The 52,219-nt window shown below is 39.6% G+C and overlaps 1 protein-coding gene across 1 annotated transcript; it reads right to left on the reverse strand.

Annotated features, from left to right (window-relative positions):
- Positions 1 to 4,770: 4,770 nt before the first annotated feature.
- Positions 4,771 to 11,157, reverse strand: nicn1 (nicolin 1). The gene is made up of 7 exons (XM_070850799.1): positions 11,101 to 11,157; positions 10,420 to 10,569; positions 9,173 to 9,352; positions 6,396 to 6,509; positions 5,914 to 5,982; positions 5,602 to 5,706; positions 4,771 to 4,933 (listed from the first exon to the last, which is right to left on the reverse strand). Exons 2-7 carry the CDS (start codon positions 10,564 to 10,566, stop codon positions 4,892 to 4,894), a joined length of 657 nt encoding a protein of 218 aa, XP_070706900.1. The 5' UTR covers positions 10,567 to 10,569; positions 11,101 to 11,157; the 3' UTR covers positions 4,771 to 4,891.
- Between the last annotated feature and the right edge of the window lie 41,062 nt (positions 11,158 to 52,219).

The raw sequence follows: 52,219 nt of genomic DNA on the forward strand, positions 1-52,219 counted from the left end.
ATAGATAGATAGATAGATAGATAGATAGATAGAAATACTTTATTGATCCCCGGGGGGGAATTCTGGTGTTACAGTAGCAGCATAGAAAGTTAAAGTGACCACCACCATGCATGAATACAAACAAATAAGCAAAAAAATTAAAAAATGTTGTAAGTACCAGATCAACAATAAGAATTAGCAAACAAATTTGCAAGGTAAATAAATAAATAACATAAAGGTAAATAAATACAAAATGCAATATACACTATAAAAAGTACCAAATGCAATGTTGTTAGCACCCACCCTTTTTAAGACGTGAAAAATCTTCAGTGTGCGTGAGTGGAACATTTACTGACATATTTTATGTCATAGAACAAAGCGTGAAAATCTCCTACGTTTGTGTTAACCTTATTTCAGTCAGCTAACCAAAAACCCATTCAAGAAAAAAAACCCATTGACTTTGACATGAGGGAACTGGAAGTGCAAAAATGCTAATTCATTCCTTTTTTCATTTGAGGGCTCATTCTTTCAGCATTCATTTCAGCTTGAACGCTCCGTTCATCACAAGTCCTTCTTTGAGTAAACCTGCAGCCATTAACTTTTTTACCTCATCAGAACAAGGGTAAGGTCGTTTGGAGAACAGAAGCTAAACCAGAGATGTTCACACATCTGGATATTATCTGACCAAAAGTACTTTATGGCCTTTTTTGTTGGCCTGTGTTAGCTCAATTTATTTTCATATTGTATCTCTGTTCAAACCACTGACAGTAAAATAAATAGTTAGCTAGAGCTAATGTATACCACATACAACATGTTCATATGTTAATATGAAAACGACAGCTGTGGATTGAGCAAAAGACATATTTAGATGGAGTGATTTAATGTTTAACTGAACATTCACTCGCTTCACATACTTTGTTTGACCAATAAAGATATTATTTAAAACACGGAACGTCACACTTACACATGGAGAATTTTTATTGTGTGGTAGTGCAACCTTTACTTGAGTAAATTATCTGAATGCTCCTTCCCTGAACTACAAGGTATCAACTCAACTCCTGTTTCCAGTGTAGTCATATTGTAGAATCCCACATATCCTCCACCGTTTACAATATTTGGAGACATCCTGGTTGACAGACTTAGTAACCCTCAACAGACTCTAATTAAACCTCAAACTTAGGAATCATGGAAACAGCTGTTGGGCTTAATGTGCATTTGGACTGCTCTTCTCCAATTGATCTTCCTGAATTGGCTTCAATGATTTCCTTACCCAAACCGTTAACTTTTCAGTCAGGTTTTAGAGCGCACCATAGCACACAGACAGCACTGGTGAAGGTTACAAACAACCTCCTAATGGCATCCGACAGAAAACTTCTCTCTGAACTTGTCTTGTTAGGTCTGAGTGCTGCATTTGACACCATTGACCATCACATCCTATTACAGAGACTGGAACACTTCACTGGCATAAAAGGAACTGCATTAAGCTGGTTTAAGTCCTATTTATCAGATCAGTTTCAGTTTGTACACGTTAACAATGAGTCTTCTGTCCACACTAAAGTTAGACATGGAGTTCCACAAAGTTCGGTGCTTGGGCCGATGTTATTTACCTTATTTATGCTTCCTCTGGGTAATATTATCAGGAAAAACTCCATTATTTTCCACTGTTATGCAGATGATATCCAATTATATTTATCAATAAAGCCAGATGAATCCAATCAGTTGACCAAACTCTAAGTCTGCCTTAAGGACATGAAGTCCTGGATGACCAGCAATTTTCTGCTTAGCCCTAAACACTATAGAGACACACACACTGGATGGCGTTACTCTGACCTCCAGCTCCACTGTGAGTAATCTGGGAGTTATCTTTGATCAGGATTTGTCCTTTAACTCCCACATAAAACATATTTCCAGGACTGCCTTTTTACATCTGTGTAATATTACTAACATCAGGCCCATCTTGTCTATGAATGATGCAGAAAAATTAGTCTTCAAATCTGTCACTTCCAGGTTGGACTATTGCAACTCCTTATTATCAGGCTGCCCCAATGAGTCCTCAAGGTATCTCCTACTGGTCCAGAATGCTTCTGCTCATGTACTGACGAGTTATGGAGAAGAGATCATATTTCTCCCATATTGGCTTCTCTTCACTGGCTTCCAGTAAAATCCAGAATAGAGTTTAAAATCCCTCTCCTCCACAGTACCGTACTACCCCACTAGAGCACTGCGCCCCCAGAATTCAGAAATACTTGTGGTTCCTAAAGTCATCAAAAGTAGTGCAGGAGGCAGAGCTTTCAGCTATCAGGCTCCTCACCTGTGGAATCTCCTTCCAGTTCGGGTTCGGGGGGCAGACACCCTCTCTACATTTAAGAGTAGGCTAGTTTAGGGCTGGCCCAGGCCTTGGACCAACCCCTTGTTGTGCTGCTATAGTCCTAGACTGCCGGGGGACTCCCCATGATGCACTGGGCTCCTCTCTCCTCCTCTTCCTGTCCATCCTTATGGTACATGTCTCTTTAATGTCTGCTACTAACTTGGTATCTTCCCCGGAGCCTTTTTGTGCTTTTCTCATCTTTCAGGTTCCTGTGGTCGTGATCCTGGTTCTGGTTCTCTGGCTTCAAGAATCACTGCTGCGGATCATCAGACACAGCCACAGCCACCTTTTTACAAATTTTAGTTGTGTTATTGTTGTTCATATTTTAACTATTACATACTATAACACGGACCCTGACAGAAAGCCGCCCACCTCTGATCCTGGTTCAGTTCAAGGTTTTTTCCCGTTAAAGGGGAGTTTTTCCTGCCACTGTTGCCTAATATAATATCTGATGCTTGCTCATGTGGGGATTCTTGAATCCTTTATTTTTAAATCCTGAATCGTTGGGTCTCTCTCTTAATTAAAGAGTTTGGTCTAGACCTGTTCTTTATGGAAAGCACCTCGAGATAACACTGTTATGAATTGGCGCTATATATAAAGATTGACTGAGTGAGTGAGTGAGTGAGTGCAAATCAGGGATTAACTGCCAAGCTCAGAGTGATGTTCTATTCAGCCTGAGGCCTAGGACAAAATCATTTCTGTTGCTTCAATAACTCTGACCGTTAGCATTGCCATGAGTGAAGCAAGGGTACATTTCCTTAGGAAATAAACACACATTCAAAGACCACTAAGATCACTAATAAAACTGAATCAAGAAAGAAATTCTTGATCTTGCAGTTACAATTTTTTTCTGGTTAAAAATTTCAAACTGCTTTTGGGGCAGCTGTGGCTTTGAGGTAGAGCGGGTCATCCATCAGGTGGGTCGATCCCCGGCTCCTCCAAGTCTACATGTCGAAGTGTCCTTTGGGTGAGACACTGAACGGAAGTTGCTCCTGAAGCATTGCGTCAGTGTGTGAACGTGTATGAAAGAATAGTCTCCTCCAACTTAGACTTCTCCTGTATGAATGTGTGAACGGGTGAACGAGGATGTGATGGAAAAGCGCTTTGTGTTGTCGAAAGGACTAGAAAGGTGACGTACAAATACAGAGCACTTACTGTTTTAAGATTCAAATATGAATGTGTCCTATTTAGTAAAAAGAAAAAAGTTTGTATCTTCATCCTATTTATTTTCTATTGCACAGTACGTGGAGTCCAATCAGATGTTTAACATGCTTACAGGCATTTACTGTGACTGTCAGTTGTCAGAATGTCTCTGAAATTACATCACCACCAATTAACCATTTCGAATGTTCCTGCGTTAGAATGAGGCTGCTTCTCTGCTGAGTAAAACAACAAGGAGAAGAAAAAAATACACTCTTTTCTTCAGTCAGCATTGCTGAGGGAATCTCTCGAGAATCTACAGTATTGTTCTTCTCCTTAAGTAAAATAAGAACAGTGTCTGACGTATATTTTTTTTCCCAGCAGCAGCTGCTAAATAGAGTCTGAGTTCCATATTCTCTGATGATTCCCAAAGTTAATAGTGTTTCATAACTGCTCAGTCATGCGCTACGAAGCAAAGGCAAGAACTGTTTTTATTGACGTGTGGCAACAAGATCTGAATATAACACGTCAGAAAGTACATCCACCTTCTTCTTCGTCAGTTTTCATTCAAACTCACGCGCATGCATACTTGTACTTCAGTACTTGTGAGGACCCTCTCTCACATGCATTCGTGTACAGTGTATTTCTTAGCTCCTGACCTGAAAAATGACTACCAACTAAGAAGTGGTGGCTGACCAAAATGTCCTCACTTTCCTCTTATGCTGTTTAATTTCTATTGGTCCTCACAAAGACAGAAGATAACAGCGCATACGCACAAACGCACACCTTGAATTCATATAATCCAATGCTGCCACCAAGTGTTTCATAGTGGACTACATAACGTGCAATATGCTGTACTCTTTCCCTTGTTACTTATATGTGTATACATTCAATGTCTTATCTGAGCCACAGACTGATGGCCCACCTAAGCACAAGTCAACCAATTACGGGAACAAATCATCTAATGGTTTCTGGAAATACTGATGCTTGACAATAACAATAAGAGGCCATTTACAGTGTTACAATGCCACACTCAGTGCAGGATTCCAGAGGTATTGCTGAGTCTAGCTCAACAAACAACTAAAACGTATTGTGCAGTTAATACAGCAATTTCACAGACATAATGGTGCTTTTTCCCCAGAGGACACTAATGATAAATATTAGAAACCTATTACAAGGAACCCACACCTTAGTACAAGCTTAGGTGTATGCAATGTTTGAGTTGTGCTATGAAAATTAACATGAAAAACCAAAAAGGCAACACAGAGTGCTTGAGTGCCCCTCTCTGCGAGAGAATATTCATGTTATGGGTCTTTGCTGTGACGCCTTTATATATTGAACTGTGGTTCTCAAGGCTTCCATTAAATGAGCTCCATGCAGATGTACGAACACAAGATGGCCATGTTACGTCAGAGAGAGCAAGTTGATATCGTAGCATCCATCCACCTGGGGAAACAAAGGACAAAGAGACAGATTTTTCTTAAAAAGCCCTGAATACTCGAACAGGTGTCAAGTAATTCGGCTATATGTGCTTGTACAGATGTACATGTGGCAGTAATGCAACCTGTAGAAAGATATTTAACAATGTGCCAACAAAGGCAGGGAGGAAGAAGACAGCTTGCTGGTAAATATGGATGTGAACAATGCTGGTTTCCAACTTTCAACTTTCAAACAGTGTGATTCGATGCATAACACTGAGTGTAAAAAAACACTTCTGCTTGTTTGCAAGATGACCCACAGTATATAATAAAAAAGTATAATATTAGAGTAAAAAGTATAACATATATATAAAGTATTGTCTCCCTGGTTTTAGAAACAACTGAGCCAGTGTGAATCTTTGTTAAGTGGAACTGAAATTCGGAAATTCATCTGAAAGTGCAAAGGCCAAAATCCTGAGAAGTATCGTAACAAAAACAAGGATTAAACTGACACAGCTGCTGTTGTAAGCCAGAAAAATATATAACAGAGCTTAAATTACATCACTGTGTCCTCGAAAGGTGTTTTACAACATAGGTTTTGGGAACAAGGAAGAAAAATGTCTCCCTTGACTGCCTCTGTGTCAACTAAATTTCAATATCAGACTAGCTGAAAGCAGTGGTGATCTTCAGACTTACATCAAAGCGGCCGATAGAGGCGGTGGTCTGGTTGCTCTGCATCACCTCAGTCAGAGCCCACATTTGCTGGATACTGGAGGATACAGTCTGGGGGTCTGGGAGGCCCTGGGAGACACGCAGGAGAACATTTATTCTACACACAATGCTGGTGCCACGCATCAGTCTAAGTCCCTCCTTCCCCGCTCTGCCATAAAAATGGGTTTAATTGTTTGGAATTGTAAAAACTTGACTTGAAAAAATGTCGTGACCTAAGTCTCCTCAGCTGTAACCGTGGTTACAGAGACAGACTGACAGACAGACAGACATGTTTACCTCCAGGTCAGGGTGTTGGTCAACCACGGTCAGGTCAGACAGCCAATCAGAAACCTCCTTCTCTGGATCCTGAAAAGAGGACCAGGAAAATGCCATTTTAATTATGCAGTTAAGTCCAATGTTTCAATCACCAAGCTGACATATTTTCATTAGCTTGATTTCAAATTTCCATTTATTAATTCTGGGATTTGAAAAGTTTACTTTGGCGCCATCTGGTGGTAGCGCCGAGAATAACAACGTAGATAGTTACGCCTGCCTCTGCACTCCAGTGATCTAAAGCCAGGAGCATAATTACACTACAAATCAAACATTCCCTGGCATATCATTCTGATGTCATGTACATAAAAGCTAGAGGAGTTCTTACCTCCTCTCTCAGTGGCATTTAGACCTTATGAAGTACATTATTCTGCCTTTGCTATCTTACTTGATCGTCTAAAGTTCTGAATACATTTTCTGCCAACAGAACAAAAGCGAAAACTAACTGGCTCCGTATGAGGGAACATTTTGATCTCTTCAAGGCTGAAGGTTAGCCAGGCAGAGGACGGCTGTCTCAGGATCAGTCTCACAGACACCACGTGATCCGGCTCTACCTGCATCTGTACAAAAAACAGAAAAGAATGAATTAACTAAATGAGGCAGTTAAACAAGCAAGTTTCTCTGTAAAAACACGTACATGTATTTGATGCTGCCATCTGAGTTGATGATACTTGAACTTTTTTCAGCTTTTTGCTGTGACTTCTTGTGTGACCAATGGAAACCACAGACACTAAGCTAATTGTATTGGTATCTTTGGTGTGAGCTCTCTAAATTACATGCTCTTCACCAACAGCAACAAGGAATGAAGAGAAACGGTCCCAGCGTCAGTTTTGATTAATGAAGCAGAGTCAGTAAACACTTCATGATATTAGTTAACAAAATGTGCTTAACCCTTTCATGCATGAATTATGATAACCTCAGTCAGGATTGTTTTACTAAGTGTTTTTATTCATCTTTAGGCATGAAAAACAAGGTTTGAATTTTTTTTTTTCAACCCATATTTTATAAAGATATATTTACATGTCCAGTACTTGAAATACAGCTAGTGATGAATGATGTACAATTCAGTGGACATGTGATTAATCATAATTTCCCCCCAATGTAAAATCAATACTTGGAAAATTTCGCAATTGCATGACTCCTTAGATGTTACTTGATGTCATCATATTTTTTTTTACCTGCAAGGGTTTCTTTTTATAGAAGGTTTGAACAGAAATAAATTAGCAACTTGGTGTTTCTGTCTGTCTGTCCACCATCTTGGTTTCACTCTTCTTTGTTTTTCACTTGCAATGGCTTCCCACTGGGTAGCAGTGTATGAGATGATGCAATAGCATCCACTGTAGTGGCTGATATGCAACTATGCCATCAAAACTCATGCATATACAAGAAAACAGCTTTTGAATAGCTGCACACTGTAGTGACCTCTATGCATGAAAGGGTTCATCATGTTATTTTGCCAACAAATGTTCTATATTTTGAGCTACAACCTCCTCTATTTGGCTACGTGATGAGAAAACATTAGGTGGATAACTGCAGCATGCTTCCTACGGTACACATTGTTTGCAGTCAGTTGTGGCTGGCAGCCATGGCGGGGGAGTTGCACCTTGCTGCTACCCAAACAAAATACAGTACAGTGACATTGGTGGGCACTGCGTGCAGGAATTTAATCGGATAAAATTTGGATTTGTGTTTTTAAAGTAATTCTGTGAATTTGCTTGGCTCATACAGGGGTTCACGTCCCCTTACACAGTCCCAGGATACATCCTTAAGGCTAAATGTGACAAACAATAATCCATAAACAGAATAAACATCATTTACACATCAGACCTGGAGCACCATCTGAGGTAAACACAATTTAAATCACCATTCACCATCTGGCTCTACTTGCAGAGAGAATAAACAAGAAATTAATGGAAGAAATGAAAAAGATAACTCAGCTCGTATTGTCTCCACATATCAACATTACAGCGCAGTACAATTGAGACTTTCCTGCCGAGTTGGCAGGACTGAATCCAACGCTGCCTGAGAGGTAAAATAAACTGCACTAAGCTCTGGCAGGCAGTGGAAGTTTTCTGCCTAATGGGATCTGTTGGTTTACAGATCCAGTGTGGAGTTCAGCTACAGTTGTGTAGAATAGTGGGCTATCATTTAATGCTCACTTGGGATAGAAGAGAAATAAATATTCAGGGCTGGCCAAGCAGTGCCTACACGGAGAAGGTTTGGCTGAACACGACTCTGGACCAACAAAACAAGAAAAATGTGGTATCATCTTATAATTTCCGTTGCTATGAGCACATTTGCAAGTAGAATAGTCTTTACAGAGTTCTAATATCTCATGTAGATGTAGTCAGCCCTTCAGGGTGGAGGTAGAGTGGAGTTAGACGATTGCTATAGTCAGGGCAGTGACAGCTTGTCACAACTGGTGCATCTGTGTGACAACAGGTGAACGGGAGGCAAATCGAAAAGCACTTTGAATAAAAGCCAATAATCTGAAGAGCTGAATTGACGTTATGGACGTCATTCTATCGTTATTGAAAGATGTGCTTTAGGTCATTGTTAAAAACTCTAACATGTTCCACCTACATCACTAAGACATCCCTTGTCAGTGTGTGTGCAATATGTACGTTTAAATCTCAACCATGTTCTAATGGAGGGGACTTTAACCCTTGTGATGTCTTAACATTCTGTATATTCCCCTTCTCTAAACCCCTCAAATAATGCAGCTTAATTGAATTTTAAACCCCAAATCTAGTTTACATGATGAAACAACCTGTTATTCATCAATTCAAGTCAACTTAAGTCAGTTTCATTTGACATTCAACACAAGTCATCTCAGAGCGTTTCGGGGGTTTTCTCTGCTGTTTACCACGGTGGCGGGTCATTTTTGACCCTTAGGACAACAGGAAGGTTAAGTTGTCATGTGTAGAAACACTATGTGCCTGAGATTCTGAGATTTTCTACATTCGCATTTTCAAATCAAAGCCTTAGGTCTTCAAAAACTCATGGATTTTTATGTCCCACTGGCACCTGAAACTAAATTCCGCCACCAGTGGATCCCCTTAAACTGTTTTAACATGAGCTTTGACACAGTCTGGAGCTTTAAACTATCAACCTCACAGTCAGAAGGCCACTACTCTATTATCAGCTGTTCATCTGATGAATTAAGGACACAAGACTCTATAGTCAATCTCACACACACACACACACACATGCTTCAGGCCACCTGCATCCTGTGAATGGAGTAGTAGTCTTGGGAGCCTCCCTCAGTATGGGGGTTGTCCATCAAAGGCAGGTCTCTCAGAGCAGTGCACCACTTAGCAGGGGCCTCCTGCCCGGGGCTCCTCTTCAACACACGCACAGTTACATAGGCTGTGTAGTTGTTCTTAAAGGTGATTTCTTTAATCTGAAAGATAAAACATTGCCCGTAAATTATGAATACCGTGCGTATCGGGGGGGGGGGGGGGGGGGGGGGGGGGGACTGGAGTCCCTATGCTACATTACTTTTTTGATATGATATGATGCTATCGGGATCTGATTTAAGTGGACATTTGGAATTGATCTTTCAAATGTAATCAATAAATGAATTATGATTTGCTTAAGCTCTCTCTGGTGTCCTAATGGACGAGATGACACTTACAGTAAAAATAGAGTTGCAGTCAGACTCATTAAAGCGAGAAGAAACATGCCTCCAGTCCACAGTTGGGTTTAACCCGTTGTTTAAGAAGAGAGAGAGTGAGAGAGAGTCTGCCGAATCACAGTATTACCATTTAAACCTAAAGACAGCACCACTGAAACTCCTGGTAGAGATAATTCCTTCATGCATAAACGTACTGCAGGCGTACGCCTTTGAAGCTTTGAGCTAATGAGGAGTCACTCTGCATTAAAAATGATTTTTAATTAGGACTAAATGCTAAGAAGTAGGTCAGTGCCCAAAATGTTTGAAGTCTCTCTCAAGACAGGGAATGCAAGCTTTATATTTAAACAAATGTTTTGTTTTTATGTGTGTGTGTGTTTTCTTCTTAATGAGACAGCGCTGCCGGGGGACGCCGGAGATACTGAAAAAGAAAGTTCAGAGAAAACGGCACTTTGAGAATCATATTTATCGAGCTGCACGCTGAGGGTCGAGGGAGGCGCACTCTGGTTAGATTGCAGATTAGCGATGTGCTAGTACTTTGTTCTAGACAGATAGATTTTTGACACCAGGATCCGCACAAACAGAAAAAAATCATCAGCACCTCATCAGCAGACGAGGGGATGACAGGAACTCAAGTGATCAAGTTACAGTGTGTGTGCGCCTGTAAGGCCTTTTGTCTGGATGTGTGTAGAAAGAGACTTTCCAGCCATTTCTCATCCAATCTCATAATGTGCTTTGCATCGTGGTAAAATCAAGAATTTAGCAAAGATAATACAGCATGGTCACCACTTTTTGATGATACTGAATGGTGGTTTCTGTGCCAAGTAGTGTCTTACGTTGACAGGCTTTCCAAAGGGTAGGGCAACATCTACCACAGACACACCGGAGTGACACGGTTCTGTTTTGGTGTCTCCAATCTGTAGGTGGACCGGAGGCTTGATCGTGCAGCTCACAGGCTTGATGTCATCAGTGCTTCCACTCATCTTCTGGGGGGGGGGACACACATTTACACAGGTACACACTAGATTCAAATCACACACCTTACATTTGATTTCTCACCAGTCACCCTGACCTACCTGCACGTGTACATGTATATTTGTGCACGCCATCGTGTGTATGCATACCTACGTCACCACGTCAACGTAATACATATACAAAATAGAGACAATAAACTGTTGTCAATGTCATAAATCTTTCATTATTTCACTGTAAAGCTGTGATGCTCTCTAGCTAACGTTAGCTGGCCTGTCACAGCACCATGGACAGCGACATAGCTGAGCAGAGAGCAGGAGCAGTAACACGGATGACTCGCTATGTTAAAAAAAAATGGTGTTGTTATGCTGCAAATCAGCTGCGCGAGACGTGCTAATACACGAAGGTAGCATAACGTCAGCGCGGAAGCTAATAGTGAGGAAACTGGAGATAGCAGCGGCAGCAGCAGCTGACGGGTTAGTTCGGCGTTAATGGCGAAACAGGGGTCGAAGGAATAAATAAACAGTATTGGGGGCAGAGCTTACCTTTCTTTGTCAGGTAGGAGTCAGAGTTTAAAAAAGCAACGGTGAGGCTGAGGACAGATGACAGAGGTTGACATGCTAAAGACACTCTGTTACTTCCTGACTGTAACCAAGGCGACAGCGAGAGTCTTAAAGGGCCAGCAGCACGCTCTACTGCCTCCTTATAATTAATCAGTCAGCTCCATCAATATTTGGACATTGACACAATTTTTTTCAGCGTTTCTGTTTTGAAATGAAACAATCAAGATGTGCTTTAAGTGCACACTTTCAGCTTTAATTTGAGGGTATTTACATCCAAATCAGGTGAACGGTGTAGGAATTACAACACATTTTTAATGGTGCCCTCCACCTTTTTAAGGGAGCAGAAGTAACTGGACAAACCGACATAATCATAAATCAAATCGTCACTTTTAATATTTGGTTGCAAATCCAGTGACATGTCAATGTCAATGACAGCCTGAAGTCTCGAACCCACAGACGTCACCAGATGCTGGGTTTCGTCTCCGGTGATGCTCTGCCAGGCCTCCACTGCGGCTGTCTTCAGTTCCTGCTTGTTCTCGGGGCAATTTCCCTTCAGTTTTGTCTTCAACAAGTGAAATGCATGCTCAATTGGATTCAGGTCAGGTGACCGACTTGGCCATTGCAGAACATTCCACTTCTTTGCCTTAAAAGGACTCTGGTTGCTTTCGCAGTATGCTTCGGGTCATTGTCCATCTGCACCGTGAAGCGTGCACCTAAGAGTTTTGAAGCATTTGGCCGAATATGAGCAGATATTATTGCCCGAAACACTTCAGAATTCATCCTGCAGCTTTTGTCAGCAGTCACATCATCAATAAATATAAGAGAACCAGTGCCACTGGCAGCCATACATGCCCACGCCATTACACTACCACCACCATGCTTCACTGATGAGGTGGTATTCTTTGGATCTCGAGCAGTTCCTTCCCTTCTCCATACGCGTCTCTTCCCATCATTCTGGTACAAGTTGGTCTTTGTCTCATCTGTCCATAGGATGTTGTTCCAGAACTGCACAGGCTCTAAACTCTAATCTGGCCTCACCAATGGTTTACACCTTATGGTGAACCCTCTGTATTCACTCTGGTGAAGTCTTCTCTTAACTGCTGACTTTGACACAGACACGCCGACCTCCTGGAGAGTGTTCTTGCTCTGGCCGACTGTTGTGAAGGGGTTTTTCTGGACCAGGGAATGTTTTCCGGGTCTTTTGGCGTTGCTGAGCTGACCAGTGCGTTCTTTCTTTTTTTTTGATTTTTCAGCCTAATGGTGGCTTGCTTCACTGATAGTGACAGCTCTTCGGACTTCAGATTGAGAGTTGACCTCACCAGATTCCAAACACAAATACCGCACTTGAAATGACCTTTTATCTGCTTCTTGTGAATGACATAATGAGGGAATAACACACACCTGGCCATGGAACAGTTGAGCAGCCATTACTTCTGGTCCCTTAAAAAGGTGGAGGGCACATAAAATGCCATTCACCTGGTTTGGATGTCAATACCCTCAAATTATAGCTGAAAGTGTGCACTTATGCAAAACTTATTGTTTGATTTCAAATCCATTGTGGACCTTTATGGACCTGACTGTATTAAACCTATTTATACATCTTTTAAACACTTATTTTCCAATCCTCCTCCCAGGGACCCACGTTGCAGAAACATCTAATACTTGCAGGGCAATGGGCCCCCCAAGACCAGGATTGGGAAACACATCAGCCACTACAGTGGATGCCACTGCATCACCTCATACACTGCTACCCAGTGGGAAGCCATTGCAAGTGAAAAAAAAAAAGAGTGAAACCAAGATGGTGGACAGACAAACAGAAACACCAAGTTGCTAATTTTTTTCTGTTCAAACCTTCTATAAAAAGAGACCCTTGCAGGTAAGAAAATGGTGACATCAAGTAACAACTAAGGAGTCATGCAATTGCTAAATTTTCCAAGTATTGATTTCATGTTGTGAGGAAATTATGATTAATCACATGTCCATTGAATTGTACATCATTCATCACCAGCTATATTTCAACTACTGGACTGAAATGATTGTGACAATGTGATTTACTCTTGATAAATAAAGTGTATATCTTCTCAACTTTATTGATCAAACTCTTCCAAACATATCACAGTGAAACTTAAACCACAATGAACCTTTGCAAACTGTGTATTCAGGCTTTAAAAAAATTGGGGGTATTGAACAATTATTCCAACTTTATGGCCAACAGTGTCTTTATAAAATTTGGGTTGAAAAAAAAAAAGTTCAAACCTTGTTTTTCATGCCTAAAGGTGAATAAAAACACTTAGTGAAAAATCCTGCCTGAGGTTATCATAATTAATGCTTGAAAGGGTTAAAGATGCCTCCTGTTTATGTAAAAAAAAAATATATAAGTGATGTATTTATTTATTCATATAAATATATATAATTGTAAATATAATATATAAAATTGACAACCGTTTAATAGAAGATCATCATTAAAAGTTTGTCGTTGTTCTTGTTCTTGGTGGGGTCCAAAGTAACTAAGCAGTGCAGCTGTTGCAGGATGTTCATGTGTCATAATAAAATCTGACCAGCAGAGGGCAGGCTTGCTCCACGTACCGTCCTCTGGTACACGTCAGTGAGAGAATAATATGTTAAGATTTAGAGGCTTCTTGTTCACTAAGCTCATCGCCTCATTCACGTCTCCACGCCTCTCTGAAAATGTCCCATCTGCCGAAAAATGATATATTACGGCTCTCCCCGCACCGGACACAATCTCCCCCCCGTCAAAATGAGATTCAGGTGTGCAGCCTCGGTATCAGGGTGAGACAGCACACCTATGGCTTTATCAGTCAGCAGCACACATCAGGTGTTATTTCTCCGTGGCCTTGTAATGATATCCCCTGAAACAGAATAAAACTGAAACGGAATGTTTCGTATCAATTTGAAACAAATTACCTGATGTTCCACATCATCCACTGCAGTGTATTAGATTTGTAAATTTACCGGTATGCTTAATAACCCTGAGAGATAATCAGCACGGGAAAGCAAAGATACTCACGGTGCAGTATGACAGACACTATATTGGCTGTTTTATATGTTTTATGATTCTTATTTTTCATTGTTTGTTTTGAATGTACACCACCCAGGAGTCACTGGACAGCAGTACTGATGCTGAATACCTCATTTCACTGTAGCTTAATTCAATTCAATTGACTTTTTTGTTTTACTTTACACATTTCGATACAGAAGTTCATATTATCAAAGCAAAACACCACATATTGGATAATCATTGCAGATTTCACACATCGTGTGATGTTTGCCTCAACACCTTTTAAACTAAATAATGGGCTAAAAGGACGAGCACATCTTTATTAACTGCCCTTTTTATTTATTGTCAATTTTCAGTTGAGGAAATGTTTTTCTTGAAATTATTAAGTAACATTGCAAACGACTCTCCGTTCACAGAGCAGTGAAGTGCTGCTCTGTCTTGCCGCACACGTCATTCAGTGTTCAGCTTTTCCTCCTCAGTCCCTCCATAACTGTGTTGTTATCACTCCAGCTCTAAAAACCCCCTACGCTCTCTCCCCTCCTCTCTCTCTCTCTCTCTCTCTCTCTCTCTCTGCCCTCACCCCCCTTGAGATACAGTACAATGGCATACATTCATCCGCTCTGTTTATTGTGCTTGAAGCAGAGGGAGTAGGGCTTTCCAAAGCCGCCAGATCAGTCAGTGTAGGAAGCTGGCAAAAAACAATCCCCTTACTCCCAGATGGTCTGCAAAAGCAAGCGTATAGCTGCAGGGGCTTAGAGGAGGCAGGGGGAAGGAGATAGGGAGGGGGACAGAGGGAGAGGGAGAGAGAGAGAGAGAGAGAGAGAGGGGGAGAGAGAAAGCCCCTACATGTCCAAGTAGCAACGTCCAGGGGTTTTTTATCTCTGAGACCCATACCCTTGGCGTTCACTCTGTCTGCCTGTCTGTCTGTCTGTCTGACTCTTAGCTTTCTCCTTCTATCCAACTCTGAGCTATCTCCTTCTTTTCCTCCTTCATTTCTTCCCTCCTTTCATTTCTCCTTTTCTTTCTTGCCTTCTTAATTTCTCTTTCTGTCAGTCCATGTGTTTTTCCTGCCAGTTGTCAGTGCCATCTGTCTGGTTTCTCCACGATAAGAACTTGTTTTTTTAAGCCAGAAAAACCAGGGACCAGGATTTTTTTTTTTTTTTTTTTTCCTGCGCTGGGAGACTCTTTCTCTATCTGTCTCCGTCTGTATCATTTCTGAACCTGCCTACCCCGCTGGGTAAAGCACCTCTGAGACGGAAGGGAAAATTCATTCGGCCCGGTCGATGATATGTTCCTCACATAAGAGCGCCACTGAGGTGCTGCTCTTATGTAAGAAACATGCAATTGACAGAGCCCTGCTGCTTTACCCTTTGAGCAAACAGAGGATAACCTTGAGAGAATGGAGGGAGAGAATATTTGTTATGGTGAAATTAGACGACATTTTGAGGTGCCAAAATGTGAAAACAATTTCAAACGCGTCCAAGTTAAAGCCTTAAGCCATCCATGGAACCAATTAGTGCAGAGGAAGCTCAAAATTGAAGCAGCAAGAGAGAGAAAAAAAAACAACAAAAAAAACTCAATTTCAAAGTTTACAGTGGTTTATTTCAAAGACATTCAAGTGATAAAGATTTTCAAGTGAAAGCAGTATCTAAGTGGAAGAATGAAAAACACAGCGATGACATCACATGTAAATAGACTATTGTAACACTTGTACAGGTTAGATATAATAAAAGTCAAATGAAAAAGAAGCTCTCACAAAAACACCAGAACGCAAAACCAGAGACAAACAAAGGGATTGAACAAAAAATCTGAAATCCAGATTCCCAGATGTGGCTCTGTGATTTTAATTGCTGTACAAATTAGGATTGCTGCCCTGAATTAACACCAACATTATGATGACATGTTTCAGAGGTCTGCCACAGTTTAGTGAAACAATTTTCACAACAACAACAACAATTTTCATTCGACCTGTATCTGTGATTGATGTTGACAGAACTTTATACAGCATCCCGATCTCACCCCAAATTTCTTCTTGTGTATTTGGTTTTTCAGTATTTGGAGTTTGACCTCTGTGGGGCCGAATGTCGCTACGAATACATACGTACATGTACATGCACAGCCCATAGACCATATAAACCAAGAAAGATTTACTTATTTGGTGTAAAAATCAATGCTTTATTACGATTTCTGCATTTTATCATTAGAGGAGTGAAAGAACGAGGGAAGAGATGAATATTTCTCATGGTAAAATTATGAGAAGACTCTTTGAAGGTGCCAATAATCTATAATTAAAGCCATAAGCCACAATCTTTATAAAGATATATTTACATGTCCAGTAGTTGAAATACAGCTAGTGATGCATGATGTACAATTCAGTGGACATGTGATTAATCCCAATATAAAATCAATACTTGGAAAGTTCAGCAATTGCATGACTCCTTAGATGTTACTTGATGTCGCCATATTTTTTCTAGAAAGTTTGAACAGAAAAAAATGAGCAACTTGGTGTTTCTGTCTGTCTGTTGATCATCTTGGTTTCACTCTTTTTAGTATTTCACTTGCAATGGCTTCCCACTGGGTAGCAGTGTATGAGGTGATGCCGTAGCATCCACTGTAGTGGCTGATGTGCAACTATGAGCATATAGTGCATAAACAAGAAAACAGCTTTTGAATAGCTGCACACTGTAGTGACCTCTCTGCATGAAAGGGTTCATCAACTTTGTTTGCATTTGAGCACTGAGTCCACCTCCGGCTGGCTCCCCGGTCTTACCACAGACTTATGCTCTGTTTTACCCAGAGGATCCAGGACGTGGACATGGAGACAGATCTCTGTATCCGAGTAGCATTTTATCCACTCCACCACAATAGCCAGGTTCAAGCCAGGTTAGCTTTGCTCTTATCCTGGTGTATCACCGGCTCCCTGCCCTCCCCTCTGGGCTGGCCACTGCGGAGTTTAGTACTGCTGGTGGACCTAAGACACTCTAAGCAGCGAGTGCCAGGTCTGCTGCTCTAAATCCAAACCCCTTGCTTTGTTTCTGATGCCTTTGAGTGTATTATTGACACACCACCCACTGCAGTGTTTGGTCTAGCCGGTTGCGGCGGGCAGCGATCATATCAGAGTCCATTATTCCTAAAGCAAACGAAGAATAATAGATTAGTGATGTTTGAAGGGGGTGGAATGTTTTTTTAGTATGGTTTGTGTTGTCATCGGTCGTACTAAATAACCAATGTTGGCAGTCAGCTGGGGAAACACTAGTTACTCCACTTCTTGTTTTTGGACTAAGGCCAGACTGGACTAAAACTAAAATTCTGTCTTCATTCCTCCTTTAAATCTAAAGATATGTGTGGTTGGTGGTTTCAGAGAGAACAAAAAAAGAAATCTTTTCCATTATTTACAAAAAGGAATATGTTTTTTGTCTTTGTAAATCCCATATAAAATACAAAATATCATTTCATTTTCCTCATTTGGTTTGGTTACGATGATTTACTGTAATTTCTCATTTATATAATTTTGTCAACTTCAAATAGTAAGTTAAGTTTCTGGCAAAGGGAAGACTAATCCAATACTCCAATACTACTCTACATATTTGGTTTAATAAATTCAGTTGAAAAGCAAAACAATACTTAAAGGGAAAATGGTTACATTTGCAATTATTCATATTGGAACTACACATACAGCAGTGGGACAAGAAACAATGAGGAAGTAAAGCCGATCTCAACAGAACACAAGTGTTAACAAAATGGAATGAGATTTTGACTCTCATTAGTGAATTTCTTTGGAGTCGATAACACGACAGCCCACGCACAGACACCACCTCCTAATACCACAATAACCCCGCACAGCGTTCAGTTTCATACTCACAGATCACAAATCAGGAGCAAAATGGTGCACTTATCATAAAAGTGAACTGCGTTCCAAACAAGGGGAATGAGTCACTACAGAGGCCTATCAGCAGTCGTTCAACCTTAGCCCCTCTAACCTCTAATGCCGTTGCGCTCGCACACACATACACACACACACAAAGGAATATTAAACGTTATGAACCAGCACAGTAACGATTAAGTGAGGCAACAAGGATTAGATTAGATAAAGTATCTCATACTGTCCCACAGTGAAAAATAGTTTCAAAGACTAAGTGACTCCGGCATACAAAATGCATGAGCAGGAAAGAAAAAGACACAACAATATAACATGTATACATGCATTTTTTATGCTGCTCTGCCTCCGGTTGTTAATCTTACACCCTGACCTCTTGACAGAAATACTCTGGGAATCGTATCTTGGCATTTACAAGAAACCTTTCACACGGAGGTGCTGCAATACACCACGTGGCTGTAGAGAGAGGAGGAGAGTGGTTTTCGAGACGAGGGCACAGAAGACAGCGTGGAGGTTGAGCGCTGATCTTTCTTGTGAAATAAACAGAGTTGGGTGCTTTAAGGGGTGAAAGTCAAGCCAGTCTCACTGAAGTTTGTGAAATAGTCACAACATTTTGATCTATGAATTTGTGTCCCTACACACGAGTTTCTCATTGGTGTGAACGCTGCGAGCCTTTTTTTTGGCACGCGTCCCCTCCCCACACCGTTCAAGGTATCAACGTCATTCAACTGCTAAACGTGCAGCTCAATCGGTAATTGACCGGAATTACTTTTCTCATTCATAACATTCATAGTTTCCATAATATTCAATATTTAATTTTCGCGTGTGGTGCATTCAGGGGCAGTAGGAAATCCCAGCAGTGCAGTGCAGCGCAGCATGAGCTATTCAGCAGGCAGCATTCACACTGCAATTTCTCCAGAAATTGCAGTTTGTAGTTATTTTTTGTGTCCCTGAGCACAAATTTCAAAGTAGTTGTATTTCTTTGGGATTATATTTTTATGTCTATATCATATCTTTTTTTCTTCTTCCTGTCAGTAGGATCTCTGTAGAACCTGGGAGCACAGAAGCTGTGCTGTTAGTTCTCATTTTTACATTTGCTTTTAAATTATAACCGCAACATTACTCAAGATTAAACCAAGAGATTTCATCCTTGTTTTCCTCTTGTTATCAGTCCACTGATGTGGTTCATTATAAAATGAGGAAACTTAAATATTCACCAAACAAAGGAAACATGGACTGTACTATGGATAAACAAATGAGGTGTAGGTCTATGAAATATGTGACAAAAGCAAAAATGAAATGTGACATGTGGGTTATGAATTAAATGGAGTAACAGTGGAGGTTGGATGCATATCACAGTCTGAAGTCCAGTTTGATTAAGGAAAGTGATTTAATTTTTTAAAAAAAATGTATAATCCTATAAATTTAAATGAGCAACTTCACATTTCACAATCACAGGCTTATAAAAAGCAATTTTTCAGAACGCTTGATTGTTTATTGAATCCCAGGAGGAAATAATCCAAACTGCGAAGCACCTTCACCTTCATTGAGCCGCTTTCGCTGTTAAAAACAAATAAAAAAAAACATGATTATTCAGTATTGTTGTTATTTTTGACCAGCAGCGGAACCTCCGAACTGCCTTGGACTGATAATATATAGAAAGGTAAACAAGGATAAAATCTTGTGGTTAAATGTTGAGTAATCTAGTGGTTATATTTTAGAAACAAATATAAAATGAGAAATAACAGCACAGCTTCTGTGCTCCCAGGTCCTACAGAGGTACAACTACCAGGAAAGAAGATGTGATATAGACATGAAAAGATTATCACATAGAAACACATTGGTTTGAAATCCGTGCTCAGGGACATGAAAAAATTTTTGAAATTTGTGCTCAGACACAAATTCATAGATTAAAATGTTGCGACTATTTCTAAAACTGAGACTGGGTTGTATATGAGATAGTCATGCTAGTGATTATCCTCACATTATCTGAAGTTCTGATATATTTAAGGGTGTTTCCCTGGAATCTGTCAATATTTCACTGGGTCAATAGTAATTATACACTGTTGCCCATAAAGTTGGAATAATTGTTCAATACCCCCAATTTTGTTAAAGCCTGAATACACAGTTTGCAAAGGTTCATTGTGGTTTAAGTTTCACTGTGATATGTTTGGAAGAGTTTGATCAATAAAGTTGAGAAGATATACACTTTATTTATCAAGAATAAATCACATTGTCACAATCATTTCACGAGAAGAGGTAAAAAAAACATTTTATTCCAACTTCATGAGCAACAGTGTATATGTAGGCATGCATCTGCCTTAGACCTGTCCTCCAATAATACAGAAGTACACTGAAAACTGCAAGTAAAAGTGTGAAATTGTTACAGACTTTCACTTGGATTTCAAAAGCAGAATGCCTTTTTGTTTCAATTTTCCAGTGCAACACAGAAGAAAAAAGGAGGAAGATTCTTTACCACAAAGAAACACCACAAAAACAAGAAAAACCAGGCTTCCAGTCTGCAGCCATGCCAGCAGCTCTGTGAGGCTGTACCCACACTGTAGGCAGAGCGGTGCTGTCAGCTAAATGATAACATCAGCACAATAAAAAAAACGCTAACAGACTGGGGCCTTTTTTTCCAGAAAGCAGGTTTGACAAACTCTGAAGGCTGAATCCCGTTGTACGTGTCTTGTGTTGCATTCCGGCTGCGACGTGGTCGCCGGAGATGATCGTGCCCAATACTTTAAAACCCATCCCAGAGGCGGCACAGCGCCCTGCACCGCTAAAGATAGGCACCTGGTCTATTTTTTGACACAAGCACGTCAGACAAAGAATAGTGAAACCATAGAGAATCTGGTCAATTTGCAAAATAAAACGCTCCTTTCACCCTCCTGATAACCCATCACTATATCGATATTATTATATATAACTGGTGGAAACAGGCTAGCTGTCAACTGGTCACAGGGTTTTGTTAACCCTTTGAGGGTCTTCAGCACTTTCTAGTGTGTTATGATTTTTATTTTTAGCATATTTTATCAGTTTTTCATGCATATTGCTTATAATTTTGCAAGATGGTGAATTTTTCAGAGTTCTCAATTTTTTTCATGTATTTTTTGTGTATTTTAGACCATAAAATGATGCGCATCATGACAAAAACATGGCAATTTAAGGGTTAATTTTTTTAAAAACTAATTAAAATTTGATATGTATGATTAGGGCTGATGCTGGTCTAAAAAACTATTTAAAAAAAATTTAAAAAAAAGAAAGATTTTTAACATTTTTATGGCTTGTTTTTATGCATACACATTTATGTGTGTAAGGATCTTTAACATGATTATTTCTGAGGACCTTCAAGGGGTTAATACCTTGGATGACAAGAGGTTCATCTTGTGGAATAACACTTTCACTTCCAGTTTAGCCTGCTGTCATGGGCTACAGCACAACAAAGAAGTAAATACCTACATTAAACACAACTAAAACAGGCATAATAAGAAACATAAGAAACACGTTGGAAGTATTCAAATCAAGGGAAATTACCAAGTCAACAAAATCTGAGCAAGTTAACTAAACAGCCACATCTGAAAAGCTCCCAGTGGGACATGAAGCTGCGCTGAGGACGGAACAAAAACCGAACTGCAGCTGGAACGCGATGCAGACGTGCCCAGTGGAAATTTTTGGGCCTAACCCTAAATCCTGTGTATGTGGAGATATTCACGAATGTATATGATGAGTGTACACATTTAGCTTTACAAGAAATAAGAGCAGGGAAAATAAAATGTTCTTCAATGAAATCACAGTAAAACTTAAGCTCTGTTTTTGGTGCCCCAGGTCAGACCGACATTCTCCAACACCTCAGTCCAAATAGAAAACTCTGCCTTTGTGTCCTCCTAGATTACAGTAATGCTCTCTATTCCTGCCCATGCCAAGATGCTGTTACCTAGTTACAGTTAGTCCAAAACTCTGCAGCAAGACCTCATATAACCCTAGTTTTTATTTCACTGCACTGGTGTCCGAATAAATGTAGCTATAAGACTTATAAGATCTTGCTCCAGAGCAAGTCCCTCAGGTCCGCTTAGCTGGGCCTGCTAGCTGTACCTCTGTCTAGACAGAAAACACAGGTGGACTGTACATTATGATCAGGTCAGTCAAATCCCTTGGATGTTTTACATCTCAGCTGAAGACGCATCTTTTTTCTAAGTGTTAATATGCTTAAGTTTTCCTCATGCGTTTTGTTGTTAGTTGTTATAATATTGTTAAAGTGGTTGTTCTTTTAATCTTCTGTACTTTGCAATACAGGTTTGAAAGGTGCTATGTGAATGAGATGTTACTTGCTTATGAGTGACAGAGATAATTATTTATCGACTCTAATGCTTCACACTGATTTTAAAATTTAAATTACACAGCTGGCTTGTGTGCACAGTGTTACCAAAGAAAAAGAAATTCCACCTGTGGAAACGACATTCTGAGGTTTTATTCTGAGGTGAGGGCGACTCCATGCTGTGTGGTGTCTGGGCAAAAAGTGTCATTCAAAGAAATGACTGAGAGCACATAAAAGCGTAACTTTAGATAGCCACGGTTTTGATCCTGACGTACAGTAAACGTCTGCTAATTAATGTGCTTTGATATGTACTGAATCAATGAGAAAATAAAACAACATGTCTGGTTCTCTGGAGACAGAGAAAAACAGGATTTGTTAAAAAAAAAAACCTGCCAGCGAACAGGTTAGGTTCACAGAGTCAGTTCTCTCTCTGGAACCTAAAATCCATTGTTTACTTAATCTCAGGGTTAACAAACCTAAGTTTAACATGTTAGCATCCTAAAATTAGCTCATTAACACAAAACGCTAAGTACAGCTGAGGCAATGTCATTAGACTAGCAGGAATTTGAAAATAAACCAAAGTATGTGACAAGTTAAAATGCTGACCTGATGATTGCGCTACATGAGAGGTTAAGGGATCACAATTTACAATCATGCACCAAATTTCACAGCAATCCGTTCAATAGCTGTCAAGACATTATACACAAACCTGCAAAACAACAGCCGTGACATTAAATTCTTCATTAAAGGGTAATCACATTAAAGCAGCAGATGGTAGACGATAGTGGACTTTTGAAAAAGTACAACTTCAGCCTGGCTGGCTTCAGTGTGTGAATGAGTATGAAAGAATAGTCTCCTCCAAATTACATTTCCTCCTGAATGAATGATGTGTGAATGGGTGAATGAGGATGTCATGTAAAGCGCTTTGAGTAGTTGAAATAACTAGAAAGGTGCTATACAAATACAGACTATTTACCATTTAACCCCTGCTTGTGCAGCATGTACACAAACAGGGATTGACGCTGTCTCTGAGACAACTCCTGTGTTGATTAGTTGTTTTTCATTTAGGCGCTGGGGACTCTTGCAAATGATTTTCTCACAGATTGCCTGCCTCATGTAGTATTGTCAAGATATTGTGACAGTTTGAGCTAAAAAATACAAAAGGAGATTTCTATAAAGGCTACTGCTGCTTTAACCCTTTATCGGGCGAGGGACCATATTTGGTAACTTAAGTGGGAGGTCAAAATGCCGCCCCTTGCCTCACCATGAGGCAGTAGAACTATGAGATTTCTCCAAGCCAATCAGCGACAATCAGGCTACATGACAGACCGGCAAGAAACCATATATGGTAACTTCACTGACCTTGATTTTCACCATAAAACTGACATTTTTAATGACCACCAGTAATGGTCTAGGGTTGAAATTTTGAATTTCTAAGTATTTCAATGAGTGCACTATAAAGGAGTGACACTGAAAAAAATGTTAAATGTCACTGGCAAAACAGAGAAACACAACCAAAGACGTTGTTGGTCAAAATGATTAGGGTGAGACATGAGTGTCACAGTAATGCAGCAAGTGCACAGGAGAGGTAAAAAAAAAAACAACTGAAACAACGATTCAAGTACTAAAGAACTCCGAAGGAACAGACAAGTCCCTGTTTCGCTGTAGAGATCAGCGAGCTCTGGTCCGCAGATTGAAAAATGCTGTGATTGTCTTAACCCTAGTGAGTCAACTTTGCCAGAGCCATCTCCTCTGCTATCGATCTGTGGCTTTAGAGCATTGCGTCTGGATGCAGTGGGCTCATTACAGGTACATGTCAGAGTTTCCTCTTTAAGTTTTTTTGTCATCTCTACAAGATGGATGCGTGCTTGCTTTTTTTTTTTTTTCGGTTTCTTCTTGTACCACTTTAACCTCACTGTAGTGTCTCCTATTCCTACATCCCAGGGTTTTTTTTGTGAAAATGAGAAGCCCACCTATCAAAGCCTTACTTACTCACACTTACAGCAACAGGAAATTGCTTAATTTTCCTGTAAATGTAACTCATCAGTGCCATAAAGTTGGTATTTTATTATCTGGAAGTGAACCAATGATCGGATGCATTTCCTGAAGAAAAAAAAAATTTTTGCAAGAGTAGGACTCGTGCCCACAGCCTGTTTTCAGCTTTGGAAGACCTGTTCTGTGAACTGTCTCAGATCACAGGAATGTTTTCAGGGTAATATCTCTTTGAAGCAGTAATAGACCTAGTTCTCCGTCTTTTAATATTCACTTCACTGATAAAATCTGCTTCATTTTTGTCACAAAATGTGTAAAAGCATTTTTTATTTTTTATTTATTTGGACACTCTTACGTGGCATAGTGTGACAACAGAGATCTCAAAATTAAGCAGACTTGGCATCATCGCTATCCACCACCTCCTCAGTGTAATTTTCTTCCCCATCAAGACTTCTTAACACTTCGATGATTTGCAAGCACCTCTCTGCAGCAATGCAGAGCTGAGGCTCCTATGATTTAAGGCTTTATTGATTGTCATGAAATGAGAAGCACTCTTAGTAAGAAAGGTACTTAATGATACCAAAATGAGGATCTGTGGCATACAGTCATTGACACCATTATTTGGAGTCAGTGATATATTGGTAAAAAAAAAAAAAAAAAGAGGGGTTCCAAATTCATGCGCTCCATTAAAAAGAGACAGATTAATAGTCATAGTTCTTTTTTTTTTTTAGAAAAATCTAAACTATATTCCTGATAGAAGCTCCAAATTTTAAACGACCTATTCTTATCCACTTTATCAGTAGTGCTGGTAAACCCAACCAGTGATTATGATTATGTTGATTTCGACATGTACTTGGTCTGCACTAGTACGGACTTCTTTTAGAAAGTTATCTCCAAAGACTGTGCGGTGAAAGCAGCACATCAGCACAATCTCTGTGTTTGTGTGCCTAAACCACATGAAAATAGACTCAAACATGAAATCTGACGCTGACAAATACTCTCATCCTCGACTGTTTACTGGTGTTTTACAGCATGTGTCACCAAGCAAACTGTCAAAATGGAAACATTACAACATTACTCATTGTCTGATCAAGTTCCAAACTCTTGAAACAGTTTGTGAAGGATGAGCTGTACTTGTATGTGCTCACTGCTGACATCATTTTGGATACAAACCTGTATGACGAACCTGACTTGACTTTTTTTCCTGTGGATAGTATTTGTGGTTGGCATCAGAGTTTTGTCAGACTGTGTGGCAGTATGGTTTAAACTTGGACCACTTTGCTTGTTAGAATTAACAGATGATTCTTTTATACTGATTTAAATACTTTCACTTTCACGCTCTCTCTTTCTCTCTCTCTCCCCTCTGAATTTAGGAACCACCGGGGAGTCTTCACTCTAGTCTTTATGTTGCCAGCCAACACGCTCCATCTACTTACTCCATCCATCAGACCACCACTTCAATTTCATCCCCTATCCTCCTGCCCTTTCCCCTTCACCCCTCAACCCTCTCCCCCTCATCCCTCAACCCTCACCCCACCATCCCTCAACCCTCCATCCATCCTACCTACTTCTACTCAGCCGTACTTCCTCACCGTTTAATAAACCTTTCAAAATCAACAACTTTATTGGTATGGTTGTTGTTATTGAATTCAGTATTACAGAATATAATATCTGATCTTTGCTCATGTGGGGATTCTTGAATCCTTAATTTTGAATTTCTGAATCGTTGGGTCTCTCTCTAATTAAAGAGTTTGGTCTAGACCTGCTCTTTATGGAAAGCGTCTTGAGATAACACTGTTTTGAATTGGCGCTATATAAATAAAGATTGATTGATTGATTGAATTCATGGACAGACGATTATTCCACCATTATGTTAATTAATTCACTCTCCATCCGTCGTTAAGAGACACGTGTGCACATTTTCTTCTTCTGCTCTGTGTTCTTCTTCTTGCATTCTCTCAGTTCAGCGCCAGTCCTCCGTTAGTGGTGAATTACAGTATTGCGGTATAATAAATACATCAATAGAATGGAAAAAGGAGGCATCTCTGCTCATGAAAGTAACACCAGCAGTTGTGCAACCAATGACATTTTGATTACACAAGAATGTTTCGACCAACCGATTGACCAGCTGACCAGATGGTGTCAGTCCTACTTAACACTTAAACTTCATGGTCCTATTTATGAGTCAGTTCACATTTTATGTCACACAATGAAAGCATGAGCATGTAGGGTTAAATCCCCCATGCACTCACACCACCTCCCAGTTTCATAGACAGAGTGTATACAATGACATATACTGAATAGAACACTTTTACAGTGTTCTACTGTTTTTCCCCTCCGGCAAATGTATTATCTATGTGGTTTTTCAGTGATGTCTTGGTCTGTTTTTGACTGCCGCTTACTCTTGATCATACAATGAGGAATGCACATTGCTTTTTTTTTTTGTGAGAGAGAACAGAGTGCAAGGAAGAGAGGAGCAGTGAAAGATTGAGGTGAAAGAAAGAGATGGCGTCAAGAGAGATGTAGAGAGAAAGAGATTGGTGGCATCGTCAAAGAAGAAGAGAAATGATCTTGGGAACTCTGTCTGATTTTTTGCCTGAAGAAGCACACGAAACCCACCAGTGCAAACACCTGCAGATTTTTATTTTCCATGCATTTGTTATCAGCCCTGTGTTTTATACCCGGGTCCTATAATGGTGCGGTAAATCACAGCTGACAAGTCAGGAACAGTCGCAGGCCCACCACTCCTTAAAACGAAAGACAAATGATGGTGGGAAAAGGAGCAAAGTTATTAAAAGCTGGGATGTCAGTGTTGAATAAGAGATTGAGAAATACATTTCTGTAAGTGACTGAAAATGACTATGTGTGGTGTAAATGGATTAGATGTATTAGATGTATTAATGCAGTCTTGTACTGTTTTAATTTGTGCCATTTTCCGTCCTTGATTAAGTTATACGCTTGGCAGGAGGGATGTGCAGACTGTCTGCTGATGTCACACCCAGGCTGTTCCTCTGGCCTCTGTAACGCAATGCAATCTCTTATTGAAGATTCATTACCTACTATCTGTATTCCGCGATCAAGTACCATCTACAGTGCTTGAGCACTAGCTGTTATAATTTGATTAACAAGTTATTTAGCATCCGCAAAACTACAGCTTTTTTTCAGGGTGGCTCCTCTGCCAAATGCAGCATTGCTAAACATGCTTCCACTGAAGGCTGAAGCAGCTGCTGGCTGTTGGGGTTTTAACTGGAAGCAATTGTTGAACTGATAAAATAGAACTGGACAACAAATTCAATGGCGGTGACTGCAAACCAGGCGGCTGTGGCTCAGCGGTAGAGTGGATCTTAGTAGTTGAAATGACTGGAAAGGCGCTACTTATATATATAACTTATAATATCAATTTTTAACCCAAATACAGGGTTCACTAAAAATGTTTAGTTTAATCAACTTGAAACTGAAGTTTAGAAACAACTGAAGTGAGGTGTTTCAATCTGATTGGCTGGTTACCTCAAAACTAGTCTGGACTTGTTCGAGGGAGAATGCGCCATTTTCTTGTTTTTACACAGCTTTCCCTTACTTAATAGAAATTAAGTAATTTGAAAATTCTCTGGATTAAGCAATTTATTTGCTGTGCACAGAGGGCTGGAAAATCCTACGGTTGACAGTTTTTAAGAGGATTCTCTTTTCTTCCACCATAAATTCTTCACATTCTGGAATTTGGTGAGTCGTTTTCTCTTGTATATTTAAATGTTGTCACTGAAGCCTAAAATTTAACTGAGAAATTTTTAATTTCTGTTAATTGTGGTACGTACACATCCTGTCGTGTAACCTCAAAATATTGTCACGTTATTTGGTCAAGGTAGTTTACAGTAAAAACAAATAATTTTCCTTTTTTGGGCCCTAGAGGTTACACACTTCCCAACAAGCAAAGCTTCTAATTTTATTCAAAAGGTAGATATTTTGAACATCAGTCCTAAATGCTTTGGAAATGCAAGTACTGTCCTGTTAGCTTTGAGAAAAGAGCACCACTTTTTAAACACTACAGACTAAAACACTGCATTTATGCAAGAACTGAACCCATTCCTTGCTTGCATCAGGATTGTCTGTGTACTTTTAAGTCTTTCAATGCACTACACACTCATTTATCTCGCTTTCATGCTCAAACTGTGGATCAGCAGGGAACCATAGATTTACACATTAAGTTTCGTTGTTTGTCATGTGACTTTCTTGAGTCTTGCTCTGACACAGAAGTACAGGTTAGTGAAGAAGCCAGTGAAAATGATCTTCAGGATATTGGAAGACAGCTTGAGCACAATCTGGCTTCACTTTTGTTAAAGATGCAAACTTGTTGGAAGAAACCTTAAGGAAGAGTTCTTTGGTGCCCTTGATGGAATGAGTCCAGGCCTGCTGGAAATCTTCAAGAAGAAGAGAGGTCTGGCTGGTCAGCTGTTAGCTGACCTATTACAACAGATGAAGGTGGGTTTATTTTGAAGGTTTTTTTTTTTTTTTTTCGATTTGGGGTGTAGTTTTTTTGTAAATTGTTACTCTCTTCAGAAAAGCATACTGTTTGCCTTGTTCTTGTGATATCCATTCAGATGGTTTTGGTTTCATGTTAATTTGTCCAAATTTTTAGATCATTCACTGGAATTTTTTTCATCAACCAAAATGCAATAGGTGTTTAAAGTATCTAATTGAATATGGTATTTTAAGATTCTACAAAATTGGCTATTCCTGAACACAGAGCTAATGCTACTATACTTAACACAAGGTAGCTACTGCTGGAATTTTCCAAGTACTGGAGAATTTGCTCCTAAAAATGATTAGCAAGGGTAAAAGGAAAGAGATTTCAAAAAGTTATTGTTATTATTGTATTATTCAAATTGGTAAGTTTTTCAAAAACTGGACAAATAAAACTAAAATCATCTTATTTGAGAGATACTAGTAAAAATATATTTCTTTTATGTGTATTACATGTACTTGTGTGCTTTACCCTCTCCAGACCACTGAACCAACAGCTGTCAGGTGCCTTGTTCTGAGGGGACTCCCAGTAATTCTCGGGGATGATGCATCCAAGTTCTTCAAAAGCAGCTCAGTGAGTATGAAAACTGTTGTTTCCTTTGCTATTGTGTCCCCACAACTAAAAGTTTATTGAATATTTGATTTTTGTGCAGTGCTTTAAGGCCAGCTAACTGTATAACTATTTTCAAAAAAATTGTAACTGACATGAATATCTTTGTTTCTCTTGTTTCTCAAATTTTGTAGGACCTTCATGACAGAGACATGTTGAATGTTCCAGTGGGTATCCTCTGCTCTGAAGAAAGTGGTGCCCAAAACCCATCGCTGCTGAACCCACGCAGAGCAGGGGTCATCATAGAGGGCAGCCTTGTGATCGATGACCTTATCAACCTACCTCAGGCGAAGTGTGTTTTGTTTGGCCTAACATATGCCCTCCATTTGGAGTATCCAAAGTGTATGAAGAATACACTCACCTTCATTCAGCAAGTGATGCTAAACCTGGGTCGAAGTGTCCTACCACCCAAACTTCAGACTCTAAAGAATGCACTTGCCCTGTAAGATTGATCATAGCACCAGAGTGTTCATTGGGTACGTAAAGTGCAAGTTTTAGTTCAAGCTAGATTTATATGTCTATGTTGTAGTTCAACAATATAATAGAAACATGTTTTATTTTCATAAAAGAGTTCATGCTGACTGGTGAGCGGTAAGCATAAGACCTTAAAAGGTGCACAAAGAATGTAAGTCCTTTAATGCTGTTGGCAGAGGGTCCTTTTCGTGTGATGGACAACACTAGCATTACCACATCTTGCACTATAAGCATTTGTTTAGATAATTGTTCATTGTCTTGTCAGAGGTTAAACTCTGTTCTTCCTTTCTTGTTCTCTTTAAGAATATTAGGAGTTGCAACTGATGTTCAAAATACAAAAATGTTTTAAATTGAGATATCTTACACCTACAGAGGTTGTAAAAGCTTTGTTCTACTCTGTGGAAGAGCAAGCACCACAAAACTTTTTCATGTAATGTTTTTTTTGGCCTATTGCTACATAGCTACTTTTTATTTGGCAATATTAAATAAAATTGTTCAGTTAAATCCCTGCATTTTGTGTTTATTAAATGTTTTTTATTAACACAAATAACTATTTTGGTTAGAGATAGGATTTTGAGTTTGATTAACTTAAAAAAAAGTTGTTTAATCAATGATGAATTAATCTGATTGCAATTGAGAAAATTAGTCAGTTTACCTTTAAAGCTGTTGTAAAATCAACCCCACTATCCAACCATTCAACTCAGCAAGTACAAATAACTTGTCTTTTAGTCTTTTCTACTTAATAATTTAAGTCCAATACTTTTAGTATTAAAATTAAACCTACTTAAACCAATTAATTACTTGATCATTACTCAAATAATTTAAGTGCAATCGCTTGCCTCAAATTTTTTAAGTAAACTCTACTTATCCGGGCTTACAGTGTATGGAAAACTTATGGAAAGACACAGATGGGTGAAAATAGATCCCAAAACACCCCAGACGAAGACATGTCCACACAAGTTAAGAATGGGATTAATTACTAATCCTGGAGCTTTATGAATAACCTCTCTAAAGGTACAGACACAAGAAATAAAGAACAAAAAACAGAAAGGAGTGGAGTTCTGAATTCAGTCAGAGGCTGAGCTGAACATGGTCGATAGCTGCTGAGTCTGTTTCTAGGTAGTTTACAGCTAATGCGTGTGCAGCTGGTACATTTGTGATGGACTGCACAAATGAGTCAGTATTTCTTGCACCACTGCTAACAGCAATTAAGCTTTCTGAGAATCAACGAGTGCTTCACAGACTTTCTCTGCCCTGGGTTTAGCCTCTCCTAAATGAAGGACTGCTGCAGGCACCCTGTTTTTAGTTAGTCATAAAAAAATTGGCACACGTCAGAGCTGACACGAAATTTGCCGGGATCATTGCTCTCATCTTAAAGAATATATCAGATTTGTTTGAAGCCCAACAGAAAATCCGTCTTTTTGGATTTTCCCGACGTCAATTTTCCTTTCACAAACACATATTTCAGACCTATCAGAGATTTTGCACCCATGTTTGAAATAGTAAGTAGGCCTGGGCGTGGCATATTGGCTCCATAGTGCACTGTAATTACTCTAGCAGTGTTTTGGCAATCACAGAATTTTGCACAAGTGGCAGAACTTAATACCTGACATGGGTCTTGGGGCTCGGGTGCAGTAAAAATTTTGAAGTCATTGCCCCCATCTTTAAATTTGATGTAGTTGTACAATATTTGGTAGGAACATGCAACTTCCCAAGATGTAAAAAAATAGTCTCTTGCAGCTTTAATTTGGTTTTATTTGTGTTGTTTCTCAACAGAATCCTGTGCCAGCTCTATAGGTCATTTCCTACTGTTCATATTATAAATCAAGCTCACAAACACATATAGAAGACATATTCTCAACCTGACTTTTTCAGTTTAGTAACACAATACATCCCTCTGTAATGTTGACATTTCCATCCCAGATTATTTCACATTCCTTATTTTATTTCTCAGCATTTCTTGCTATTGTCTGTTTCACTCTACCAACGGCGCCCTCCCTCGTGCCCGTATCCATCACCTCTGTTGTTGTTGTTCTTCTCCCTCTCTATTTCTCCTTCTGCTTCCCTCTCGTCTAAAACAGTGAATGAATTCACCCCTTGCTTTGTGTGTAAATGTAAATGTGGACACATCCAAAGGTCACTGATTACATCAGTGTCTCGTGGGATCTGGGCCTTGTCTGCCTGTCCTTTATAACTGTGCGTGTGTGTGTGTGTGTGTGTGTGTGCGTGTGTGCGTGTGTGTAGATTTGTTCTGAAAATTTTCATCTTTGGCTCATTTGAATGTGTTTTTAATTATCTACCCTCAACAGGCTATCAAGAGAGAGAAAGAGAGAGAGAGAGAGTGACCTCGAGAGACACAGAGAGAGAAACAGAGACTAATTTCTAGCTGTATAAGGGACATGCATTAATGTTTGACTGCCTGGCAAAATTCAAATTAATTCCAGAGGACTCAATTTGGTTCATTCCTCCCTTTGATGCCTTAGGCGCAATCTAGCTGCACTGTTAAAAACTTTCAGATTTCGGGAGCGGCTGTCAGAAACTCTCAGTGATCCTGAAGAGGACTTCAGTGTTCAATTCTTAATACGTTTTAGCAGCTTGGAGAGATCAGCAGTCTCTGGTTGTAGAGAAGACACAGACCATTTGTGTTTTTCACAGCCTCTTTTTGTATATTGACCCTCTACAAAACTAGTCTCATATTCCGTGCCACTGATATGACCATGCTGTCATCTTTATTCGAAAATCTGAACTCTAAACCAAATTTTTTTTTTTTAAATGGTAGAAAAAAGGCTATTATTATTACTATTATTATCATTATTATTATTATTACTATTTTCTTCTGACAGGTATTTTCCTGACTGAACATACAGAAGATAGAAACAGAATAATGCTTGAATTGTACATACAGTAGGCTATTTAAATAGACAATCTTTGTCCAGTATATGCGTTTCAATCCAATCAAACTTTGAACTTTTATAACAGTCTCAGTTGAATACTGATGCCTCTATATGACAGCAACTAAATGAGACCATTAGCCCGGCTATGTAGGCTGTCACTATATTTTTGTAATTCTAAATACCTGCCATCGGGTCCCATTCTAACAAAAGGATTTGTCTCACTTGCCTGCTGGTCCAGCCAAACGTTAGCCAGGAGCAGGCTTAGGTCTAAACTGGGTTAGCTTAGCTCTTATCCCGGCTTTCTGCTCACCTAATGGGGGCATCTTAACACCCTCTGTGGCGCTTGATCCGGCTAATCCGGCTGGATGGTTGGGAGATGCCACAGGAAGTGGTTATCTGTAGGTTCAATTCAATTCAATTCAATTCAATTTTATTTGTATAGCCCAATATCACAACAGTGTCTCATAGTGCTTTACAAAGTTCACTGAAATAAACAAGTGTAAAGTGTAGTGTAGGTGTGCTGCTTTTAATTCAAAACGCCATATTTCAGTTGTACTTCCATTTGTATTTTACATGTACGGTTTCTGAGATGCTCAAGTGTCGTCTTCATTCAGGAAGCACATGGAATCTTCTGTATTTCTATAGGGACAAGTATATAGCATAAACCAATGCCACACACCACAGCATTTATGGACTGCTAGTTAGCAAGGCTGTAAAAATAATGTAACATCACACAATGAAACAATAACATACATACAGAACAGCAAGGAGACACAGAATTTACAAACTGTTGATAGCTGCTTTACCCTGTAAGAAAAGTTTCTCCCTCAGAACCGTTGATAAATCTGCAGCCTCTAATTTGAGAAGTAAAAAAAACAAATCAACATTAACACAATCATATAAGCACCTTAACCAATTCATTTTCAATTACTTACTTTTATTGTCATTGTACTAATTAACTGTTACAACACCACTGGCTGCAGATGTGTGCTATTGTGCTCAAGTTGTTCTCCTCTGCAATATCCAATCAAGACAACGCCGTGAGTTTCCTGACTAATATTCTCCATCCTTTGAGTCACTGTTGTCGTGCTTCGCTGTGATTGGCTGAGCCGTGAGCAGAGTGATGAGACCAGTAATGTGCTTATAGCTCAGAGTGCATTTATTAATCTCTCACCAGACCCACAGCGCCCGCACCTAAGACCCACCACTTTGCTCTGGTTGTTACACTCGTGCAAATTACATAGAGATTTTGTTATATTTTAAGAGATCTATCCATCCATCTGTCTTGAAACATAGACTGAGCAGGCTTAGGTAGCAAGAGCTTTCTCTTTTTGCTTTTGTAGGGGGTGTATTATTTTGGAAGGAAAGCCTTAAGATATCCACATGTGCTGATACTTGCTGTTATGTGATGTCCATCTCTGTGTGTTTGTGTTTTTCTTTCTTCATTCTTCTCTCCTCTCTCGGTTTCAGTCGTGTGGGTCATCTTTCACTTTCAGTCACTCATTCCTCCCTCAGCCTTTTCTTGTCTTCTCACTTTTGTCTTTTGGCTTCCTTGTCTCTCTCCACGCGCTTCTCTCTCTGCCGGTTTTGCTTTTGCTTGGTATGTCTTTACCTTCTGTACCTCACCTGTCTCTCTCCTTTTGAGTGACATGTCGGCGTGAAGAGACGTATCCAGCTATGTAGGCAGTCAAGACTGACAATGTGACTGTCCTCTACTGAAAGTGAGATATGTGGACAGAGAGAGAGAGAGAGAAAGAGAGAGACGATGAGAGATGGTGGGGAGAAAAGTGAAAGTATAAAGAAATCCAACAAAATAGAAATAAAAGATGAGTTAGAAAGACATCGCCAGCAAAGCTTTGATGCCATTGCGGTGGCTACAGTCAGTAAACAAGCTCTCTCTAAAATGTGTCGTTGTGGACCTTTTACCTTCTTGCTTTTACCAAGCTTGCTTTGAGTAATTTAACTTTATACAAAAATCAATAAAACAGTTTAAGGTAGTTGCAAACAAATCTTGTTAAAGTCTGTAACTGTCTGGAAAAGCCAGTGTTTTCTTTTGCAGTGAGTGTGTTTGTCGGTATGTGGACACAAGCTTCATCGCTTAAATGCATATTGTTGTTTGTGCAGTCTTATGATTAGCTTATGGTTAGCATTATAACGTGATGAGGATGCTTATTGACTCCTAACTGGTGAACATCATCAGCTCACTACATTGGCGAACAACATTTCACTGTCACCAGCTCTCAACCCAACTGAAAACCTATAGAAGGGTACTGTCGACTGCCCCATGAAGCTAAATCAAAACAGAATCTTAAGTATGTTACATATGTGCTTGAAAACCAAGCCAACCCACAGTAAGTACGCCCTGGCTTAGTCATATTGTTACTCACACAAACACTGCACTCTTTGGACGGCTGGACGGCTAGCTACTGGGATAGCCATGCCAAGGCTTTACTCACTGATTTCTTATGGCTCTGATCTGTAAATCAAAAGATTTAATGTTTTTGAAGATATAGGCATTGATGAACTGCCATGTTGATTATTAATTTTGCTATTCCACATGACTAAATAACACAAGGCTAAATCCAGTCATGAGACCCAGTAAAAGCAGTGTAGCAGGAATGCAAATTTTAGAATTTGACTGTAGCAGAATTCATGAGCAAGCCTCCTAGCAAAACAGAAATACTCGAATGTACTCAAACGGTGGCCTTGCTTTACCTCAACTGCAGAGGGTAAATAGTGAAAGGACTCCACAGTGCCTTTTTAGTCTTTTTGACCACTCAAAGTGTAACACGACATTCACATTCACATTGACACACAATTCATACAGTGATGCCAGAGGATACCATGCATGGTACCAACTTGCTCATCAGTCGGACAATATAAGTTACTTTCATTTTAAAAATCTTCAGCCACATATTTGTCTCACTGCAAAATTACATGAGCAACTTCAGATTTACAACCATAAGCCTTTTCTCAATAGTTACAGGGGTGTTTGGTTTCAGCTTAGTTTTAAAGTTGTTGTTTTTTTTTAAAGTAATGCAAAGTGTGTTTGTCTCCAAAGAAACAGACGGCGAGGCTTGTGACGGCAGACGACCCCAGAGGGTTAAATTATATCAGTATCATAGAAATGATAAAAGTTTTGTAACGTAATACAATGCAGATGTATGTCTCCGTAGCAACGGTCGATGAGGCTCATTGATAATGACGCCGCCTCTGCTCTGAAAAACGTATGAACATTCTTGATTGACTTTAGAATCGAGGAAGAAGTAATTCAAACTGATGGCCTTAACGATAGTCCACCGTATTTTTGAGCTATCAAGGAGTCTGTCGTGTTTGCATGTTGAGAAGTGGTGACAATGAGGAGAAGCCTCCACAGCTCAAGTTTCCACCATTAAAAACTGACAAAACAGATGGTTTTCTAGGATGGAAAGAGAATAAATTAAAATGATACCATTAACAGTTTGTATTCTTTGCATCTGACCTCTGGACCACCACAGACTGATGTGGACTGATAAAAGAAAGAGTTTAAAACAAGGATAAAATCTTGTGGTTAAATGTCGAGTAATGTAGCAGTTATAGTCAATAATTGTTACACCTGGCCTAGGGGAAACCTGGGCGCAACACAAGGGAAATGATTCCCCTCTTTCCCCGCTCCCAAGGGTGACCCGTGCCACAGCAGATGCAGTCCAAACAAAGTGGTTTTATTAGCAAGTGGCTTCAGGGTGAGATCAGGCCAAAACAATAAACTAAACATCTTATTAAAGACATCAACTAAATTACCTAACCGAAGAAAGTAAAATGAAAGAAAATACAGGCCTCTTACCTATCTGCCTAACAGGAAAACAAGAGAAAACTCACCCCTACAACCACCTTGTACTACTTTAAGTGCACATTGAACAACAACTTGAGAGTTGGCACAGCAGGGTCCCGTTGAGAGCCAAGAAGGAAAAAGGAGTGGAGATGGTCTCAACAGGTGCCTCTCTTAAGGTGGACGCCATCAGGTCCTCAGCCAATCCGGAGCCACCACCTGCAACTCAGACACCGGACAAGCAGGGCAAAAGCACCACCCTCAGGCAGGGAGGAAACACGACAGAAAATTATCCCCAAAACCAGTATGAACTGGGTCATAACAATAATCAAATATAAAATGAGAAATAACAGCACAGCTTCAATCAATCAATCAATCAATTAATCAATCTTTATTTATATAGCGCCAATTCACATCAGTGTTATCTCAAGGCGCTTTCCATAAAGAGCAGGTCTAGACCAAACTCTTTAATTAGAGAGAGACCCAATGATTCCCACATGAGCAAGCATCAGATATTATATTGAACAACAGTGGCAGCTTCTGTGATCTGAGGTCCTACAGAAGTCCGACTGACAAAAAAAAGATTGAATGAATGATGTGAATGAGAATGTAATGCAAAAAGCGCTTTGAGTAGGCGAAATGACTAGAGAGGCGCTATACAAATACAGACCATTTACTGCATAAATTCCAAAAGGTGTTGGGAGAGAAAGATTCATGCAATGCTTCAAAAATACACTGAGCCTGGAGCGCATGGACACCCATAGGTTTGGTTAAATTTAGCCAAACCTATACAAAACTGTCATTGCATACAAAACATTGTGTATTTACATGTATTAAAAACAATCACTAAACATTCTTCTGATGTTTAACAATGATGATTGAAATATCGATGCCATTAAAGTTTACAGGTACATGTGATGAATTAGTGGTATGGCTGCTATAAACCGCCATAGCTGTGGATAATGGTTGTGCATAACGACAGCTGTTGCGGAATCTCACCACTGCAACAGAAATTTAATTAATTGAAATTGAGGCTCATGCATGTGCACCCAGTTCCAAAATTATTTCTATTTATAAAACAGAACTATGCATAGTTGTGGCTTTAAAAAGAAGAAAGAAGAAGTTAAAAGAAGTTAATTTACAAACTTGTTCAAAAGGACAAGAAAGCTGAATTTTTCATGACCTGAATGTATATCAGCAAAAGATAGATCAGCAAACTGTTATATGTTAGAGAAAACTTTGGTATCTGCCCACATGATTATGTGCTGGCCCTATTTATAAGAGGTTTCATAGGAAAATGTCTCAGAAACAAGAAATTGCTCAAGATTCACCTCTGGATTTCTGAAAGTCATCTGCTTTGTGTGTGTCCGTATGTGTGTGTGTGTGTGTTTGTGTGTGTTTGCTTGTGCCTTACGACTGCATATACTGTAGTCCAGAGAAGCAATTCAGTCGGACTGTCTGTTTGCATTTTTCACTTTGTGGAACATAAGCTCTCACATGGTCTTGCTCACATGCACACACACAGACACAGTTACATTTTCAGTCCTGTTTTCAATGATAAAGTCTTGCAGGCTGCTAAAGGTTATTGTGTCGGAAGGTGTAGATTACCGTCATTTTGACTTCAGTTTATAAACTGATTTTGCTGCTGTGGTGATGGAACATTTAGCTTTATTAGCTTTTTTAACCCCTTTAAAATGGGGCAAGATAGCAAAGAATTGACAAATTCTATGTTGGCATTGGACAATCATCCGATGCCAACATTGAGTGTCTGACCATACCATAGTGGCCCACAAATTAATATATGTATAGATACATATATGCATAATGCATATATAATGCATATATAATGTTGGTGGAGGGCTTCACCTTGTATGTATGTGTAACACCGAGAGAGAGCGGGAGTGGTTGCTGTCTGCAAAACCCCTTGCCAAAGTTTACCTCAAGTCATGGTATCATCGATGGCACTGAAAAATCGACACCTGGCTGTAATGAAAAGGGGTTAAACAGAGCTTCTGAGGGAGCGATTATAGAAATATTCCTCTCTGCCAGTTAATTTAGCATGATTCAACCTCTGATGAGATTTTTCTTCCAGTGAGTTTTAATCAGAGATGTATTATTAGGATGAGAAATTAGACTCCAAGATGGTACCAAATGTCAGGGTTGGCAGCCAGGTATACAAGGAAAGGCAAACACAAGCAGAGGCTGATTCTCGGACACATAGTGATGATGTATAAACACCTTGCAAACATTTAGGCAGGCAGGTGCAGGTGTAAACCCGGGACACAAGTACAAAAACACAAAACAGCAAAATACAAGGTGAACTGGCAGCGAGCAAATAATCTGGGCTGGTATAAGAAGGGAAGGCTGACGGCAGGCGAGTCAAACGTGGAATGGGTGCAATGGGCAGTCAGGGTGGGAAAACACACAACAGCAAGAAACAAGGTACTGTAACACAAATAAGAGAAGACTAGACTACAACAAAACAAAACCGGAAACAGCAGATGAATAACAATGCTACATAATAAGACAAAGGGGAGAAAGTTGGAACCAAATATTAACTAGAATTAGAATGTCCTGGCATGTCTTTTTACGAAATACTAAATCTAAATCAGGACACCAAAGTGTTTCAATAAAAGTTGCAAACCCAGTGCATGAGCCAAGACAGCTTTCTCTCTTTGTGGTTTCCTTTTGTAGTCCGGCACTCATGTGCATGCAGTTTTTCTGCAGACTGAGAGGTGAGAGGTGAGAGGACCTAAAATAAAAAATGAAAATAGCTAGAAAATAAAAATGTGAGGCTTTGAGAGCTTAAACAAAGATTACATTGTTAATATTAATAATCGACCTTGTTTTCAGTCAGAGATGTGTCTTATACGAAAGTCTATGAAAACAATGCTCGTTGGGCTGCAGGTTTTGGGCTACACAGTGGTCGGCCACTGAGACAGATTTACAATCTGAGAGCTGGATTATGCTGAAAGTTTTTATGACATGATGTCTGACCATGTCAGAAGTTGAAAAAAAGGTTTAGGTTTAGGTGTTCAATACAAGCAGGGTGAAGAGCCTGCCACCAAAGGGGAGCACCAAACACACCTGACAAACTGTAAAGTGGGCATGAATGTCAGATTTAGAAAGGTACTAAAACCTTTGACATCTGGTGATGGAAAGGTGTAGGGAAGGGAGTTTTACTACAGGACTGAGTTAAAGGGCAGGCCTGAACTACGGGTTTCATGGTGCATCCAATTTCATAGCATTATTTCTCTGCCTTCATGTCAAGTCAGGGAACTGATGACAGGATTTAATTGCCAATTTGGCTGTCCATTCTCTTGCAGCTTGTCTTGCATACTTCTCTCTCCAAAGCCTTTCAGATGAATGCTGAAGGTAGAAATGATCTCTCCACTGTGGAACGAAGCTATCTCAATGCAGTGCAATGCAGGGGCATGCTTGTAATAACCTGTACTTAAAAAACACAAGGTGCATATTTTCGATATGGCACCCCCAGTCTACCGTGAACGTTTGAATTTGATCTGTATGGATTGTGATTACTGGATGTCTCCAGATTGTTGTTTATTAATGGTGACAGCATTTGGACAAGACTGAGGACAAATGCTGGAAGATGGTGAAGGGGTTCACTTGTTGTCTCCAAGTGTGGTCAGCCAACTATGAAGACGTTACCAGGGGACTGGGCAGTGCAACAGGAGGTAAACTTGTCACTGGAGGCCAGTCCTGTCGAGCAGTGGAGGTCCTACAGCTGTTAGATGCCACAATGAAATCCTTTAACTTATTGTCAGACTGTTGGGAGGCGCTGTTGGTGATGACTTCAGCATAACGCAACATAATGCCTGTCCTCTTGTTGAAGAATGGCAGGTAATCATATGAATCATCAGAGGTATACCACATCATTGCCGGAAACGCGCAATGCAAGAGAGGGCACACGAGTTATTAAAGTACATTTGTGCAGAATACATTCAAATTCTGTTTACAAATGACTTGATGTTAAGCATTTGTTTTCAATCTGGTTCATGTGCATGTTTATTTATGTTGTGGTCTTCAGACAGGTACATTATCAGGGTAATTTTTATGAAAAAGATGTATTTGAAAACCATGTAAGGAGTGGTATGCATTACCAAGAATTACTGTCATTGACCTTTTAGACAACAGAAATACTTGTCTATTTGCACCCAAGTCCAAATAGCCAGTTTGCCACAATTTGGCTATTTATACCTGGTCTGGTCATGCAGTATATGAAACTATACATTCTAACTCAGATTGATTTCAGTGTAATGGCTGAATTACAGTTAACAGGACCCAGGAGAATCGGAATAATATCCCTGGTGAGATCAACAGTAAAGTAAATAAATTTGTTACCTTATATGTTCAGTTTTCTTTTATTAGTTTTTAGTTTTAGTTTTATCAGTTTGCTGAACTGCAACTAAAAAGTTGCTGTTTTATGATTTTTCAGTTGCAGTTTGGTTGGGTTTAGGTACCAAAACTGCTTGGTTAGGTTTAGGGAAAAGATCCTGGTTTGATTTAGAAAAAGCCAAATAGAAATATAAAAGACTTTTATCATTTTAAAATGTCATCCAACTTACAAAAAGCATCTGCCATAATAATATCTTGTACATCCTAAAGATAGAGACCATACAAAAGGAATCTGTGTCCTTCTTGTATAAATATAACAAATGATCACAGAGGTACATGCTGTTATCTACACAGACAATGGAGTTGCATGCTTTGAAAAGGGACTCAATGCAGTGAAAGTTCTGTTTATCTCTCTCCCCATTCCTCGCCTCTGCCACACATCTCACAATAATTAAATGGCTAATGACGGGCCTTCTGTCTCCCTTGAGTGCCTTGTCTCACCCTCACACACACCTGCGAATGCACACATACACACACACACGTTCCCAGGGGAGACAAAGATGTATTTGCAATGAATGTGAAGAAGTCACATCCAGATTTAAATGAATGGTTTGAGTGAGAATGATTCTCACTGATGTAGTTTGCTTCATTTTAAGTCAACCAACAGGGAACCTGCACAGGAAATTAATTTATGGTAGTGTGCCTACATACTCTCAGCTGTCCGTTGTTCTTAGTGTTTAAACTGAAACCCTAGAATGTAAATTGCAGCACATTAATGTCTGTACAAACATCCTGCAGAAACAGTTGTTGGCACACACATTTCTCACTTCAGTTCATTTTATCAAAACTTTTGACATTTGACATTGCATAGCAACAACGTGGAGTAAACTGTGGATCACCTTTAACAGTTTTGACAAAAAAGTAAAATTAATTAAATTCACGATCAAAACCTCGCATTAAAATTCATAAACTCCTTATTGAGTCCTACAAAACTGAGCACAATGTTTCTTTTCCCAATGACATCTGTGAAAGATTTGTGCGAGGTGTGAGGACATATGGTTTGATGTGAATGTAAAACTGCAAGTTTGGAAATTGTCACAAAATGTAATCTATTGATCGTGTCTGTGGACACGGATTTGTCATTTTTAAACTGGTGTATTTGAATGAATCTTTTCGCTGCTACAGTACATTGTTTTTGTCTACCAGTAGGACTTCTGTAGGACCTAGTATCACATAAGCTGAACAATTTTTAGATTCATTTTTTAAAACTACAACCACTACATTACTAAGCATGAGATTTTATCCATTTTCCTCTCTTCATTCCACATCAGTCTGCAGGTGGTCCGGAGTGTCCGTTGCCGTTCAAAAACATGTGTTTGATAAGTCAATAATACAACCGGTAAATGCTATGAACATTAATTTTAATGTATTTCTCCTTCAATCCTGAAAATCATTCTGTGGAGATGAAGACACGTTGCTTTTCCTCGTTGTCGCTTCTTTCTTATTTAACATTTCTAAACATAAAAACATGATGATAGCTCAGCAACACAGCAGACTACTGAAAGGGCCAACTGTTTAAATAGTAATAAGAGACTTCATTGCCCGTGAGCCTCATAGACCGTTGCTATGGAGATGAACACAGTCCACAAAACTTTTATTACCACTATGACACTATTATATCTTTTATTAGATATTTGATATATTCGATAGATGTCTTTTTACAACCTTACCTTGTAAACTGTAGAACTGCTACAGTTTACAAAGTAGGCTAAATATGTGACATAAACTAACATATATATTGTTCTTAACATATATCATCTAGATGCAATACAAAGGACAACTTTATTGGGGTTTTTTCCACACCAGTATGTTCCAAGGTGTTAAGAAAGATGTGAAGACTCAGCAGATGACCAGGCTTGAGTATGATTAATTGATTAGTGAAGTATCTAAAACTTAAACCAAAAGTTTTTAATGTCACAAAGGTCACTCTCTTTTAACCTTGCTAGATAACAGTGGTAATCTATGCTGATAAGACTGGGAGTTGGCTTGAGTTGTGTCAAAAAAAAGTAATACAAAGCCTTTAGTGCTTCAGAGGGAGCTGCGTGAAGTCTGATCATATATATGTTGACTCAAGTGATGTAACTTGAGTCAACACTGGTTGGGGTTTAAGACTACAAGTTTAAAAATGTAAAAAAAATTGTTAGAATGGACTTAAAAGAAGTGAGCTTACCAGGCTCTGGTAAGTGACTGCTCTTCATCTCTGCTGCAGGCAGAAGCTGCATGCTACATTAGCCACTATTAGGATAACAAGCCCTGATCTCTGTCCAAACTGTCAGGTTGTGACAAGAAAGAAGAATGTGTGGAATAAGAAAGGTCATAGATCTTGCACTTCTGCGCTAACAATGTTATAGGAGTGTTAAATATGTAGAGTATGCAGTCACATTAAAGACAATAATTTGCACTGTGTGTCAAAATTTTTATAAAACATTTGAGGTATATATGCAACTATGAGATGCACAGTTTCTGCAAATGGGACAATTTTCATTTATCTATCATTTATTTGTTTTCAGCCCAGTATGGAACAGATCAATCTTTTAAATTTGATTTTTGTGGGATTTCAAGTACTTGTGAAAGAGACAAGAGTATTAATCAATCAATCAGTCTTTCAATTCATAGCTAAGGTTATCTCAAGACACGTTGATTTTACCAGGCGATAATGGCAAGGGAAAAACTCCCCTTTAACAGAAAGCCACCAGGGATAGAATCGGACTTAGGGGTGAGCAGCTTTCTGTCTGGGGCCGTGTGGGGTGAGGATGACAGAGAGAGAGAGAAAGAGAGAGAGAAAGAAAAAGTGGGAGGAAGAGACAAGAGACAAAGAGAGGGAGAGAGGAGAGACAGAGACAGAGACAGATGGGGGAGTGGGCGGGAGGGAGAGTGCAGAAATGCCAGGGAGATGAGGGGATGAGACTGTTGGGGAATGGCATGCAACAAAGTCCCATTACTGGACAGACCATGGAACGTGAAGTGTGACAAAAACGCTAAGCATTACTGCTCGTGAAAGACAGATGTCAAAGCTGCTGATTCTGCAATTCACTCTTGAAGCATCAAGCAATGCTCATCAATTGATGCATATCAGTATTTACAGTAAGAAGATAAAAAAAAAAAAAAAACCCTGTCACTGCAGGAACCATGAGGGTGGGGAAAAAGGGAAAACAGAAATGTCTTACTCCTAGAAATGAAATTTGGATTCCCTGTAGCTTCGACATTCCCCATGATTGTTAATACATCTGAACTGCTGACGGGGCCATTTTGAGCCGGCGGGGTTAAGCTTCCCTTTGGCCTCGTCTTGTTAAGATTGGAGGTGAAGTTGTAAATTATTGAGCGAGATGTTGCGGGCTAAAGTGTGAGTGCAGTGTCAGCGTACTGCAGGTGTAGTCTGTGATCTGTGCAGATTGGGTTGAGATGGCTGAGTCGAAGTAGTTCAGTTACATTATTGATAGAAATGATCTACTTGTTAAACACAGACATGGATGATGTACCTGTTCTGAGCTCGCAGCGCTTCGCCACATTATGCAACTTGTTTTTTTTTTTTACATGGACACTCACCTTATAATAATAATACACATGAATAGGCACGGTACATCCTGTGCATTGGTAAACCAGATCAAAAGAAACAGCTCATAATTTGATATGTGCTTTCAAGTTTCCCATGAAACGTTATCCCCTTGATGTCTACTGATGTGTAGCACATCAACAAGACTCACATCTGGTGATCTGAAAAAAAAAAAAAAAAAAAAGAGAATGTTTGAAGACATAACTTTCACCCTGCTCATTTCTCCAGTAACTTTCCATTAGTCCCCCATCAAACCAAGTCCATTACATCCACTGGGCTTGTTTTTGAGTATGTCGTTACTGTAAAATAGTGACGCTACATTAGAGCTCTCTAAACTTTCGCTCTCCCTTGTCATTAACGTCATGGAAGCCAATTGATATGCTTGCATGGTTGTAATCCTCCCAACTCCGGCCGTCTCTTCAGAGAATTCTGCGGAAAAACAAATTAAAACTTGAAGTCTGACTGCATGCGGGTGGAAAATCGGATGATAATGGTGCAGTATGCTGCTTTTTTTCTTTCTCTCTCTCTCTCTCTCTGTCCATTTTCCTATCATTCTCGCAGGCCTGTCTCTCCCTGCATCCATCCATCTTCTCCCTTGCTTGTCTTCTCCTCTCCTTTCAAAACCTGCACACCTCTATTCCCCTTATCTTAATTTTCTTAACTCCCTTCCTGCCTCTCTCTTTTCCCCGCATTTATGCCCTGTTGTCTCTCTCGTTACCTCCTTTCTTTTACTCCGTCAGCTTCAGCTTGTTTGTCCATTCATTTCTTGAATCTGCTCAGTCCCTCTCCCTTCCTTCGTGCATCCTTTCCTATCTTCCCATCTCTTTCATCATGTCTCCTGTCGTTCTTTCTCTCTCTGCGCCTTCCTTCCTCCTTCTCCTCCTCTTCATCCTTTAACGTCTTTTTCATGCCATACCTTTCTCTCCTCCTCTATCCTTGTCTTCACCTTCCTCTGCTCTTGACCCTCATCCCCTCTCGCTATCCGTGCTTCTCTTTGTAGTTATCTCCTTGTCTCTTCACTCTTCAACCGTTCCCTCTTCCCTCTCAATCAGCCCCTCTCCTTTCAAAATTTCTTCTCTACGTTTTTCTTCCTCGTTTTGCATTTTCCTTCCCTTTCCATCTATCCTTCTCTGTAGCTACCCTTTATCTCGTCGTGTCTTCAACCTCTCCACCAGCCACCACCTTCTCTCCTCCCTCCTTCTCTTCCAGCATTCCTCTCTATTTGTGAAAGAAAGAGAAAGATGGTATCATGCAGGGATCACTGCAATCCAATTTTGAAACCCCCCCATCAACTGTGGAGACGAGAAAGTGAGAGGGACTGAAAGACAAACACTGGGAAAGAGACATGGAGACTTAAAGTCTTCTGGGAGAGAGATAATCTCTACTCCTTGTACAGTATATCCTCTCCACTCAATAAGCTCTCTCTCCCTTTTCGTCTTTTCCATGTGGAGAGAAAGCTTTGCAGCAGCCACCCCTTTCTCCCTGTCTCTCTATCTTATCCTCTCCCCTTCCCTCTCTCTCTATATATCTTTTCCTCTTCCCCTCCCCGTCTCTCTGTCTTTACCCAGCGCTTGATATTCCAGGCACGCTGCATTCAGCAGGTGGAGCAATAGCTTTGCTGCTGCCACCTCTCGCCCCGTCTCTCCCAGACAGCCATCGATTTCCAATTGATGTGCCAAGCAAGAGAGAAGGGAGGGAGGTGGTGGTGGGGGATGGGGTGAGACTTGGATGCAAGGTAGTGCAGGTGGAGGGGAGTGCAGGATGGAACCCCTGAATGAAAGTTACATCAACAAATACAAATATGTTCTTCAACTGAAGATCACACACATACGTGAACATCATCATCATTCCAAAATAAAATCCGCTTTAATCTGCTGCTTTTAAACACTTTACCTTTTTTGGTTTCAGGCTTTTCACTACACTTTGGAGCCTGGCAGCAGCGGTTTGCTCCCAACAGCCAGATTAACGTTGAAACAGGAAGTACTATATCCTTTCTGTAGTACAGTGGAAGTCAGGGTGGTGGATGGTCATATTATAGTGCATGTGACTTTCATGCAGGAGACCAGATTTTGCGTAATTTCACTTATTCATTAGCTGTAGCCATGCTCCTTTCGTAACTCTAACAAAAGCACAAATTCACCTATATGACCTGACTATTACTTTTTCACTTTGACCCACTGTATCAACATTTTGGGCCCAAGTCCGATTTCAAAAATGATATCAGTTATAACAATAAAAAACACAAACATGCTCAACGAAGCATTTCAAATATTGAAAATGTAACCACAAGTTGCAAATATGAACATTTAAAGGTAAAATTGAGATTAAATCAAACTATCTACAAATATTTACAACAAATAGCAGGTGGCTATAGGCGTTTTTTTCTGTCTTTCTTGCTATTACCCTCTTCAAAACAGGTGATGTACACAATTAGACAAAGAGCTACATCACAAACTTGCATTCCCAGAATTCAAAATAGTGCAAATGTAACACATAAAAGACATCAAACAACATCAAATCAAACTTTATACAAATATATACAATAAAAAGCAGGCGTTTACTTGGTCTATCAACTTCAAACCAAAACGAGGGGCGAAGTTTCAAGTGAAGTTGCGCTCCAGTTGACGTAGTTTTTTAACATGAGGACGCACGACAAAAGTGTGGGGGTTGCTCACTTGCAGTTACTTGCTCCAATTCATCCTAAAGGTGTTGGATGGGGTTGATGTCAGGGCTCTGTGTAGGGCAGTGAATGTCTTCCGTACCAAAGTAAGAAAAACGTTCTCTTTTACTGACCTGGTTTTGTCCAAAGGGTCATTGTCGTGTTCAAACTGGAGAGGTCAGGGCAATCAGCTTAAGTATTAAACCTCGTCCCAACAATAAGAGCTACTGGGATCTATCAAATAAAATTTGGATGAATGAGGAAAGTAAAAAAATAAATTAAAAAAAGAATTGGGTCCAATCAACCCCTCAACTCAACTTAGTGGTCAGAATTCATCAAGCACAAGAACACAAACATACATTTACATGCATAGGCATACACCATACAAAGAAATGTGGAAGTGCATGTGTATGTAGCCCAGGGTGCATTTGTGGGGAATTGTAAGATGCTTTTTCATAAAACCTCCTTTGGAGAGACATCTGTCTCAGTTTGGAGGATCAATATTTGGAAGTCCTCTTCCCACAGAAATCCAAATGATCAGTAAATGGGATCATTTTAATCTCAAATTGTAACAGATTGCGACAAAAAAGATCTAGAGCCCGATTCCCAACATCTTCTTAAAGACTACAATGATCTTATAATCAATAAGACTTCCTTAAGCTTTCCAAAAGCAGCCATATTTAAGCTTATTGAAATTGAATCTTCTACCCACTTATAGGAGACTAAGAGCGTCTTAAAAGGCTCTTTGACATCTAAGAGCAAAAACAAAAACTACATGTACTATGTGTTTTTATTGTTTTTGTTAATTTTGAAGTCTTTCACATGATCACGAAGCTTTTTCAAGTTCTGTGTTTTCTCTTTTCTTTTTGTCTATACTGTGTAAGTTGTTTGCCACACACTTATATACAGCAGGTGTGATACAGAGATGATTAAAGAATGACATTCACAATAGATGATGTGTATATTAATGATGGTCGCTTTACATTAGGTTTATTATGAGACTGTAACACGGCCGAGCAGGTCGTCCATCAATCAGTGGCTCAATCCCCAGCTCCTCCAGTCCGCATATCCAAGTGTTCTTGGGCGAAATACTCGACCCAAACTTGCTCCTGAAGCATGTGTGCTGATGTGTGTGATAGACTAGTCTCCTCCAACTTAGATTCCTCCTGTATGAATGATGTGTGAACGTGAGTGCAGCGCAAAAGTGCTTTGAGTGGTCAAAAAGACTAGATTGGTGCCGCACAAGTGCAGACCATTTAACAGGATATATGTACACTTCCTCTTAAGTGCTGCTTTGGGAAACACATGATGAAATTTAAGAGCATTCATAGAAACGCTCCCAGAAAAAAATCCCAACTCTCTGTGGATTTAGATTGCTGTGCTGTTTTAAATGCGTTCCTGCGGAGCTGTGTACCAGTGTGGGGTTAACCCAGCGTAGGGTTTGGTATGTGGCAGTGGTGGTGGATGCTTCTCCCTCTAAAAATAAACAGCGCATAATTACACTTTCATGTTCCCACCTGTGCAACCACGTTAGAAAAGTCTGACAAACACAAAGGAAGGCGCAGTAATTTAAAGTTTGCATGCATGCACCCAGGGATTGCATAACTACAAAAACAGAGGAATTAAAAGTGGAAGAATCAAAGATTTATGTATCTAAAAGGCTTCCTGAAATATATTAAAGGTGCTTAAATTGAATTCTACACAGATTCCTCCCAACTGACTTCGCACAGACACTGAGGGCAAGGTAAAAAAAACAAAACATGCAGCAACATTAAAAATCCGATCATGAAACCATAATAAAGGCACTCAGAGAAGGAGAGCGCGAGAGAGAGTGAACATTCAGCTATGGCATACAGCACAAAAACAGCTCAAACTACTTACAGAGCACTTCTTTGCTTTGGACACCATGCTGTGTCCATAATGAAGTCTGATTGCTGATATTGACTGGCAAGATATATGGCAGTGTCTGCTCTTTCTTGAAGCTGCTGCATGCTCTTCTGTTTTGGCGCATCTTTGTTTGATTTTTTTTAACTTTGTGATTCAGTTTTTTGTTTTTTTTTTCGTCAATTTTCTGATTTTAATCAATCAATTGGGAAAACACCTGTCTAGAAATATAATATAATTACACAGAATCCAGGTGAAGATTTATAATAACCATCTGCTGCATAACACTTTAGTTGAACTATTTATTAAATGCAATGAGTAGGTTCCAGTTTGAATCAGTGAGATTCTTCAAAAACATCTGATTAGTGAAAAAAACAATAAGAATATGTTAAATAGCTTCGTGTTTTGTACTGCAGTGTGAGCGTGTGCATAGCTTAAATGATACTCAGTAACAAAATTATTTCACAAGCTTTATGAATTAGCATCTATTATCTGATTGCCTGATTTGTCTTGTTTGCAGTGGTGAGTAAAGTGCACCTAGATGTGCATGTACACTTGTATATGGAACCATCTATTGGTCCATTTGTGCGAGCTGTGCTACCGAAACTCTCCAGATAGCAGGTCCTTACAATGGATTGTTTATTAAGAAATAGCCACTCATACACATCTCTCAAAGTGGGCCTGTACCAATGAGTAGGTAAATCATTAAGAAGAAACAGTAACGCAGAAGAGAAATTAATTCATGTATAAGATGAATAACGCCCATCTTAATCTGAATATTTGTGGTGACATCACACAAATCTACACTGCAAAACAACAATCAGATCAAATTAAAATCTATCTGTCTATAAATTGTTTGGTTCTAGACATTTTTATGATTTACTGTATTGCGCAGGTGAGATGTCCAAACGTGGCTACTGTTTACAGTGGTACATTTACTCATTAACTTAAGTACGATTAAGGACAATTTTAAGGTACTTGAACTACACTAGTACCCTCAATTTATGGTACCAGATACAGATACTGGTTGCTTTGACTTTAGGTACAGAATATATGACCAATTTACAATACGTATGAAGGGTTCTTGTGTGAGTCAAAAAGTAATAATATATATTTTGTACATGAAAATCTTTGAGGTTCATAATTCAAGACTAAAAAGGGACCAGTATATATAGGTGCTTACTTTCTCTTGGTAGTTTTGCTGGAATTTGGTATTTTTATAGTACATATATATATATATATATATATATAGAGAGAGAGAGAGAGAGAGAGAGAGATATTACTTTCTACTTTAATTTCAAACTTTTACTTAAGGGAAGGATCAGAATTACTCTTTCACCGCTTGTGACTTTGAGAAAATGATAATGACCAAAAAAATGTGTAATGTGTATTATCCGACTGACATCTTATGCAACATTACCTGAGGAAACCTGTCAGGTGAAATGACCGTCTAATTATATTTTCCATGTTTGGTAGTAACCCTGACCACATTTAGTCGCTTGTCCATCGAGCAAGGTTCCTCACACAGAAACCCTGTATGACATCACACATGGCTCAGTGTTACAAACCTGCTGTTGTCAATCACACATACATTTTTACTCTTCCTCCGCTAGTGGTTGGTATGCTTGTACGCGTGTGGGCTATATGTCTTCTTCAGCTGTCCTCAGCTTCTCTTAAATTACTCTTCCTTTTCTTTTTTGCTGTGTCTCTCTCCAGTTGTCCTCTCTTAGGTCTATTACATGAAAGACATCTAAGTGTACGTGTATATGAGTGAGTGTCTAAGTGTGTGTGTGTGTGTGTGTTTTCGTGTACGTGTGTGTGTGCAATGTATGCCCTTGTTTGTGTTTATGTGACATGTGTGACACCACAGCTGCTGTAGCTTGTCTGTGGGTATCAAGGCTCTACACTATATACTTACAGATGCTGTAAAAGGACATGCACACAAGCTTACTGAATCCAAGTTTTGCCTAAATACAATACCACAAGTATTTTTTAAATGTGGTGTATATATCTGTATTACTGCTCACACACACACACACACACACACACACACACACACACACACACACACACACAAATATTGCCCTTTCTCAGTAATATTATACAGGGTCAGCAGGGGGAAGCACAAGCTTCCTGTTTCAGCTCTGCATGTGTGTGTGTGTGTGTTGGTGTGTGAATGTGTGTGTGTGTGTGTGTGTGTGTGTGTGTGTGTGTGTGTGTGGCTGCAGAATAGTCTGGTTGCATCTGTTCATGTTCACATGTAAGACTGTGTGTAAAACAGCAATTACATGTGTTAAGAGTGGTTTTTATGCTCGAGCGTGTGGTTATACTTGACTTTTTTTTTTTTTTTTTACTTTTTTAAACCCTTGTGTTTTCTTGACATTCACTTTACTTCCTCATTGTGTGCAGTCCCATAGACCCCACTGCTTTGTGTAGTAATCATTGTAATAATAATAATTCCTTTTTTTTTTTCTTTTCTCATAATGTTATGTTCCTTTCTCATAATATTTCAAGGATTTTTATTTAAATAAATGTCAATTGGTTCACTATCTTTGGCTAATTACTTTCTCGATAGGGCCCGGTAGGGTCAAGGCGCCACATTCATTATGTTATAGGGGGACAGGTAAATACAGGAAGTACCCAGCAGGAGCCTGGTGAAGATCCACCATGGGCCCTGTACATGTGTACAGTATGTTATTCTACAGATTGACGTTACTCATGTTTGGGTTCAGTTACACCCCAGTGAGGTTGCCAGGTTACCAGGTTTTACACATCTACAAGATTCAACATTGTTAAATATGTTTCTTTTAATGTATTTCTCAGAATTTGTGTATATTCCTTTATTCCTGTCCTGTTATTATTGTCCATTTAATAGTTGTTGTGATAGTTCAGAATGGCACAAAGTGGTGGACCACCAGACCAGCATTGCTGTCCCGGCAGCCATGCAGCGAGCATGACCAATACCATTCATGCAACAAACTCATTATTAACTTACATTTGTCAGCTTTAATGCTGCAGTAAATATATTTGCTTTGGGGGAATTACCTCAAGACAATGATTTCCAATCCTATCAAATTAT

This window comes from Pempheris klunzingeri, chromosome 2 (genome assembly GCF_042242105.1).
Source record: "Pempheris klunzingeri isolate RE-2024b chromosome 2, fPemKlu1.hap1, whole genome shotgun sequence".
Taxonomy (NCBI): domain Eukaryota; kingdom Metazoa; phylum Chordata; class Actinopteri; order Acropomatiformes; family Pempheridae; genus Pempheris; species Pempheris klunzingeri.

Coding starts and splice junctions, on each gene's coding strand:
- nicn1 (XM_070850799.1), bottom strand. CDS start 10,566: ATGAGTGGAAGCACTGATGACATCAAGCCTGTGAGCTGCACGATCAAG. Junction 9,353..10,419: donor CCTTTGGAAAGCCTGTCAAC/GTAAGACACTAC, acceptor TTTATCTTTCAG/ATTAAAGAAATCACCTTTAA. Junction 6,510..9,172: donor ACTCCATTCACAGGATGCAG/GTGGCCTGAAGC, acceptor TTTTTTGTACAG/ATGCAGGTAGAGCCGGATCA.